The sequence below is a fragment of the Neoarius graeffei genome, chromosome 9 (genome assembly GCF_027579695.1).
Source record: "Neoarius graeffei isolate fNeoGra1 chromosome 9, fNeoGra1.pri, whole genome shotgun sequence".
NCBI classification, from domain to species: Eukaryota; Metazoa; Chordata; class Actinopteri; order Siluriformes; family Ariidae; genus Neoarius; species Neoarius graeffei.
This window is the reverse complement of record NC_083577.1, coordinates 32488277-32558474: the sequence shown is the minus strand read 5'-3', so window position 1 is coordinate 32558474 and position 70198 is coordinate 32488277. Positions and strand designations below refer to the sequence as shown.

The 70198-nt window shown below is 43.2% G+C and overlaps 1 protein-coding gene across 1 annotated transcript; it reads left to right on the top strand.

Moving 5' to 3' along the window:
* The first annotated feature begins 39670 nt into the window (after window positions 1-39670).
* On the top strand, window positions 39671-47261 carry LOC132891190 (E3 ubiquitin-protein ligase TRIM35-like). Its single transcript, XM_060928656.1, has 6 exons — window positions 39671-40066; window positions 40219-40314; window positions 45254-45484; window positions 45613-45635; window positions 45722-45840; window positions 46720-47261. Exons 1-6 carry the CDS (start codon window positions 39671-39673, stop codon window positions 47259-47261), a joined length of 1407 nt encoding a protein of 468 aa, XP_060784639.1.
* The last annotated feature ends 22937 nt before the right edge of the window (window positions 47262-70198 follow it).

Here is a 70198-nt window from a genome sequence, read left to right as displayed (position 1 = left end):
GAAGTGAAAGTTGCGAGAAATTGTTGCGATTTTCTCTTTTTGTGATTAAAATTGAGTGATATGTTAAATATTAAGTTATTACTGAAAAACTATTGATTAAAAAAAAAAAACAAAGACACTGAGAAATGGTCCTATAAACAACTTTACCAATATAAAAGATTACCAGGACTACAGAAATGCAGAAAAATAGGCTTTACTTATCCAAATGCACCTGTTGGTTCAAAAGTTAAAGTGCATAGAACCTCACAGCACAACATGAAGTTACCCTAAAATATAATATAAATGCCTCAGCTTTCATGTAAGAAAAAAAAAACTATTAATACTAGTACTGTGTGCAGGCAGTCTCTCCTGAAGACTAAATTAAACAATAATTATAAACTAATAAAATAAATGGCTCAGGCTTCATAGAAGAAAAAAAACAATTTGAACAGAATCTCACAGTATGATGCTGAAGCTGCCTAAACAATGGAAAATAAAATACCATTTTGGCAAAAATGTTGGCATCCATTAATTTCTTGTATTAAGTAAAAAATAATGTAACGTGCACACAGTCCTTCACTGTAAACATAACACACTTTCAGTAACAGAATTTAAGCCTATATAAACACTGACTCGCACATGCTGCTTCTCTTGAACGTATACATGGAAGTAAGCAGTGTTGCCAGATACTGCTGACGTTTTCCAGCCCAAAATATGTTCAAAACCCGCCAAAATGCACTTGAAACCGCCCAATCTGGCAACACTGGAAGTAAGGTGGAAGGTAGTTTGTCGATGTCACCTCAAGACGATACCAACAATTGGTCAAATTTGCAGGAAAGTTGCGGTGATTGGATATAATTGCAACACCGCCCTGAATTCGCGGGGATTGGTTGAATTTGCATTGAAGTTGCAAATCGCAACATCGTGAAATCCTGGAGGGTCTGATAAATAACTGGAATTCAAAAAAAGTTCAAAAGAATAGAAAGATGCAAAAAACTAACTATATAAACAAACCCAGCTACATACATTACCCAGCTCCTTTTTCCAAATTCTTTCCCAGTCTCACAGCTCAGCACCCACTTTACCACTTCCCAACTGAGCAACCAGTGCACCTAAGAAGCAATTTAAGAGAATAGGGAGAGGTAAGAAGGGAATAGGAACAAAGGACAGTTACACCAGGGAAGCCCTAGACAGTGTGTGCCACCATGTTGTCAGTTTCCTTGATGTGACAGACATCCAGGCAATAGGACTGTAGGTAGAGAGACCATCTGATTAATCTGTGGTTTGGACTATGTAAAGAATTATGAAATGAGTGGCTTGTGAAGACAACTAGAGCACTGCCACCAACATATACATCAAATGTCTCAAAGCCAAGATCAGCACCAAAGTCTCCTCAACAACTGAATAATTCAGCTGACAAGAATTAATTTGAGAAGCTTACACGCTCGTCTATGCCATGGTCATCCTCCTGTGTGAAGATAGCCCCAGCACCTTCCTGGCTAACATCCATGTAGAGCTTGAACAAACTGTCAAAACATAACATGGCCAGGACCAGTGCAGAGAAGCCTTTTAACCTGCTGAAAAGCATTCTGACAAAGCGCAGACCAAACAAACTTTTCCCTAAGTTAATGAGAAGTGCCACAACAGTAGAAAAAAGTTTATAGAAACTTTTTTTGATAACCCACAAGGCCAAGGAACTGCATCAGTTCTTTAGTTGTTGGCACTGGGAACCGCTCAACTGCTTGAACTTTTGCACTGACTGGGTGCACCTGCCTCACCACCTGACCAAGGTAGGTCAGAGTTGCCCTTACAAACACACTGAAAAGTTGACTATGGGCCTCCTCTCTGCCAAACAGGTAAAAAGTTCCTGCATACGATGCAGATGAGTCTGAATATAGCACCACATTCTGTCCCAGATGTCTGAATATAGCACCACATGTAGGTACACTGCACCATCTTGCATGTCACCAATAACAGGATTCATAAGATGCTGAAACATTGCAGGAGCATTCTGAAGCCCAAACGGCATAACGGAGTAGGAATACAACCCTTTAGAATGTTATAAACACGGCAATCTCACATGCACGGCTGGACAATGGCACTTGCCAATATCCTTTTAGAAGATCTAATTTGCTTATGAATTTTGCAGAGCCACTTGGTCTATATAGTCTTCCATTCTCAAGGGGAAAACAATCTGGCTTTGTAACATTGACCTTGTGAAAATCAATGTAGAAGCACAGCATACCATCTGCCTTAAGAAGTAAACATGGAGAAGCCCAAGTAGAGGAACTGGGTTCTGCTATACCATTCTCCAGCATGCAAGTGATCTCACCATCTAGAGGTTTCAGTTTGCCAGCATTCACCCAATAGAACCTCTTATTGGTTTAACATCTCCAACCTTAAGGTCATGTTCGATCATACATGTGTGACCAGGGGTGTCAGAAAACAGACTGTTAGGGTTTTGCTGGGAATCGAACCCGGGTCGCTGGTGTAGTGATCCAGCAAACCCCCACTAGGCCACCAGGGGAATGACTCAAGTGCAGAGGCCTGAGGCAAAAGTAGAGTAGCAAAAAACAGTTTATTTACTATGCAAAAAAAAAAAAATCCAAAAGGTATAATCCAAAACGCTCAGAAGATATAAGGGAAAAAATAAAAAATCCAAAAGTTCAAAGTCAATACAAAAGCCAATAGCCAGAAAAGAAGGGGTAAGAAGGGGTCCTAACAGGACCCCCCCTCAAGGAGCATCTCCTGACGTTCCCAGGGTGCTCGGGATGGGCCAAATGGAAGTCCTGACAAAGTTCTTTATCTAAAATGTCCCGGGCGGGGACCCAACAGCACTCCTCAGGGCCATAGCCCTCCCAGTCCACTAGGTATTGGAGCCCACCGTGGACCTGGCGGGAGTCAAGCAGGCGGCGCACAGTGAACACAGTCTGACCCTGGAAGATGCGGGGGGGCGGGGGATTCCTAGGGGCAGGGGCATACGTGGACGACAGTACGGGCCGCAACAGGGAAACATGGAATGTGGGGTTGATCCTTAGAGTCCGGGGCAACTGGAGCCGGTAGGCGACAGGGTTCACCCTGTGCACCACCTTGAAGAGGCCAATGTAGTGAGGAGCAAGCTTGCAGTTCTCCACCCACAGCGGAAGGTCCTTGGCGGACAGCCAAACCCGCTGCCCAGGGCGGAAAACGTGGGCAGGCCTTCTATGGCAGTTGGCCTGAGTCTGGTTGGCCCTGGAGGTCTGGATGAGGGTCTTCCTGACCTTGCTCCAGGTCTTGTGACACCGTCTCACATATTGGTTGACCGAGGGCACCCCAGCGTCCTCCTCCTGGTCCAGGAACAGAGGTGGCTGGAACCCGAATTGGCACTGGAACGGCGACAGCTTGGTGGCCGATGACTGCAGGGTGTTGTGGGCGTACTCTGCCCATGGCAGCCAGGTGCTCCATGATGTCAGGTTATCCATCACCAGGCCTTGCAGGGTGGTTTCCAGGTCTTGGTTGAGCCTCTCAGTCTGGCCATTGGACTGGGGGTGGAACGCAGAAGAGAGGCTGGCAGTGGCCCCGATGAGTTTGCAGAACCCGCGCCACACTCGGGAGGAGAACTGGGGCCCCCGGTCTGAGACAATGTCCTGTGGGAGACCAAAGATTTGGAAGACATGGGTAAATATAAGTTTGGCAGTTTCAAGAGCAGAAGGGAGTTTGCACAGTGGTATGAAGCGGCAGGCCTTAGAGAATCTGTCGATGATAACCAAAATGACAGTGTTACCTTGTGAGTCAGGAAGACCCGTGATGAAGTCGACTGCCACGTGGGACCAGGGACGCCGGGGAATGGGCAGAGGATGCAGGAGGCCCTGGGGATGCTGTCGTGAGTTCTTGCTTCTGGTGCACACCTCGCAGGACAGGACGAATGACCTCACTTCCTTCTCCATGCTTGGCCACCAGAAGCGTCTTCTCAAGAAGTCCAGGGTCCTCCGAGCTCCCGGGTGGGTGGTGAGAGGGGACGAGTGACCCCACTGGAGAACCTTGACCCGGGCTTGACGAGGGACGTACAAGAGGCCCGGTGGCCCCGTCCCAGGGCTGGGGTCCTGGCATTGAGCTTGTCGGACGGCCTCCTCAACACCCCAGCGAACAGGGGCCACAATCCAGGACACAGGGATGATAGGTCCAACTTCACTTTCCCTGTTGTTGGACGAGAATAGCCTGGAAAGTGCGTCTGGTTTGGTGTTCTTAGAGCCAGGGCGGTACGATAGGGTGAAGTTAAATCGGCTAAAGAACAAGGCCCACCTAGCCTGTTGTGGATTAAGTCTCTTGGCTTGCTGGAGGTACTCCAGGTTCTTGTGGTCTGTCCAAACCAGGAATGGATGTTGTGCTCCCTCCAGCCAGTGCCTCCACTCCTCAAGGGCCAGTTTAACTGTGAGCAGTTCCCGATCCCCCACATCATACCGGGACTCCGCAGGGCTCAGGCGGTGGGAGAAGTATGCGCGGGGGTGCAACCTTCCATCCGAATGTTGAGAGAGGACTGCGCCAACGCCACTGTCCGAGGCGTCCACCTCGACGACGAATGGTTGCGAAGTGTCCGGGAGAACCAGAATGGGTGCCATGCAGAAGCATTGCTTGAGGTCCCTGAACGCCTTTTCCGCCTGAGGAGACCAGACAAAGGATCCACCTGTCTTTCTGGTGAGATCCGAAATGGGCGCTGCTACAGAACTGAAGTTCCTGACAAACTTGCGGTAGAAGTTAGCAAACCCTAAGAACCGCTGAACTTCTTTAATGGACTTGGGAGTGGGCCAGTCCCGGACGGATCCATCTGGAGTTGTCCCGTTCGTACAATAAAACCCAGAAAGGAGACCTCGGGGACATGGAACTCACATTTCTGGGCTTTGGCAAACAGATTGTTCTGTAGCAGCTTTTGGAGAACCTGGCGGATGTGGTGGCGATGCTCCTGCAAGGTCTTGGAGAAAATCAGAATGCCGTCGAGGTAAACAAAGACATATAGGTTGATCAGAGGTGGAAAAACCCGGGTGCAGAAAGTAAAAACCCTGCCACATTTTTGCTCCAGCCAATTCAATGAACCAGCTGATCCTAATTACCACATCCCCTAAGCCAGGTTGATGAGCTAATTGGTGAAATCACCTGTGTTAAGAGCACAGGCAGAAGGAAAACCTAAGCAGGACTTTTACTTTGTCAATCCAGTTTTTCCACCTCTGAGGTTGATCATGTCTCTCAAGACGTCGTTGATAAGGGCCTGAAAGACAGCTGGCGCATTGGTGAGTCCAAAGGGCATCACTTGGTATTCATAGTGCCCTGACGGGGTGCTAAAGGCAGTCTTCCACTCATCTCCCTGTCGGATGCGGATGAGGTGGTATGCATTCCGTAAGTCCAACTTGGTGAAGATAGTAGCGCCTTGGAGCAGATCGAACGCTGTGGACATCAGAAGAAGGGGATAGCGGTTACGCACAGTGATCTTGTTCAGGCCCCTGTAATCAATACACGGCCAGAGCCCCCCATCCTTCTTGCTGACGAAGAAGAAGCCGGCACCAGCGGGTGAGGTGGAGGGTCGAATGAACCCAGAGGCCAGGGCATCCTTGATGTACTCCTCCATGGCCTTGCGTTCTGGCTGAGAGAAGGAAAACAGTCTGCCGCGAGGAGGGGTAGCCCCAGGAAGCAAGTCGATGGCACAGTCGTAGGCACGGTGCAGAGGAAGAATGGCAGCCCCACTCTTGCTGAAAACTTCTTTAAGATCCCAGTACTCTGTGGGAACTTGAGATAACTCGGTGAGATCAGGAGGCTCGGCAGAAGACACAGGAGAGCTGGAGAGCAGACAAGAGGCATAGCATGCAGGACCCCATTCCACAACCTGGCTTGTTACCCAGTCTATATGAGGATTGTGGCGGGTAAGCCAGGGAAGGCCTAGAATGACTGGGAACTCTGGCGAATGAATAAGGTGCAGGGATATTTCTTCTTTGTGACCTTGAGACTGGAGAAAAACTGGAGAAGTAACTTGGGTGACTCTTCCGTCACCTAAGGCTTGGCCATCCAGGGCAGACACAGACAGTGGGACTTCAAGAGGTGCAGTCAGGACATTGATTCTTTGGGCGAAGTGAACATCCATAAAGTTTCCAGCCGCCCCGGAGTCTAACAAGGCCTGGCAAGAGTGGACGGACTCACCCCAGGAGATGGAGACCGGGATGCAGAGTCCTTGGCCAGGAAGTTCGGGAGAGAGGGCAGGCCCCGTCACAACCCTCCCTCGGCTGGACGGGGCGGTCCTTTTCCCGAGAGTTCAGGACATGATGCTCGGAAGTGGCCAGGCTTGCCACAGTGGATGCAGCACTTGTCCCTCCTTCTGCGCTCCCTCTCAGATGTGGAAAGACAGGTACGGCCCACTTGCATGGGCTCCAGACAGTCGCTGGAGGAGGTAAATAGGCTCCAGGTTGAGGCGGTGAGGCCGGGGAAGCTCTGGACTTGGCGGCGCTCTCTAATCCTGTTGTCAAGACGAATGGCATGTGAGATCAGTGTTTCGAGCTCACTTGGGCATCCGACAGAGGCCAGACCGTCCTTGATGGGATCAGACAGACCATGGTGGAAGGCTGAAACAAGGTCCATCTCATTCCATCCACTTACTGCTGCGAGCATCTGGAACGAGATGGCATAGTCTGCCACGCTTCCTCCCTGTCGGATGGACATGAGCTTCCTGGCTGCATCCTTACTGATGTCCGCCTGGTCGAAGACACAAAGCATCTCCTCCGTAAACAGCTTGAAATCAGAGCACTCGGGTCCCTGTCGCTGCCAGATGGCTGTTACCCAAGCTCGTGCCTTAACAGCTAACAAGGTCATCACAAAGGCAATCTTGCGGCGATCTGTAGTGTAGGTGGTAGGCTGGAGCTCAAAGGTGAGTTGGCACTGGGTAAGGAACTCTCGGCACTCACTGTGCTTGCCGTCATACCTCTGTGGTGCAGGAAGGCAGGGTTCGCGAGGTGGAAGAGACAGCGAAGAGGGAGCAGATGGTGGAGCAGGAACAGGGCCAGGAGGAGGAGATGGAGGCAGAGGAGTCAGCTGTGCCAGGGTTTTCCCAATTTGCTGAAGCAGTACCTCGTGACAAGCAAGGGCCTCACATTGGCTTGCAAGTGTACGTCCATGAGTGTCCATGGTAGCTCCGAAGCGCGTTAAAGCAGCCAGAAGGTTGGCTGGGTAGACAGTTGATAAAGCCTCTGCTGAGTCGGTCACAACGGAGTCTTTCTGTTAGGGTTTTGCTGGGAATCAAACCCGGGTCGCTGGTGTAGTGATCCAGCAAACCCCCACTAGGCCACCAGGGGAATGACTCAAGTGCAGAGGCGTGAGGTGAAAGTAGAGTAGCAAAAAACAGTTTATTTACAATGCAAAAAAAAATCCAAAAGGTATAATCCAAAACGCTCAGAAGATATAAGGGAAAAAATAAAAAAATCCAAAAGTTCAAAGTCAATACAAAAGCCAATAGCCAGAAAAGAAGGGGTAAAAATCCAAACGCTCAGAAGATCCAAAAAGTCAAAAACAAAATCCACAAAGTCCAAAAGAAAGCAAAAATACAAAGAACACAAGGGCATAGGCAAGGCACACGGGACAGAGGTAACTAGCACTAAACAGCATAGCAAAAAGACTCCGTGATTAGAGGCCAAACTGAGGGAGTATAAATACACAAACTAAATAGAACACAGGTGACAATAATGAGGACTAGGCGGGGCACAAGGCACATGGAAAAACAAAACACAACACACAGAAACAATAGCGGCCTCTAGCAGTCAAAACAAACATGACAACAAAAAAGGAATGATAGAGGCCTCTAGAGGCCAACAAAGTCCAAGTCCTAACACAGACAAGGGAAACTATGGATCAAATCTGCCAACTCTGCAGAATGAAGCAGGTAAGTGTGCCAGCAATTTACCCAAGTTAAAGAACCTGAGAGTTTTTAAAACAGCCAAGCATCAATGCTTGCTCTGGCATGCCCAATTTATTCTCCTGCTCCAGTGCTTCAGTCTGTGCCTTTTGCTCACTGATCTAGGTAGCCACATGGTCAGAAACAGTTTTTAAATTGTTACAACACAGTCAGATCACAGTCTCATTAAGTGACCTCAGCAGATGCACACCAACATGAAAAATAAAGTTAAATCACAAGCAAATTCTATAGATGGCTCTGCTTTGGACCCTTTTTTCACGATCTAAACTGTTGCCTATAATGTTCAGGAACTCGTTCATACACTTTCAGTATGGGCACTTTAGTATAATCCTGACTATCCACCAAAGTAATGCTGAGTAGGCCTCTTGAGCTCTACCAGTCAGTACACACTGTAGCATCAATGCAACAGCTAGCATGACATTGACGACTGTCATGCTAGCTGAATGGAATATATTCGAGACCACTCAAAGCCAGCCAATATTAAATTGTGCAATACCCATTACCATGTGTAATACCCTTCACAAGTGCTCAATGCATGTTGTGAATGTCTGTGCATCTTTTTTGTTTGCAAGTTATCCATTTTGTAAACCCTTGTGTTTGTACATCATGCTTGTAAATCATGTACCTTATGAGGTATACAGGTGCTTGAAAGTTTGTGAACCCTTTAGAATTTTCTATATTTCTGCATAAATATAACCTAAAACATCATCAGATCTTCACACAAGTCCTAAAAGTAGACAAAGATAAACCAGTTAAACAAGTGAGACAAAAATATGTGACCCCTCACCGAATCCAGGGACACATGTCGGCCGAAATGAATCCGAGATAATCGCAAAAGAAGCACTTTTTTTTTAAATTTGTGATTTTTGTTTTTTTCCATCATGTGCAAGTTGAGATCTTGAAGAATGCAATCAGTATTTCAGATAATAGATTGTTTTGTTGGAAAAGCATACATTTTTTGTTGCAAATTGTTTCGTTTTTGTCAGGTCTGTAGCCTGCTGGGGTGTGTGGGTAAATTACCATATGGGCCATTCACATGATGATTTAAGTCATATTTTTTTCCGCGAATCAGCTGTATGATCTGAGTTGAGCACATGGCTACTTAACTGCATACAGGCGTGTGATTTCACTATGGAATGAGTTACTAAACAGAGCGCAGAGGAGGTGACACACCGCGAAGCAAACAGACACTCGGTATTTACATCGGAGATAACCATTTCTAGCAAAAAAAAAACGCAACCTCGTTTTCCAGATTGAATGGAATACTTGAATGATCGGATGATACACGGACCGTTCTAGGATTACATTCCATCGGAGGCATTGGTGTGTGCAAGGCGCCGTTTCTCTTTCTGATGGGGTAAGTTTATTAATCTAAGGCTGTGTGGTTATTTGTGCATGTAACGGAGAGTGTTGTGGTTTGGTTAAGCCTAGGTCACAACCGGACGTATGATTTTTTGGCCGTGTGATTTTTGGCGTTTCCCAAATCACTGCGTTTTTTTTTTTTCACGGAGAAAGACGCGCGTTGGCCGTAAGTTTGTCTTGCAACCTGAAAAAAACGTAAGCGCCCGTAGAGTTTGTTTGACATGACAAAGAACCTCTGCGGCCAGTCTGCGGCTCGAAAATCAGCACGTCACACGCGCGCTCTCGTGTGTTTCATGCGCGCTCTCCGTGTGTTTCTTGCGGTTTTTGCATGTAGACCAGCTGTAGGAGCACATACGGCCGGTTGTGACCGAGGCATTACATGAAACTAGTGTTGTGTTAGTTGTGTCATCATCGTGCTATCTTTCTTTCTTACGGTGTGAGTAATTTTTCAACCACAAAACGTTAAAGTATACTTTAGGACTTATTTTTGTACTTCATAATTGTGTTGGGCATACTTTGCATGGAAGGAAAATTGACGTGGTGATCTTTGTTTACATGAAAGTAGTATCGTGCTAGCTAGTAGGGGGTAGGGCTTTCCTTAATGTCATGCAAATGAGCACCATTATGTGCCCGCCCTGCACCCAGAGTAGCTGAGATGGAAAACTTTGAGGGCGATTTTCTCCCTTTTCTGTTTTAAGAAGTATACACTTTCAAAAGGCCACACATTCTTCAAATATTGTCAGATCTCCACATGGAAGGCATCATTGGAAAGCTTAGAAACTGTACTTTCTGAATCTGTCAATAACTCAAAATGCCCCCGGGCCGACATGTGTCCCTGGATTCTGTGATCTGCCACATATTATACTTGGTCATTTATTTATTTATTGAAGAAAATGATCCAGTCCCAGATAGCAAAAGGGCGTTGATTCAACGGGGAATCATCGGCATGTTCTTCGACCATACGCCGTCGAATCATCGTGGATCACCGGCGTTGATTCAACACCGCTTTGCTCATACGAGTTTGCGTTGAAACGACGTTGAAGAGTGGATGGTGGCTGACAGAGAATAGACCCCCTTTCACCCTTTATTCAACTACGGATTTCGGTCGATTTATAGTTTAATTTTCGGCGATGATTCATCCAACTTTACTTCCTGTTTTATGTACAACAGGAAGGCTACAAATTAAGCAAAACAGGCTAAATTAAACTAGCTAACAATAAAGCATCGGGGCTCTTGCCTAGGATGAACACACACATGCATACTTCAACCATGAAAGTGAAACTTAATTTATATCAATGTGCGTAGGCTACGTCCTGTTTTATGTACAACAGGATATAAAAATGCATCCAACAATGCACCTCTCCTAATGTTTGTCAAGCTATCTAATGAGGCATAACTTTTAACATTTATAAGGAACAGAACACACTTGAACAAGTTCTTAGAAACATTTTATGATTTATTTATAATTTATAATTGTGGCCTATATTCCTCCTGTGGCGCAGACACCTGTACATGGAAACAGAAAAACATAACCAAAATTAATTTGATGCAGCATTGATAAAGAAAGTCAGCAGTAGGCTATGGGTTTCTAAATGCCACCCTACCTCACGTCTCCTCATCCCTCCCTCTCTCTCTGGCGCATACTTAAGCCACTTCTTGATTGCGTCACTAAAAGTAGCGTGTGTGCTCCCTGGCAGCTGCTTTTGTAGAGCATCTGAAAGAAAAAGAACAAAACATTGAGACTTTGCATGGTGATAATTGTTAAAGTTTGAGTTGTTAAGACTATGCACGTCACACTCTAGTGGTAGGTGGCAAGTAATGGTACTAGTACAGAAAATATATGTAAAAATCAGAAACCATAGATGTGAATCTTGTGACAATTTAAACGGGATTAAAAAAAAAAATTTAATTTCCCCATTGACACAAAGCGGAAATAGAAATGCCACTACCGGACCGTTCGTCACTCAGTCAGCCTCCCTGGACTTGCCTGCACACCTGCTTTTTCTGAGTAAGGCGCCTGGTGAGTTTCTTAATCCTTTTTAATCCTTTGCATCTTTCACAATATGTTTGTCGTTGTCGTTATAATCGTAATGTTACAGTTAGTGAAGGAGTTATCAAAGAACGTTTAGAAGTAGTGTGCAAGTACTTGTGACAGCTTACTATTTTACCCTCTTTTACAGCTTTGTGCACATGCATAACCTACCAAACAGGACATCATGGATCTTGGTGTCCTTAAACGCAGTTTTTTCCCCCTTTCCAGCCCAGTTAAATTGGCTGGCCAAGCTGTTGACCAGGAGGCTACGCAGCATCCGCCTCACTGTGACCCCTACGTCGGTTCCTCCACAAAGGGCTAAGGTAGACACCTGATAGAATAAAATGTAGCATGAAGACAATAATGAGAAAGTATTCAGTGTTTATCATTGTTTCATTGATTCACAATGATATTAAGTATTTGTGTTTCTTTTTGCAGGTGTTGCAGATGACTGGAAAGGAAAGGTAAGACTCAATAAGTACCATTAGCTGCTTTTGTTTGGCATCTTCCTTCACCAGGGCCTCTGCTGCCAAAAACTCCTCCATGGTGGAGAGTGGGAGCTTGATTAGGGGCGATGTCTGGGGTGTGTCTTGTCTCCCCATCTCTCTCCTTAGGGCCCTGACCTCTTGCGCCAGCCTTCCTACTTCCCCCTTCAGCTCCCTGTTTTCCTCCCTCAGCTGGCCAAGGAGAGCGATGACTGTGCTGATGCCCATGTCTGTTAAGTAACACCAAACATTAGGACTTTTATTTCATATTGCTGGTCATTTTTGAACAGTGATTACAGTTGATGACTCACCACGCAGCAACTGATTGTTCCCCTGTTGCGATGGCAGAGGTGTGGCTGAAATATCAGAGAGTACAATTTAGTTCACTTCAAGGTGCGCCTTAATTAATTTCTGTTCTAAATTCACAATTTTCATGTTGATTGATTGATTTCCTCTTTGACTTACCATGGAAGCGGTGACGTGGCTGGGGTGAATCTGAAATTGTATAGTCAGTTGATCAAAATGCATCTACATAGATATTTGTTTGTCGTTTTGTTGTTTTTTGTCGTTTTTGGCATAAATCAAGGCAATGCATAGTTACCATGGGTTAGTGGCTGGCTGTGAAGGAAAGGGCCTGGCGGGGTTTCTGACGACGGTGAATCTGAAAAATAGTAAGCAGTCAGTTTTCCTCCCTCAGCTGGCCAAGGAGAGCAATGACGGTGCTGAGGCCCATGTCTGTTAAGTAACACCAAACATTAGGACTTTTATTTCACATTGCTGGTCATTTATGACCAGTGATTACAGTTGTGGACTCACCACGCAGCAACTGATTGTTCCCCTGTTGCGATGGCAGAGGTGTGACTGAAATATCAGAGAGTACAATTTAGTTCACTTCAAGGTGCGCCTTAATTTAATTTCTGCTCTAAATTCACAATTTTCATGTTGATTGATTGAGTTCCTCTTTGACTTACCATGGAAGCGGTGACGTGGCTGGGGTGAATCTGAAAAATTGTATAGTCAGTTGATCAAAACGCATCTACATAGATATTTGTTTGTTGTTTTGTTTTGTTTTTTAGTCGTTTATGGCATAAATCAAGGCAATGCATAGTTACCATGGGTTAGTGGCTGGCTGTGAAGGAAAGGGCCTGGCGGGGTTTCTGACGACGGTGAATCTGAAAAATAGTAAGTAGTCAGTTGATCAAAACATATCTTCACTTACTCATTGGTATTTTAATTTCTGGCATAAATAAAGGAAATGCATAGTTACCATGAGTTAATGCTGGCTGTGAAGAAACAGGCCTGGCTGGGTGTCTGAAGACGGAAATGAAAGCATTATTATTTCAGACAACTTCTAGGTCTTTAGTAGAACAACAACAACAAGTGGTACAGATAGTCACCTTCATTAAGGGAGGGGAATTGCCACTCGCTGTCCAGCTGAGTGGCGTCAATAGATGGTGGCCTCCTCCCCCTACGGCTTGGTCCTGCCTCCTCCTCGCTGTCCTCCTCGCTGTCCTCCTCCAAATACCTTTTGTTTGGTCTTTAAAATAAACCCAGGACCTTACTGACACAGCTCAAAACACAAACGAAACCGTAATTGAACTTATAACTGCAAGTTGTGCTTTAAAAAAGAAAACACTTTTACCGTCTTTTCCTTGGCCCCATCTCACCATCATCCGATTGCAGGTCTGCTGTAAGGCAGCCTTCCTCAAGCGATCGGGTCAGGTAATGTCTTGCTTTGGCAAAGGTGCCTGAAAGGGAAGGCAGTCTTAATGAAATTGGCTTAATGCAGTATTGAAGTATTGTCATTGGTTTAATGAAGTAGCTATGCAGCTCACCACAGGTTGCCAGCACCCTTATTTTTTGATGGAATCGCCATCCTTGTCCCGGGGGGTGCAGTTCATGGCGGCCTTCACAGCTTTGTTTCCGCCAAAGGGTGGCCAGTAGCATCCCACTTCTCCGTCAACATCTACCACCCAGCTGGACGACACAACTGCTGCACTCCGGTCTTGGAATTCCACAACTTTCCAAATCTGTGCCATCTATAATAAAAAAAATAAAAAAAGTACTCCATGGAAAGGATAGTTAGTGCCTGCCATCCAGCTGGAGTACTCCAACTGTCCAGATTCCTTCTAATGCATAAGTAAAGATGTGTTTCTTTGTGTGTGTGTGTGTGTTTTTTTGTGTGTTTTTTTTTCCCATATAGGTTTACGAATGGTGACGAAGAGGGATTGCCACAAAGGTCTCTCCATCTGGGAACAACACACATTTGCCCTGGACAACCTCAAGCCGGTCAACGTTAAGGCAGCTGTCTATGCCAAATACTCTGTAGCAGCCAATGCTTGTGGAGGGGCAAGGATAGTGGAAATATGACTCCCTCCTCTTGAATTTCATGTAAACCACAAAGACAGAGTCACCATGTTTAATTATGTTTTTCACCATTACGATTTCATTTTTAATCACTAGGCAATCATCGCCCTGCTTTGAAGAAAAACAGAAATCATTGAAATGCACTTTTTTAAATTGCTGGCCAGAACTTAAGTGTTGGGGTAATGGGCCCTCCTGGTGTGGGTGTAACAACTGTGGTTGTGTAGGTGGTGGTGGAAATAAACAAACTGGCTCCTCTGAAAGGCATTTGACAACCTGTTGTAAAGGTTGAGATGGCTTGCATAGCATTTTTTTTAGTTTACCCAAATAATTCTCGTAAGGAAAGGATGATGTCTCGGGAACCATACTGGCGGTACTCATGTGTCAGATGTATTGTTTGATGTACACTAAACACAATCTCGTCTTTACCATACACCTTTCCAAAATGCTTTACAAAAGCCATTAACAATTTTTCGGAAAAACAAACCATACTTTCAGAAATGTTTGGTGTGAGTAGCAAAAACATGGCCACAGAAAACAACATGAAGTTTTCATAGAGATCTTGTGGAAGAATGTCCCTCAGAACTAATGGCCCACTGTAAATCATAAATTGGCGCAGCTCTGCCGCTTTCCACCTATCAGTTTCGGCGAGTTCACGGGGTTTCCGTGCAAATTCAGCTGGAGTATAGGGACGAAGCTGTATTAACTTTTCGGAGATGGCTTTAATGGCTCTTGTAGGCTGCCTTGTAGAGTTTTTCCCCCTCATCCAAAAATGTATCAACTTTTTCATAACGCCAAGGCAACATAAATGCATATAATCTATTGGGAAGGCAGACACCATTTTCACCAGACCCGTCAGAGGACTTCTGTTGATGTGGTGGTCCTCATCTACCATATTTTCAAACTCCTCGTCTGACCTTAGCCTAACATCAGTCTCAGGATACGTCATTTTTTTTCTGCCAAATACCAGTCTGATGGCATTTATCGCATCCGGAGTACCCATTATGGCATTTAATTTGTTTTACAAATGCTCGAGCAGGAGCATCACAAATGAAGGATGAAATGGCCACCCTCAGTTTTCTACCTCCAAATGTTACCCCATTGCAAAGCAGATCAGAGAGGTCTTTAACAAACTGTGTCAGATAATCAAACACATTGGAGGGTTTTCCAGGGCCACAAAAGATGCCAACTAAAAACGGTGTTCTGGTGTAATCGCAATCAATCAGTGCCAAAATAGGCCAAAACTGAAGCCTGGTGCTTTTGAAAATAGGGAGACTATCGATGTTAAATTGAACTCTTATTGTTTGAATAACATCTGGTAAATGGATGGTGCTTAATTTGGACAAAATTCCCTTTGCCAAGCCAAAATGGAAGTATTCCCCATTACCTACGGTCTGTTTTAATACCAACAATGTTTTAACAATGTCTGGAGTCCTGTTCTAATGGCTGCGACTCATAGCGTTACAAAGCCCAACCCCCTCAAGCCGGGTATAGAGCTACCGGTTATAACCACGGCCTACATACTCGACTGAAATGCTTTATTTTCACTCCATCAAGACAACTACTTTCACTAGTTTTCGACTAAACAATGCATCTGCATGTTTATTGTATTAGTTGAGGGAATATAAGCAATTTCGTTCGTGGTACCTCAAACAAAGTGGTCACTACAGAAGCGTTGGTAGCCTGGATAATCTTTAAAGTTCATGGCTGCGAGGCGCGACCCATGGCTACACAAAACAGGTCAGCTCAAAACGACATGCGACCTAGGCCTACATGCTGGATTTAAACGCTAAGTTTTCACTCCAACGCTAAGTTTTCACTCCAACAAGACAAGTACTTCGACTCGTTTTTCGATTGAATAATGCATCTGCATTGTTGTTGTTTCAAATGGATACTAGTTGAGGGAAATTTCTCCAACGCGTGATATGACTGAAGTTCATCATAACTTCTTAAACTGCTTGAAATTGTATTCGAAATTCCCTTTATTAATAGTGACTGAATAATGGTACGTACCAGATGTCCAGGGATGAATGAAAATGTAGCGTGGTCCAGTGTTTTTCTCAATGTTGTTTCAATGGTCCAAGCGTAACAGCAGGCCGATCCACAAGAGAGTCGCGATCCAACCGAGTGGTGGGAGTTTCACGTGCACCCAGGTATATAACGAAAATGACGTCATCCAGTAAACAGCAGTGGTAATCGCACTGCATTATGGGACATTATGAATTAAATAATTATAATTATAAATTATAAATTATAATTATAATTATAAATTAGAATTAATTTATGATCATCTTGGAAATGTTAAGTTATTTGCAAAAAAACTTTCAAAGATAGGTCAAATCCATTGCTGAGTTAAGAAAGTAAGCTGGTTTTTGTTCTTTTTTTTATCATTTACTTATCATTATCACTTATATCATTTACTCGTATCTATGTGTAAGCAGGATAAGACAAACAGTGGCAATTTATATTCTGAACAATTAGTTGCTCATCCTACCAATGTTGAAAACTGGCCGGCAAAAGTGACGATGGTTCAACATCGTATATTCGACCTTCTCTGATGGTCGACAGATCAACCTTTACCCACGATGATTCAACAGTGATAAATCGACCTTCTCCGACGGCGGAGAAATCGACGTTTCATGGCGCCGTTTCAGCGTTGATTTTCTGACTTACGACGGAAACCGACCATTCTGACCAAGAATCGGCGCCGTTTCAACGTCCCTCTGCTATCTGGGGTATTACATATCTGTGAGTGGCAAAAGTATGTGAACCTCTGGGATTAGCAGTTAATTTGAAGGTGAAATTAGAGTCAGGCATTTTCAAACAATGGGATGACAAATCAGGTGTGAGTGGGCACCCTGTTTTATTTAAAGAACAGGGATCTATCAAAGTCTGATCTTCACAACACATGTTTGTGGAAGTGTATCATGGCACGAACAAAGGAGATTTCTGAGGAGCTCAGAAAAAGCGTTGTTGATGCTCATCAGGCTGGAAAAGGTTACAAAACCATCTCTAAAGAGTTTGGACTCTACCAATCCACAGTCAGACAGATTGTGTACAAATGGAAGAAATTCAAGACCATTGTTACCCTCCCCAGGAGTGGTCAACCAACAAAGATCACTCCAAGAGCAAGGCATGTAATAGTTGGCAAGGTCACAAAGGACCCCAGGGTAACTTCTAAGCAACTGAAGGCCTCTCTCACACTGGCTAATGTTAATGTTCATGAGTCCACCATCAGGAGAACACTGAACAATAATGGTGTGCATGGCAGGGTTGCAAGGAGAAAGCCAGTGCTCTCCAAAAAGAACATTGCTGCTCGTCTACAGTTTGCTAAAGAATACGTGGACGAGCCAGAAGGCTATTAGAAAAATGTTCTGTGGATGGATGAGATTAAAATAGAACTTTTTGGTTTAAATGAGAAGCGCTATGTTTGGAGAAAGGAAAACACTGCATTCCAGCATAAGAACCTTATCCCATCTGTGAAACATGGTGGTGGTAGTATCATGGTTTGGGCCTGTTTTGCTGCATCTGGGCCAGGACTGCTTGCCATCATTGATGTAACGATGAATTCTGAATTATACCAGCAAATTCTAAAGGAGAATGCCAGGACATCTGTCCATGAACTGAATCTCAAGAGAAGGTGGGTCATGCAGCAGGACAACGACCCTAAGCACACAAGTCGTTCTACCAAAGAATGATTAAAGAAGAATAAAGTTAACGTTTTGGAATGGCGAAGTCAAAGTCCTGACCTTAATCCAATCAAAATGTTGTGGAAGGACCTGAAGCGAGCAGTTCATGTGAGGAAACCCACCAACATCCCAGAGTTGAAGCTGTTCTGTCTGGAGGAATGGGCTAAAATTCCTCCAAGCCAGTGTGCAGGACTGAACAACAGTTACTGGAAACGTTTAGTTGCAGTTATTGCTACACAAGGGGGTCACACCAGGTACTGAAAGCAAAGGTTCACATACTTTTGCCACTCACATATATGTAATATTGGATCATTTTCCTCAATAAATAAACGACCAGGGCAGCACGGTGGTGTAGTGGTTAGCGCTGTCGCCTCACAGCAAGAAGGTCCGGGTTTGAGCCCCGCGGCCGGCGAGGGCCTTTCTGTGCGGAATTTGCATGTTCTCCCCGTGTCTGCGTGGGTTTCCTCCGGGTGCTCCGGTTTCCCCCACAGTCCAAAGACATGCAGGTTAGGTTAACTGGTGAACCTAAATTTACCGTAGGTGTGAATGTGAGTGTGAATGGGTGTCTGTGTCTATGTGTCAGCCCTGTGATGACCTGGCGACTTGTCCAGGGTGTACCCGCCTTTCGCCCGTAGTCAGCTGGGATAGGCTCCAGCTTGCCTGCGACCCTGTAGAACAGGATAAAGCGGCTAGAGACATTGAGATGAGATGAGATGGAATAAATGACCAAGTATAATATTTTTATTTCATTTGCTTAACTGGGTTCTCTTTATCTACTTCTTGGACTTTTGTGAAAATCTGATCTTTTAGGTCATTTATGCAGAAATATAGAAAATTCTAAAGGGTTTACAAACTTTCAAGCACCACTGTATACCTCATAAGAGACACGATTTACAAGCATGATGTACAAACACAAGGGTTTACAAAATGGACAACTTGCAAACAAAAAATATGCACAGACATTCACAACATGCATTGAGCACTTGTGAAGGGTATCACACATGGTAATGGGTATTGCACAATTTAATATTGGCTGGCTTTGAGTGGTCTCGAATATATTCCATTCAGCTAGCATGACACTGAACTTGTCTTTCGACTCATTCAATGTCATGCTAGCTGAATGGAATATATCTTTTTTGGTCGACCACTCCTGGGGAGGGTAACAATGGTCTTGAATTTCCTCCATTTGTATACAATCTGTCAGATTGGTGGAGTCCAAACTCTTTAGAGATGTTTTGTGGATGATAGAGACCAAAATAGAACTTTTTGGTTTAAATGAGAAGCGTTATGTTTGGAGAAAGGAAAACACTGCATTCCAGCATAAGAACCTTATCCCATCTGTGAAACATGGTGGTGGTAGTCTCATGGTTTGGGCCTGTTTTGCTGAATCTGGGCCAGGATGGTTTGCCATCATTATATATATAAAGTTATATATAAAGTTATATATAAAGTTAATGTTTTGGAATGGCCAAGTCAAAGTCCTGACCTTAATCCAATCGAAATGTTGTGGAAGGACCTGAAGCAAGCAGTTCATGTGAGGAAACCCGCCAACATCCCAGAGTTGAAGCTGTTATGTACGGAGGAATGGGCTAAAAGTACTCCAAGCTGGTGTGCAGGACTGATCAACAGTTACCGGAAACGTTTAGTTGCAGTTATTGCTGCACAACGGGGTCACACCAGACACTGAAAGCAAAGGTTCACATACTCTTGCCACTCACAGATATGTAATATTGGATCATTTTCCTCAATAAATAAATGACCAAGTATAATATTTTTGTCTCATTTGTTTAACTGGGTTCTCTTTATCTACTTTTAGGACTTGTGTGAAAATCTGATGATGTTTTAGGTCATATTTATGCAGAAATATAGAAAATTCTAAAGGGTTCACAAACTTTCAAGCACTACTGCATGTATGTTTTGTAAGGCAGTGCATTGAATGTTGTATCTTGAATCTAATTTTGCCCATTTAAGGGCACCAACCACGCTTGATGGTACCGCTCCCTTTGGTCATGCAGGTCTCAGATCAACTGAAGCCACTCCTTCTCAATGTTGAGCAGCTCCTGGCTGCACTTACACTCAGCCAACTGTACTCTGGCTGCCTGCAGACTGGGAAGTGGTCAGCCAAGAGGGTCCAGGGATGAGGAGGCAGCAGGGCCGGGGGCACCACACTGCTGTCTGGAGAGGAGGCAGGTGATGGGATAGATACCGCCTTCATATGCCAAACACCACTCAGCTGCATACTGATTTACAAGAGACCTTAAGCTCTTGGTTGGATAACAATCAAATGAGCAGGCAAAGGGAATACATTTTACTGAATTTAGCTTATTATTTGCAGAGGGGGACAAAGTACCCAACTTCATTACTTAAGTCAAAATACAGACCCCACTGCTCAAATGCTACTCCAATACAAGCAAAAGTTGTACAGTCAACTTAAGTTAAAGTACTTGCTTTTAAAAATACTTCAGTATTAAAAGTACATTATATCAATGCATTGTTTTATTGCCACAATGCTTACAAAACCTACAGTAATGCCTCTGAAGTAACTGAATGGATTTACAAAACAAACACTTGCTGTGCTATCATGGTGGCATAACGTTAAACTAGCTAGTCAGTGACACCATCTGACACGCTATCAAACTCAAAATCATATTGGTAGCTAATGTTACTAGAAAGATTTCTACATTCCATTTATTTGGCAAGATTGTTAAAGCATTTCTGAAAGGACTTCAGATAAGTTAATGTTATTCATGTTAACTTTTTACATGATGACTAACAGGCGGCACGGTGGTGTAGTGGTTAGCGCTGTCGCCTCACAGCAAGAAGGTCCTGGGTTCGAGCCCCGTGGCCGGCGAGGGCCTTTCTGTGTGGAGTTTGCATGTTCTCCCCGTGTCCGCGTGGGTTTCCTCCGGGTGCTCCGGTTTCCCCCACAGTCCAAAGACATGCAGGTTAGGTTAACTGGTGACTCTAAATTGACCGTAGGTGTGAATGTGAGCGTGAATGGTTGTCTGTGTCTATGTGTCAGCCCTGTGATGACCTGGCGACTTGTCCAGGGTGTACCCCGCCTTTCGCCCGTAGTCAGCTGGGATAGGCTCCAGCTTGCCTGCGACCCTGTAGAACAGGATAAAGCGGCTAGAGATAATGAGATGAGATGATGACTAACAGTGTCCACATTAACTAGCTATGTTTTAATGTTAGCCATGGACAAGGCTACAGCAAGTTGGTGGGCAAATCCATAGAAAGTCATTTGACTAACCAGACTGCATAGCTATTGTAGCATTATCACTAGCTCTAAAAGCACGACAACTTCATTGCAAGCTTTCTCTTGGAAAGAAACGTTTACGGTACATCCAATCAATATGCTTCTGCAGGTTAGACAGCAATTTTTTTATAGGCCATGATGTTTGTTTTAGGCAAACAAAGCAAACATTTAAAACAAAGTTAATCTTTAATCCTTTCAGAAAACTGAAACATGGGTTCTAGGTAGAGCCATGGGTGCTTTCATTCCCCAGAAGAACCACCTCCTTCCATTCTGCCATTGACTGATCATGTTCAAATAAAACACTGCTGAGAAATCATTGAACTTGATAGTCTATGGATGTTGTGTGACCCTAGTGATTATTGATAGGCTGTCTCAGTGTCACCTGTGTGTGTGTGTGTGGGGGGGGGGGGGGGGGGGATCCACTTTCAAAGCTGCTTCAGAGTAACAAGGTCATTGACAGAAATATAGTCAAGTAAAAGAGTACAATATTAACTTCACTACATTTGAAAAGTAATCATAAGTTGCCCAAAAAAACCCTCAGGTAAAAGTACAGATACTCAAGTGTACTTAAGTAAGTGTACTTCATTACTGTCCACCTCTATTTCATTCATTCATCTGGGCTGCCAACTCTCACGCAATGAGCGTGAGACACACGCATTTGATTGTCTTCACACGCTCACGCCATACCTCCGATTTCTCACGCTAGAAAAAAATCTAGTTTATCTATCTAATCTAGGCTACCCATTGCGTCGTGCCAACCACTTGCGATTGATCAATTACGCCTTACGCACGGCTAAACAGGCAGAGAGGTGTTCCCTTCTGTACACATCTCCCTATGGTAGGTGGCGCATCTAATGATGCTGCACTTGCCGAAAGTTGGATAATTGCCTACCGTCAATTTAGAGGAAGAGGAGAGAGAAGAAGGTATCCGAGTTGAAGACGGGTGTCTCAGACAGGTTTGTACATATGCACGCCAATGTGTGGTGTTACTGGCATAATTATGAACTTATATAAAGTTTCTTAATCGTTTTACCCTATAAGTGTTGTGAGAATATTTAATGCCATATCGAGAGCTGTGTACTAGGCATGCTAAATCATTATAGGCCTCCTGCCGTGCCACAGCCTCTATCTTCCCCAACAAGCAGCACGGGAGAGCACCTCCTTAGCACACGTTTATTAAGGCACATTTTTTAATTTGTTTACTGTATGTTATCATACTTTATGACTTTATTTGAAGCCATACTGGAAATGTTGTAAAATAAAGCAAGTAAGAGATAATATTACAAATGCAAGAAGAGCCATTAGCCACCATACCTATTATGATATGTTGCAGCGGCCTAACCCAATCAGATCTACCAGATCGCAACAGAAAAATTTACTTTTAAAACCTGTTGTTAAAACAAAGTATGGTGAAGCAGCTTTTAGCTACTATGCAGTGCAGCTATGGAACCAACTGCCAGAGGACATTAAAAATGCTCCTGCTGTTGGCAGCTTCAAATCTAGGTTAAAGACCAAGCTGTTTTCAGATGCTTTCTGTTAAATAATTAATACTGTCTTCTTTACATGTTTTATAATCTGTACTTTTACAGTCTCTGCATCTGTTCCCCCCCCATTTGAACTTCTACTTCATTTTATTATTTTATTTCTACTACTGTTTAATTCTTATTATATTTCTTATGTAATTTTATTCTCTATTGTTTACTGTTTTGCTTTTACTTCTGTAAAGCACATTGAACTGCCACTGTGTATGAAATGTGCTATATAAATAAACTTGCCTTGCCTTGTTTATTTACAGGGTATTTATTTTTAATTATTTATGATGTATGTAATTGCTCAGTTAAAGTAAATAAAGCATGGTCACCTGTAATATCAAAGAACTTGAACTTGTGAATAATTTAAAAAAAAGACAGAGAACAATATACTGAGGAGACAGGGTTTCAAAGAGGGCAAGACAGGTAGAGAATATTTGTCAGATAACAGGCCCTGATGAATGCTCTGTTACTAATAAGAAACATAGATAAGAAATTAATTAATAAGAAATATATTAATATAGCTTATTTAAGTATGACCAAATTTTTTAAGCCCAACTTTGTGTGCACATTCCCACCTATGGCCAAGGTTCAGCTTTTTGTGTTTCAATACTGTTAAACTTAATCATTTTAATGTTTCTTGTAGCACATGCACATTTTGCTTACTGTTTAAGCATTTTATTTGTTCTTTTGCTGTTGATATTTTTCCCCATGCCAATCTTCTGCTGAACCCAGTGGTGGGGAAAGCCCTTAAATGCATAATGAATAGTCAGTGAGGGACAATCTTATTTTTTGCAACAGTTATGAAAAACTTAACATTTAGTTTCAATTCAGAAGGTGTTTAGGCTTAGCTGATGAAATATTTTCAAACATGAACTTGCCTTTAAATCTGAAACACAGGTTGATAGGGCTACAGGAACATTGGCAGTCATCTGTAGTTTTCTAGTGTGGGGGCTTTTAAGCCAAAACTTGGTGCTTTTGTTGGCCACAAGCTGAAGGCCTGGCAAGTCAGGGTGTGTAAGAATGTAGGTATGGCACAGCAGGCCACTCCAAAAATCCACCAGAATGCAGGAACATCTACTAAGGCCCACTTTACACAGGGATGGTCTGAAACAAAAATGCAAAAGTCCATTTTCGTTCTCACTTTTTTCCGCATCTACACGACCGTTTTCAAGGAGTAAATCTGCATCTATACGGTGACGCATAAATGTGTGGAATTCAATTGGATGTGCATGCCAGGCGGCTAGGTGGTGCTGTGAAAGACCTCCGCTATGTCTGCACGCATGCGCAATGTCTTCCGTCTTGTCTGATCTGCACATCTGCACCGCGAAAACTTTGACTACTCTGGCTATGGTAAGTAAGAAAGTAAGTAAAAAAGTAAGAGCATACTATACCCGCCTCTGTTCATTAACGGTATATGTGCAGATTCGGTATAGATGTTCGAAGGACTCCTGGATGTTTATTAAAGCTGCCAGAGCAGCTTGAAGGTCCGTTGGATCGATGTAATCAGACATGCTCTTACTTTTTTACTTACTTTCTTACTTCCCGGGCTGGCATGTACAGTATATGACATATGTATGACGTAAATGCGTACCCGACGTGAGCAGATCCGAGCAGAGTTTCACGTATTGGGTAGTTTAGATGGATATGCAATGGGGGCTGTTTTTAACTTATCCACTCTGGAAGGCGTTTTCAATTTTTTCCGTTTTTCAGCCTTGGAAACGCTGTCCCTGTGTAGACGAAAGGCACTTCCGATAAAATATTTAGTCGTTTTTACCCGACAGCGTCCTCGTGTAAACGGGCCCTAAATCCAAAATCTCAAACCCCCCCCCCCCCCATTGTCCATCTCCAGCTGGACGACCCACAAACAAAACACCAGAATGCAGGGGGACAAGTGAATATCAAACTGAATACAAAATTCCCACTTACTGCATGGTGTGCGGAAAAATTTTGCCATTGACCCCCCCCAAAAAAAAATCTCACTCCCAGGAATTTCGAAAAGTTGGCAGCCCTGCATTCATGTGAACATAAACTTAATTGAAAAACACTTGGAATAAAGAAAAGCTTATGGTCCAAACATGTAAAATAGTTTCAATTATTAGTTACTACATTATATGTATTGTCATTAAGCATTACAATACGCTAAGATTTTTAAGCACTTTATAATTCATTGGTTTTTGGTTAAAAAGGAATGAGACCTCATCAACTGGATTTAGCAACTACTAATGTCTATTAGGACACTTCGAGGATGTGCATTGCAAAGGTCTTAAAATTGCTTGAGTGTACTTACAAAATCTGTTTGAGAAAGCTATGGACAGAGACAATGTTCATTGTTAAGCGCATCATTAAACTCATTCTTTACCCAGGCAGCATGGTGGTGTAGTGGTTAGCATGGTTGCCTCACAGCAAGAAGGTTCTGGGTTCGAACCCAGTGGCTGGCGAGGGCCTTTCTGTGTGGAGTTTGCATGTTCTCCCCGTGTCTGTGTGGGTTTCCTCCGGGTGCTCCAGTTTCCCCCCACAATCCAAAAGACATGCAGTTAGATTGACGTGAGGCGACCTTGAGCAAGGTACCTGAACCCTGATTGCTCCCCGGGCACTCTGGTGTGGCTGCCCACTGCAAATTCATCCTCTGCTTCAGATGGGTTAAATGCAGAGGATAAATTTCACTGTGCATGTGACAAATAAAGGTTTCTTCTTTGCCCTAAAATGCAACATTATTGGGAAACCCACCCCAATCAGAACTGATGTTTTACTCTGGTTTATTCCAGTTCATTAATAAAATACTGCAGATTAAAAGATTAATGTTCTTTGTAAGTCTTTCCTTTAGAAGCCCTTAAGCACACTAAGTGAATAACTCAATTTTACAGAATATCTTGAAATAATTAACTCATAAATGACATCTTAAAATCTATGTCAGAGTGCAGGCACTTATAGATGTAATTGCAGGGGAGAGCAAAGAGCAAACAGTAACGACACCAAATCATGAGACTAGAGTCGTGGTTGAAGGCAGGCAAGGGTTAGTCAATCAGCAAACAGGACAACATAGCATGAACAAGGAAGGATAGCAAGAATCAAACCAACAGTATGCATACAGCAAGATAAAGGCTCAGCATTGTAGGTAACACAGTCCGTCTAAGAACTACAACAGCCCCTTTAAGAAACTACATTTCCCATCAGCCAACTTCCGCGTTGACCTGCGTCACGGCTGGGCGGGATCACCTACGTAACATCCTCCAGGAAGCCATAAGTAACTTAGCAATGCTTCCGTCTTTCTCTTTGGTGCTGTGAATCCCATCGCAAGCGGCGTTCTACAGAGATAAAGAGGCCGCTCACCAGAGCATCCAAAATACAGACGTCTTTTCTCCAGAGAAAAACAATTCAGCACGGTTTTTGTTTACCCTTGGCCATGGTAGAACTACTTAAATCGTGCTGTCTCTATCTCTCGGTTGAGTTACAACCGGTTTTTGTTTGTCTATCAGTAACGTTACCAAACTGCCGCCCAAAGCAATTAATTTAAAAGGTTAGAAGCGACCGGATCCTTCTAATTAAAGCGCTGTGCACATTATTTGATCAGGGACTTCTTTTCATCATGAGCGACTACGCATCGGACCAAGAAATTCTCTGTGCTTCACGGAGGTCTCCACAACTGTGAAACTCCAAAAGTCTCGGAACATCTCATAATCCTGCGTAGAGGCAAGATACTGAGTAAGACTGGCAATTTTGGGGCATAAAACTAGTCTTAGGAATGAGCTTTATGAAGCAGTGTGAATTTAAACTCAGGAATGGTTTAATTGTGTACACTGTAAACACTTAGGGTGTTGAATTGATGATTGTTCTATTTTGTTTTGATCTCTCAGTTGTGTTTAATAGATAGGTTTTGCATGCTTCTTCTATTCCTTCCTAACACTCTTAATTTCATTCTTACACATATTTTGACCTCATCAAGATTTTGGTGGATTTAGTAGTTGTAGGTACATTCCACTAAGAAACTACATTCCCCATCAGCCCACTTCCGCGTTGACCTGCGTCACGCCAGGGCGGGATCATCTACGTCATCCCCCAGGAGGGCATGAACCACAAGGACACTCCTAGCTCTTTCTCTTTCCGCCTGGACTCCAAGGAGTCTGGACACAGAGAGATTGCTCTTTTCGGGCAAACCAGATAAAGACGTCTTTTTTTTTCTTCCTTTCTTGCAAGATCCACGATTTAGCGCGATTTCTTTCTTACCTTTGGCCACGGGAGACTCTAAGATCGCGCGATTTAAAACTCAGTGAGTTACAACTGGTTTTCCATTCATTCATTAACTACTACAGCTCAAAGTAGTTAATTTGTAATTAGGAGCAACCAGAATTCCTCCTGATTGAAGCGCTGTGCACATTACTTGATCAGAGACTCTCTCTTCATCAAGCAGGACCCAAGAAGTTTCCCTGCGCCTTCTACACGAGCGGCTCACGTGCTTCATGAACAGCGAAGCTCTACAACGGTGAACATCTTCTCAGAACCTTGCTAGAGGCAAGATATTGAGTAAAATATATTTGGGCATAATAATTAAGCTAGTTTTAGGAAGTTGCTTTATTGAAAGTGTGAATTTAAACCCAGGTTTATTCGTTACACTGTGAAACACGCAGCGTGTCGAATTGAATTGTTCTGTTTGTTTAATCTCATTTGTTTTAATAGGCTGTGCATGTCTCTCTCTCTCTTACTAACATTTTGATTTCATTATCATATCTTGATTGCATCAAGATTTCAGTGAATTCAGTATTATGAGCTAGCATTCCTTTGTTACTTAGAGACACGTGCTCAGACACACCTTTAGCTCGCCACATGGCTAATTCCTTTGTCGTTAGCAAACTAGGCTAACCTTTGCTTAGGCCTAGAGGCCTACGCCATGTGACCACTCACAAATACACCTTAGCCAGCTTTCCTTTGTCTTAGCTTAGCCACAAGCTAATCTAGGCCTACCACGTGCTTAGCTAGGCCATAGGGCCTTTAACAAGCACACATTAGCCACACAAAGCTAATCTAGGGCCTTCTATACACACAGACCACACACACACAAGCACACATTAGCAACAGAGCTAATCCTTGTTCTATTTAGATAACATTTCTTTGTTTTAGCTAGCAACAAGCTAGGCCTCCTCTCACACACACACACACACACACACACACACACACACACACACACACACACCTCACTGCTTGTATATATTGATTATCCAATTTTATCTTTGTTATAATAAATTCATTTATTATCAAAGCTGTGTGTATTCATCTTGTTGGTGTTCCAATATTTCCGAAGTCACCCAATCTCTCAAAGAATTCAAAAAGGTGCATATAAGTTATGTAATATGGTAAGTGATCGTAATAATTTGGAAATATACCATAATTTAGCTGTTTGGTAATTTATTATTAAGCACCAGGATTAATGGTATGATTCACTAAACGATTCACTAAATGATTCATTAAATGATTCACTAAATGATTCACTGAATGATTCACCTGAATGATTCACTTCAAACGATTCAATGAGACTGATTCCATGGTATGATTCAATTCAAATGAGTGAAATTAAATGATTCAATGGGATTGATTCAATTTAATTATTAACCTTCAAATTTAATGAGACTGATTTAATGAGATCACTTCATAATTACCAAATGCACCTGCATAGTGTTATAAGCTAGTGGAGTTAGCTATCCAGGCTAGTCTTTGTTTAGGTCACAGGCCTCACAAACACACTTTAGCTAGCATTCCTTTGTCTTAGCTAGTAACACAAGGCTAATCTTTGGCTACGTTTACATTAGACTGTATCTGTCTCGTTTTCTTCGCGGATGCACTATCCGTTTACATTAAACCGCCTGGAAACGCCGGGAAATGGGAATCCGCCAGCGTCCACGTATTCAATCCAGATCGTGTCTGGTCCGGTGCTGTGTAAACATTCAGAATACGCGGATACGCTGTGCTGAGCTCTAGCTGGCATCTCATTGGACAACGTCACTGTGACATCCACCTTCCTGATTCGCTGGCGTTGGTTATGTGACGCGACTGCTGAAAAACGGCGCGGACTTCCGCCTTGTATCACCTTTCATTAAAGAGTATAAAAGTATGAAAATACTGCAAATACTGATGCAAATACTGCCCATTGTGTAGTTATCATTGTCTTTAGGCTTGCCATCCTTCCACTTGCAAGTGGTAAGTGATATGCACTGGGATCACACACACAGTGGCTCAGTCCCGAATCACAGCTTGTTCACTTCACTCGCGTGCTCTGTGAGCTGCGCAAGGCCGGAGTGCGCACCCTCCAGAGGGCACTCGCTGTTCAGGGCGGAGTGAATTGGAGCGCAGGATGCCTGCAGAGGCGAGCGTATCCGTGTATTGGTATTGCTGTGTGCACGGAAATCGTGTATTGGTGTTGCTGTGTGCACACTAATCGTTTTAAAAACATTAACCTGATGATCCGCTGATACAGTCTAATGTAAACATGGGCTTTGTCTCCACACGTGGCCAACACATCTTAGCTAGCAACCAAATCTAACTCCTTTGTTCTCCTCAAATCCCATGTGGTGACCCATCACCCACACACACACACACCTTTCTCTCCCCCACACACAAACACACATACACATACCTCAGATAAGATTCCAATCACTCTCACACACACACACACACACACACACACATAGCACACACACTGTATATAATGTATTCAACTGCTATTATTCATTTTTTATCTGTTATAATAAATTCAATTAACTGTTAAACTGTGTCTGTGTTGCTTCTATATTCTTTGAAGTACCCAATCTCAAAGAATTCCAAGGTGCATATGAGTTATGTAATACGGTAAGTGATCATAATAATTTGGAATATACCATAAGTTAGCTGTTTGATAATTTATTATTAAGCACCAAAATTAATGGTATTATTTAATGAGACTGATTTAATATTTAATGAGACTGATTTAATGATTTAATGATATTGATCACTTAATTACCAATTGCATCTACAGCATGCACTGGAGACCACAAAACAATATGTCGCACTAAGTGTTTATGAGAGAGAGGCTTAAGTAGCATGGTTGCTGATTGTTGATCCTTAGCTGAGTTCAATAGTCTGGTGACAGGGGGCACTGTGGCTCATGGGCAGTGTAGTCTTGAGCGGCCATGTTTGTAGTTTGCTCAGCGTTGTTCTCAGTACTCTTACTGACAATATTGATATACAACCCCGATTCCAAAAAAGTTGGGACAAAGTGCAAATTGTAAATAAAAACGGAATGCAATAATTTACTAATCTCAAAAACTCATATTGTATTCACAATAGAACATAGACAACATATCAAATGTCGAAAGTGAGACATTTTGAAATTTCATGCCAAATATTGGCTCATTTGAAATTTCATGACAGCAACACATCTCAAAAAAGTTGGGACAGGGGCAATAAGAGGCTGGAAAAGTTAAAGCTACAAAAAAGGAACAGCTGGAGGACCAAATTGCAACTCATTAGGTCAATTGGCAATAGGTCATTAACATGACTGGGTATAAAAAGAGCATCTTGGAGTGGCAGTGGCTCTCAGAAGTAAAGATGGGAAGAGGATCACCAATCCCCCTAATTCTGCGCCAACAAATAGTGGAGCAATATCAGAAAGGAGTTCGACAGTGTAAAATTGCAAAGAGTTTGAACATATCATCATCTACAGTGCATAATATCATCAAAAGATTCAGAGAATCTGGAAGAATCTCTGTGCATAAGGATCAAGGCCGGAAAACCATACTGGGTGCCCGTGATCTTCGGGCCCTTAGACGGCACTGCATCACATACAGGCATGCTTCTGTATTGGAAATCACAAAATGGGCTCAGGAATATTTCCAGAGAACATTATCTGTGAACACAATTCACCGTGCCATCCGCCGTTGCCAGCTAAAACTCTATAGTTCAAAGAAGAAGTTGTATCTAAACATGATCCAGAAGCGCAGACGTCTTATCTGGGCCAAGGCTCATTTAAAATGGACTGTGGCAAAGTGGAAAACTGTTCTGTGGTCAGATGAATCAAAATTTGAAGTTTTTTATGGAAATCAGGGACGCCGTGTCATTCGGACTAAAGAGGAGAAGGACAACCCAAGTTGTTATCAGTGTTCAGTTCAGAAGCCTGCATCTCTGATGGTATGGGGTTGCATTAGTGCATGTGGCATGGGCAGCGTACACATCTGGAAAGACACCATCAATGCTGAAAGGTATATCCAGGTTCTAGAGCAACATATGCTCCCATCCAGACGACGTCTCTTTCAGGGAAGACCTTGCATTTTCCAACATGACAATGCCAAACCACATACTGCATCAATTACAGCATCATGGCTGCATAGAAGAAGGGTCTGGGTACTGAACTGGCCAGCCTGCAGTCCAGATCTTTCACCCATAGAAAACATTTGGCGCATCATAAAATGGAAGATATGACAAAAAAGACCTAAGACAGTTGAGCAACTAGAATCCTACATTAGACAAGAATGGGTTAACATTCCTATTCCTAAACTTGAGCAACTTGTCTCCTCAGTCCCCAGACGTTTACAGACTGTTGTAAAGAGAAAAGGGGATGTCTCACTGTGGTAAACATGGCCTTGTCCCAACTTTTTTGAGATGTGGCGTTGTCATGAAATTTAAAATCACCTAATTTTTCTTTTTAAATGATACATTTTCTCAGTTTAAACATTTGATATGTTATCTATGTTCTATTCTGAATAAAATATGGAATTTTGAAACTTCCACATCATTGCATTCCATTTTTATTTACAATTTATACTTTGTCCCAACTTTTTTGGAATTGGGGTTGTATTTTGAATGTCTGAGTAAGTCAAAATAATCAGTTAAATAATGACACTATCTTGAAATAATGCATTAACTCAAAATAATAAGGTAACATTTCATTAAAATCCCGAATGTATGTTTTAAATGTACAATAAGCTGAAAATATTATTTAATTTCACTGATGTATGTTAATTATAAATAAACTGAGAATTTGAAAGCTCATGTCTTTATTGTATTTGTACTTGTTAGCACTATGCTGTTAATCTTGGATGAAACATTTAGCTGTGTGTGTTATATGTGAAACTGCAGTGAATGAGAATTCAAGCTCTAAGTTTTCCTCCACCAGCAATTTGTGGTTTTGCAAAGATCGGTTTGCACAGTCGCTACATGCCACAATACACAATCCTCCTCTGTATTCTTTTCCTACAAGTTATGACACCGAAAAATCCCCAAAGCTGTAATTCATGACCAGTCCACTCCACATACAATCTGTCAGTCTCCGTTTGATCACAAAACAATAAAGGTTTCCCAAATCAACATTTCAGCAACTTCAAATCAATATTAGTGCCCCCTGCTGCCGATTTTCTGAATCGAGACAAAAAGTTTGTCTACTCTGCCAGCGCCGCCATGATTGAAAATCACGTGATTACATTCCTGCATGCTGATTGGCCGAAGCTCAAAACGGTGTTCATGAACCTTATGTGCCATGCTGTTTTACCTATAGACTTTGTGTACTACTTATTTAATTTCCAGCCCTTCCATACCATGATATGGTGTGTTGTGAGCCTTTAGTCCCGTTTTTGTTACTCATTTTGACAGTTCACATTCAAAACATTGGTGTGTGGTTTCTTGCAGACAAATTCAACATCACTCACCTTTCAACCAATCAGCGCACACCAATGCATCATGTGATTTCCAAAATGGCAGCACTGGTGGAGTAGACTGGAAGTTTTCTTCTTAGTTGAAAAAAAATCAACCGTTTGGATCAATATTATGGACTTGAATTGAATAACCTGTTGGGCCGAGTAATCTTTATTGATTCATGATCAAAATAAGGTTTGTAAACTGGCTGTGGAGCTAGCAGTTTATGAAATACATGACTTCTAACACGGGAACCCCCAGCTTTGGGATTTTTCCATGTCATAACTTGTCGGAAAAAAGAACAGAGGAGGATTGTGTATTGTGGCATGGAGCGACTGTGGAAATTTGTGGTTTTGCAAAGATCGGGGTGGGTTTCACAAAAGCCTCTTAATGTGTGGTGGAAAAATAATGAGGCCTGAGTCGAAGGAGAATCAGAATAAAGAAAATTTATTGTGAGTGTTCTATAAACATACAGAAGTCTCATGTGCTCTGCTAGAAGGCATCAAGTGGAGTGCACTAAGGCATTTAGGGAGAGAGAGTTTCCTCTTCTCACTACCCCCTTATATGGTAATGTGTGTGTATCTGTAACATGCAGAGACTTCTCTCTCCCCTGGCATGTGAAGATAAGCTATTTTAGCAGAGAGGAGAGCAAAGGCATTTCTTTTTTGTTTTTCTTGTTAGATACTTCAACTACCTCTACAAGAAACACTCTACTAGTCAACATATTAAACAGTTATACAAACAGACTTGTATAAAATGAGGCTATGGCTTAACATAAATGTTAGCATTAATGTTATGATTAATACTTTCCCAATACAAACGTTAAGAGTGTCTTTAACTGCCTCTTAAGATCCATCATTGAGCTAACATGGTTCTCCCAAACAATGTCTTAGGCAAAGTAATACTTTAGTTCGCTCTTAACTTCCGATGAACCTGGATCAATCACTCTTTGAAAACAAAGAGTGTCTCACTTGCAGCTGAATACACAGGAGGCACCTTTGAGGGATTCTCACAGTCAATGGGGGAAACTGGTGTTGAATATGCTGACAGTGTTAAATAAATTTTCTTGTATATTGTAAGTGCATCAAGTTAATCATTAAATAAATATATACAAAACATTATGAATATATTTCAAAATGTTCTGGAATTACATATGGATTAATGTAACATGACTATCGCCACATTTTAATCAAATTTTTAAAAGCATGCAAGGAATAAAAAAATTTATTGTCCAAAAATGTAAAGTAGTTTCCATTACTAATTACCACATTATATATGGAATGCTGAATGACGATATAATATATTAACATATTTTGAGCACTTTAAATTTAATTGATTTTGGTTAAAAATGAATGCCATGTGACCTCATGGACTGGATTTAGCAACTACTAATGTCTATATCAAGGGCATGCATTGCAAAGAAGCTCTTAGCAAAGTTGATCTTAAGACTCTGTGGCAGCGGGGGTGTGGTCAAGCTTCGGTCTGTGAATGGAGGGCAGAGTAAGGGAAGGTAAGTGACAGAATCACTGCACCTGATGTGAGTTAACCTGTGTTTGTGTGTCTTCCCCAGTGACTGCACCCTATAAAAGGAGAGCGAGAGCAGAGAAAGGGAGCGCTCTCCTGACCCGAATGCATGTGTGTGCGTGTGTGAGAGTGAATGAGCTGAAAAGCCACCTATATAACCGAAAATAAAAGTTTCTGATAACTCAGTTCTGGCCTGCTGTGCTTCTGTGCTCCACCCACCTGCTCTGGTTTTACAGTGGTGCCGAAACCCGGGACGGCGCGCAGAAGGAGACAGCCCCATGGAGTCCTCCCCCTTCAAGGACCTGGTCCATGTCCTCGCCTCGGCCCAACAGAGCCAGCACCAGGCGCTGGTCGCCCTCCGGAAGGAGCAAGAACAATGTTTCGAAGCCCTGGTGCTGGCACAGCAGGAAGATCGCCAGGCGTTCCGGCACCTGCTCGCGTCGGCGGGGTCCACCATCACCACCGCCGCGGACCCTCCTCACCTCACCCTAACGAAGATGGGTCCGCACTATGACCCCGAAGCCTTCCTCGCTCTTTTTGAGCAGGCAGCAGAAGCATGGGGTTGGCCGGTGGAACAGCGCGTGGCGTGCCTCCTCCCCCTGCTAACGGACGAGGCGCAGCTGGCCGCGCTACAGCTCCCCGCCGACAGCCGGCTGGTCTACGCCAACCTTCGCAGGGCCATCCTCCAACGTGTGGGGCGCACCCCAGAGCAGCAATGCTGCACCAATTCTATCCTTTGAGGCATCTGTTGACACTTTAATCCTCTTTGTCATGTCATACACTGCAAAAACTATTGCCTAGATCTAACTCAATAAAAATAAGGCAACATTTTCCAACCACTTTTTCTAAGTTTAGTCAACTAATGGTATTTTTGAGTAAGGAAAACTTAATAATATGCATTTCAATGTATGCAAAAAGATTAAATTGCATTGACAGAAAAAGCCAAGAAACTGAGTAAAATCAGTGTAAAAAACATCAGCATATTAAACACACAAGACTTAATTAAAATAAGTAACATTTAAATGAAAAAATAATTTTTGTACTCTGTTTTATTAATTTTGACCAATTCACCCTTTCTTTGTTTTGAAAATGGAAACTCATCTCGTTATCTCTAGCTGCTTTATCCTGCTCTACAGGGTCGCAGACAAGCTGGAGCCTATCCCAGCTGACTACAGGCGAAAGGCAGGGTACACCCTGGACAAGTCGCCAGGTCATCACAGGGCTGACACATAGACAACCATTCACACCTACGGTCAATTTAGAGTTACCAGTTAACCTAACCTGCATATCTTTGGACTGTGGGGGAAACCGGAGCACCCAGAGGAAACCCACATGGACAACATGCAAACTCCACACAGAAAGGCCCTCGCCAGCCACGGGGCTCGAACCCGGACCTTCTTGCTGTGAGGCGACAGCGCTAACCACTACACCACCATGCCGCCCGAAAATGGAAACTGTTTAAAATAATTATTTAGCATAATAATAAAAAAAATCAAGACATATCAATTCCAACCTTTATTAAATCATTACCATATCAAAACAGTGGCAATGAGCTGGACAGTATGAATAGTCAACATCCATTTAGTGCATAGAATGCATGACCTCAACTTTTTAACGTGCTGCGTAGAACACCTTCACAGTACAGTTTTCTTTTTTTAACCATATACATATTATTAAAACATTTTCACAAGCCATATCCAAACCGTGTCAATAAGCTGGACAGTATTAACAGTCAAGAACATCAGTATTCAGTGTATAAAAGAATGTATGACCTCAGCATCTCAAGTTTTACTTAGAACATTCACAGTACAGTTTCTTACTAAAACAATTTAACATTAAGATGATCTGTACTTCTGTAACAATTCACAAGCAGAACACCTTCACAGTAGTGCCTTTCAGTGTGGAAATGTTGAAACATTTTAACTTAAACAACTCACAGATCCCTCCTTCTGACCAGCTGGAGCTTCACAGTGGGGCAATTTAGTGTGTATAAAACATAAAAAACTTAACAATTTACACACCAGAAACCATGACCTGCAGCTTTGTATAAAATCTGAACAGGACAAACCATTACAACATTCTGAAGAATTCCACTCAATGTACAATGTATAATGATTTTGAACAGACACAAGAAAATAGCTGTTCATAAGTGCAAGCTGACAGTCATGGCTGACTACCTATAGGCTTGTTCTTCCGTTGCTGCAGGTGGGCAGGTCGTGACGTTTTACGTCTGATATAAACATTTAAACTGATTTTTGTTAAATCAATTTATGTTGAAGTCCAATAAAATTAATTTTATAACATAAAAAAGTAAGTTACGAAAATATGCACACTTTTTACTTATAGATAGCTCAAAAAACTAAAAAAGAAAAATAAATTGATTTATTGGAATAAATATACTTTTAAAAATAAAGTAAAATGGACAATACCACTGAAAGACTTCTTACAGTGTAGAATGTCAACACTGGTGCAGTTGTCAGTGTCTGTCTGAGCTTTTGCCACTCATATTCATGTTTGTCTGTCCATTTGAATTCACTTTCTTTGTGCAGGAGCTCATGAATGCAGGATGTTTTGGCAGACAGGTTGGGAATGAATTTACCTATGAAGTTGACCATCCCCATGATGCATAGCACACCTATTTTGTCTGTGGGTCTTGGCATTTCCTGTATAGCTTTGACCTTTTCCTGGTCAGGCTGGACACCTTGTGCCGAGAGCTTGTCTCCAAGGAAGACGATTTTTTGAACACCAAACTGGCATTTGCTCTTGTTGAGTTTTAGTCCATATTTACGTATCCACTCCAGCACTCTCGTCAGCCTTGCATTGTGCTCTTGGACTGTGAAGCCCCAGATGATGATGTCATCAATGATTCCATACAGCTCCGCTATAATGTTAAAACAATATAGAGGAAAATTATGGAAAATTCTATTGTTCTGTGAAATATCTCTGATGCTGAGATGATGCCAAAAGGCAGTCTGAGGAAGCAATATCTGCTAAAGGGTGTATTAAAGGTGCAATATTTGGTACTGCTCTCATCCAGTTTCAGTGATTTCTTCACGCATAGGTACCTGATAGTGTTCAGGCTTAATGTTCTCATTCAGATCTTTTGGGTCCATACATATTCTCAGGTCACCATTCTTTTTCTTTGCACATACCATAGAGTTAACCCAGTCAGTAAGTTCCTCGACTTTTTTTTCATTACACCTAACATCGTCATCCTGTCCAATTCTTTGTTTAGACGATTTCTCAGAGGTCCCAGAACTCTTCATGCAGCATGCACAACTGGCTGTGCATTTTCTTTAAGCTGGATTTTGTATGTGAAAGGCAGCACACCAAACCCTCTAAAAACATCTGCAAAGTTGTGTATTATAGAGTCAACAGAGTCACTTGGTGTACTCGCTGCTGTGTTGATGCGATATACTCTTTTCACCAGTCCCAAATCCTCACAGGCTTTATCTCCTAGCAGTGAATCAAGTCCCTCAGCAACAACAGAAAAAAGTAGGCAGTGCACTTTTTCCTTTACTGTTACCTTAAGCTTACATGTGTGTGCCATAACACTCAATTCTCTGTCCATTGTAGTCTTTTAGCTGAGTTGTTTTTCCTTGTACTCTTGGTTTATCTTTCATTGCTTTGATGTCAGACATGCTGATCAGGTTTGCTTTTGCACCAGTGTCCAGTTTCATTGTGATTCTAGCCCCATTTATCTGCAGTGGTGCTATCCATTTATCCTCTCCGACAGCATCAATTTCTTTTTCTGGTTCATTTTCCCAGTTAACCACGCCTACAAAAAAATGTCTCACTCAGATCAGTGTCCTCCACTGTGTTCACAGATGTGTTTGTCTTCCCTTCTTTTCTTTTTGAGAAGCACTGCTTAGATAAGTGGTTCTTCCCTTGGCAGTTAGAGCATTGCTTACCAAAGGCTGGATACTGTCTTGGCTTGTGCTGTGAGCCACAGCACTTGCAGCTGAATGTCCATTCATCCGTCCACTGCACAGGTCGGCCGATCGGTGCATGCCTCCTCCCTTGGTTTGAGACAGCGCCGACAGTCACGCCATTACTCATGCTAGCCGTGGCCGCCATTTTACTGAACGCCCTCTCACATGCATTTGTGACAGCTCACTCGCCTGGCAGATCTTGACAGCCCCTTCCAGTGTCAGCTCCATTTCTCTCAGAATCCCGTAGCATGGAGTCTCTTAGCATAGCATAGTTGCATGACTGTGCTTTTAGCTTCAGGTCAGCCAGAAAGTTATCAAAAGGTTCATGCTGTTGCTGCACTCGAGAACGAAAGACATACCTCTCATATGTTGTGCATCAAATTTCTCAAGCACTTTGTCCAATTTCTCCCTGTAATTTTCACTGTAAAATCCGAATGTGTTGTACACTTCTATGGCTTGAGGGCCTGCTATCATTAGTGGTAACGCTACCTTCCTCACATCCAGCTTTATCTCCAGTCCCATGGCTGTGACATATAGCTGGAATTGCTGCTTGAAGGTGCGCCAATTTCTGTTGACAATCCCTGTTAGTTTCAAACTTTCCGGTGGTTTTAAACAATCCATGCCACTTCTCACAATGCACCTCAGTGTTGTTTTACTTCTGGTACCATGTTTTGTTCATTATTTGTGCATGAAAAAACTTGCATATCTTGAACTCATTGAATCATTTATTCCAACTCCTGGCCCGTTAACCACCACATCCTACTTCCTATATCTTCTTTTTCTACTCCCTCTGCACATGAACTTATGGTCACCATGATTTGTGACAAACCACCACTGTCATCTTGTGGTGCAATGTGGAACATCATCAAATCTTCACACCTGCAACTTGAACTTGTTGGAATTGTTAACATTATGAATGTTACTGGATGGGAGAGCCTAACTTAAGCCTCACTCACAACCTGCCATAAGTGTTTTGGACATGCACGGGTCGCAGGGTTTGGTAGCTCGCAGCCATGCCACAGGGTCGCGGTGAACCCGGGGGAAAGTTTGGGGGAGGAATACAGGCAAAGTACTTGTCAAGTACAGGTTGCGCACCTGACTTCCTCGAGGTGTGGGAAAAACTGTGCCATTAGCCCGTGGAAAGCATATGTCTGACGCATGTGATCAGTGCATGTTCAGTGAGTGTGGAGTGTGTGAGACTTGCATTTTATCAGTTTCCTGCACTAGGAGTACGTTCCAAAATGCATTGCGAATCACATTCTTTAAATGTCAACCTCATGCACGGTTATTTACTGTAGAAAGTTACTATGAAATTACATCAGGGTTTATTTATTTGTTTGTTTGTTTGCAGTGAATCCAAAATACAAAACGTGAGTCGACAACCAGAATAACAATATGAATAGAAGGCTTGGTCAGGTCATATTGAATGCAGATTTCAGTATCCTTAGAGGACCACAATGGAAATATGTTTATTGGGGTTTGTTTTGTGTTCTCGTCAATGTACTGTTTTTTATGCATTTTATAAACATGTACTTTTATTGCCAAAGGAATCAAATCAAATCTTATAAGTGTGCGGTGATTGTGCCCTAATCCAGAACAGGTGCATGTAATAAGTCCTTGAGTCCAATAGATTTAAGAATTCTTATGTAAATAATCTTATTTTTAAGTATAAATGGTAAACACAGTATTTTTAGTATTTCTGATTTTTTTTCATGTTTTGTTTATATTTTAATGTTTTTAGCTGTTTGTAACTTAAAATGTGTCTTTATCTTAAGAAATAAAGATTATTATTATTATTATTATTACTATTATTATTATTATTATTGAGACGTGTGCTGCTCAGAGCATAAGCGCAGTGACAGATTCTGATTCTGATTCTGACAGTAAAACTCGGAGCATTCTGGAGAGAAAAACAACAACAACAAAATAAAATGGCTTCTATGTTTTCAGAGGAGGATTTCTCCTGTCCCGTGTGCCGTGAAATCTTCACTGATCCTGTTGTTCTGCACTGCAGTCACAGTGTGTGTAAAGAGTGTTTGCAGCAGTTCTGGGAGATCAACACATTCAGAGAATGCCCTCTTTGTAGGAGGCAGTCACCTGTGTATGATCCTCCCATAAACCTGGCCTTAAAAAATCTGTGTGAGCTTTTCTTACAGGAGAGAAAGCCGAGATCTTCAGGGTCTGAAGCAGTCTGCCGTTTGCATAGTGAGAAACTCAAACTCTTCTGTCTGGATGATCAACAGCCGGTGTGTGTGGTGTGTCAGACTTCAAAAAAACACACCAACCACAAATTGTGCCCCATTGATGAGGCAGTAACAGACTGTAAGGTAAATAAAATGTACATATGAGCTCATGGGTCACATGTGAACAAATGCTGCTATTCATAATTATGACAATTACTTTGTAAATAATTTAGTTTATATGAATTAAATAATATCTAAAAGAAAGAGTCTCCATGCAGTGTGTTAATTTATTTCAGGGGGAGCTCAAAACTGCAATGAAGCACCTACAGGAGAAACTGAAGATCTTTACAGACTGTAAACTGAACTGGAGTCAGACAGCAGAACATATAAAGGTTAGAATCAATAACATGGGTTTGATATTATAATTAATGGCATGTATCATTTCCCTACTCAAAAATTCAAGTTTTGAATGTTTCTGTCCGCAGTCTAAATTTGTTCCTTTAACAATATTTGGGCTCTTGACAAAAAATTGGGCAATTCAATAATGATTTATGTGGTCTACCTGAATAGTGAATAATTTCATTAATGCTATAACACCTTATTTCCATGTTTAGGTTTATATGCAAAAAATTACAGAAAACGTTATAACCATGCTTTGGTATTACAATAACCAGTGTTACCCATAATGGTGAATTTAATAGACTATATCGAGATTAAAACTGATCATATTTAACTGGATTAAAGCCATGATTTCATCATAGAGCAGTCGTCATTTCAAGTGAACTACCACTTGAAAGCCATGGGGATTCCCTGAACCAGCAGGAAAATGTGTGGGTAGGGGTCATGAATGAACTGCACTTTCCCCTCCCTTTACATCCATGGATAAAGTGCCCTTTGGCACCGAACCCTCAAATATTCCTCAGGCACTGGAGATGCGTGTGTTCACTGCTTCAGATGGGTTCAATGCAGAAAGAATTTCCATCCATCCATCCATCCATCCATCCATCCATCCATTATCTGTAGCCGCTTATCCTGTCCTATAGGGTCGCAGGCAAGCTGGAGCCTATCCCAGCTGACTATGGGCGAGAGGTGGAGTACACCCTGGACAAGTTGCCAGGTCATCGCAGGGCTAACACATAGACACAGACAACCATTCATGCTCACATTCACACCTACGGTCAATTTATAGCCACCAATTAGCCTAACCTGCATGCCTTTGGACCGTGGGGGAAACCAGAGCACCTGGAGGAAACCCACGCGGATACGGGGAGAGCATGCAAACTTCACACAGAAAGGCCCTCGCTGGCTGCTGGGCTCAAACCCAGGACCTTCTTGCTGTGAGGCGACAGCACTAACCACTACACCACCGTGCCGCCCAGAAACAATTTCATTGTGCTCTAATGTACATGCGACAAAGGTTTAAAAAAAAAAAAAGAAGCCTATAACAGGGTTCCTATGCAGTATGGAAAAGTATGGAATTTGATTTTCGTAATTTTCAGGTCTGGATAAGTATATAAAAATGAAAATAGAGTATGGAGAAATATTTCTGTTTCCAGACTACTGCCCTACTTTCTTTTCTAAAATATAAAATTAAGGCAAAAATATTCCACCGTTTACAAAATGCAGATGAGTCACGGAATACGAATTCACGAAAAATCATACACACACACACACACACACAAACACACACACACACACACACACAGTGTATGTATATATAAAATATATACACACACACACAATATATATATATATATATATATATATATATATATATATATATATATATATATATATATATATTCCATGTCCCAACAGCCAGCCGCTGTGTCCGGGGATCAGGTCGTCGAGGCCCCTGCCTTCGACTGCCACCCAATCCACACTGCACCAAACCCCTACTGCTACCTCTGTGGGTGGTGAACCCACAGGAGGTCGGGCCCACGTCACCTCTTCGGGCTGAGCCCGGCTGGGCCCCATGGGCAAAGGCCCGGCCACCAAGCGCTCGCATACGAGCCCCAACCCCGGGCCTGGCTCCAGGGTGGGGCCCCGGCTGCGTCCTACCGGGCGACGTCACGGTCCTGGATTTTTTTTCTGTTCATAATTTTTATGGACAGAATTTCTAGGCGCAGCCAGGGGCCGGAAGGAATCCTGTTTGGGAACCACAGGATTTCATCTCTGCTTTTTGCGGATGATGTTGTCCTGTTGGCTTCTTCAAACCAGGACCTTCAGCATGCACTGGGGCGGTTTGCAGTCGAGTGTGAAGCGGCTGGGACGAGAATCAGCACCTCCAAGTCCGAGGCCATGGTTCTCGACCGGAAAAGGGTGGCTTGCCCTCTCCAGGTTGGTGGAGAAGTCCTGCCTCAAGTGGAGGAGTTTAAGTATCTCGGGATCTTGTTCACGAGTGAGGGAAGGATGGAGCGTGAGATCGACAGGCGGATCGGTGCAGCCTCCGCAGTGATGCGGTCGCTTTACCGGTCCGTCGTGGTGAAGAAGGAGCTGAGCCAAAAGGCGAAGCTCTCAATTTACCAGTCGATCTACGTTCCGACTCTCACCTATGGTCATGAGCTTTGGGTAATGACAGAAAGAACAAGATCGCGGATACAAGCGGCTGAAATGAGTTTCCTTCGCAGGGTGGCTGGGCGCTCCCTTAGAGATAGGGTGAGAAGCACAGTCACTCGGGAGGAGCTCGGAGTAGAGCCGCTGCTCCTCCACATCGAGAGGAACCAGCTGAGGTGGCTCGGGCATCTTTTTCGGATGCATCCTGGACGCCTCCCTGGGGAGGTGTTCCAGGCATGTCCCCCCGGGAGGAGGCCCCGGGGAAGACCCAGGACACGCTGGAGGGACTATGTCTCTCGGCTGGCCTGGGAACGCCTCGGTGTTCTTCCCGAGGAGCTGGCCGAGGTGTCTGGGGAAAGGGAAGTTTGGGCTTCCATGCTTAGACTGCTGCCTCCGCGACCCGGTCCTGGATAAGCGGAAGAAGACGAGACGAGACGATATATATATATATATATATATATATATATATATATATATATATATGTGTGTGTGTGTGTGTGTGTGTGTCTATAGAGGATGTGCAGTCATGTGACCCGTTCATGTATACTCTGCCATATTGGACGGCTTCAGGATTGTTTACCTTGCGCGAGCATAATGGATCCAGGGAGTAATCCCCAAGAAAATTCGGAAAATACCCCATCCACATCGCACGATAATTTGTCTAAGTTTGTTCAGCACCTTGAAGGTGACGTGAGGCAGCGTTACGTGGAAAAGTGTTCCAGGTTGGGGATTGCAGATCCGTACAACTTGCCACAATCCTTGTTCAGGGAAATTTGGAGCTGCGGTGCTGGCGATTTGCCCGATCTGGCCTACCACGACATTTACAATTTTCTTGTTAATCGTGAATCGTGTTACACTGGCAAAGCCCTCAAAGCTTACAAGAGCCTGGAAGCTTATAAATATTTTGTTGCGGGATGGGTATCCCAACTATACCTCTGGAAGGTACCGAAGAAGAATGTCTACTTGATAACCTCACGGGTAAGTGGCATTAAGACGTTTATCATAAAGAGACTATGCAGGACGTTTTATCTTAAGAATGTTCGAAATCTAAACTCAGTTCCAGATATGAGAAGAAAACAGTAAATCAGAAAGCTGCACACATTTGCGCAGCCTCCACAAAAACGTGCGCAGCTTTCTGATTTACTGTTTTCTTCTCATACTTCCTATGTTTCATGGACTGTAACGACATTTGCTGATTTAGTAATTTTAATACAGAATTTACTCTGATGAAATTATTCAGACACTCCAACGCCCCCCCCCCCCCCCCCCCCAAAAAAAAAATGGATCTGCACGATTCAGCCGTAAAAAAGGCGGCATCCGCCAAAAGGAGTGCCGTTTGCATCCCTGTTTAAACTCATAGGTTAACCGACTTTAACCGGCTAATGAGGCTCGGTGGTCGGTCAAGATTTTTTTTAGTTTTCGCCATCTCTACTATGGATTGGCCTTTCAAAGGCATATATGAGCCAAAAAGATAAAACATTGTCATAGACTAGGCCAGGGTAGTAGGGCTAGGCATAGCCATTTTAAATGTTAGAGATCAAGCGGACTGACGGCCACAAACACTGTTCTGTCTAGTTTCTAAGTATGCAGTTATCATTTAATCCAAAAATCAACTTAACAGATGTACTAGGAGTATTGAATTAGAAGATTACACCTACCTGATATGAAGTGTTCACTACAAATTCGGCTGGTAGAACTGGGGTACCAGTTTTCTCTTCGCACAGTGGACACCCATTTTGCGCGTCTCTCCTCGTCTGCAGGGATTCTATAAAATGACAGGCCCTCCTTTTGGCCCTGTCTATTGGTACAACCAAATGCTGAATAAGATATAACCATTCTCGAAAGATCTACTCCCACACACTTGATAATTAGAACGGGTTTGTCTAAGTTCTATGCGCGGCCTTGCCGTCCAAGATGGCAGATAAACAAATATCATGTGACCTCGTGACGTCACGTGCACGCTCTCTATACACACACACACACACACACACACACACACACACACACACACGAGGGTAAGTCAAAAAGTTCTTAGATGTTATAATATCAAAAGGAATTCAAAAGAATTCAAAAAAGAATACAAAGAAGGAATTCTCTGATGGAAACATTGCTTGCAGAAGTGTTTAGACTTAAATGGAGGATATGTAGAGAAATAGCTATTATTTTCATAAATAAAGATTTTTTTTTCATTTGTCTTAGAACTTTTTGACTTACCCTTGTGTGTGTGTATATATATGCATATATATATACTGTATATATAATAAAAAATAGGCTGCTGATCTTTTATTCATGGATATGTCATGTTTTCTGTGAAATATCAACAGTAAATTAATAAACATATAAATGCAGTAAAGATATTTTAATTATGAACTTTGGCAGTCCAAACATTTAATTGTTTTAGACTATGTCACACCAGGGGGGTCACACCAGATACTGAAAGCAAAGGTTCACATACTTTCGCCACTCACAGATATGTAATATTGGATCATTTTCCTCAATAAATAAATGACCAAGTATAATATTTTTGTCTCATTTGTTTAACTGGATTCTCTTTATCTACTTTTAGGACTTGTGTGAAAATCTGATGATGTCTTAGGTCATATTTATGCAGAAATATCGAAAATTCTAAAGGGTTCACAAACTTTCAAGCACCACTGTAATTAGGATAGGGACAGGTTAATTTTAACACCTTGCGCTGTTTGATGCACCCAAATAATTATATTTGGCATCATTGCATAATCAGTTATGTTTCATTTGATTCTCTTTTCACTGCAGCTTCAGGCCCAGCACACAAAGCTTCAGATCAAAGAGGAGTTTGAGAAGCTTCACCAGTTTCTACGAGATGAAGAGGCAGTCAGGATCACTGCACTGTGCAAAGAAGAGGAGCAGAAAAGTCAGATGATGAAAAAGAAGCTTGAGAAGCTGAGCAAAGACATATCATATCTTTCAGACACAATCAGAGCCATAGAAGAGGAGATGATAGCTGAAGACGTCTCATTCTTAAAAGTGAGGATAATTTAGTCAGTATTTATACTGTGAGAAAGTAAAACTTCTTTCCATCATCAGAAATGTTACATTTCACTCAGGTAAAAATGTAAATCATATCCACTGATATTTGCTTTGTTGTTTTACAGAACTACAAGGCCACAGTGAAAAGGTGAGTGATGTGCTTCCTGTCTCTCTCATTCTCTGTGTTTCTGAATCCAAACCCACAGCAACACTGACTCCTGAATGTTTTTGCAGAGCCCAGAGCACACTGCAGCATCCAGAGGAGCTTTCAGGAGCACTGATCCATGTGGCAAAACATCTGGCCAACCTGAAGTTCAGAGTCTGGGAGAAGATGCAGTACACTGTCCAATACAGTAAGACTCTTAAATGTGTGTGTGTGTGTGTGTGTTGAACATGAATAGTTTTTTTTCCTTTCTGTTTTTCTGCCTTTGTTAGTAGCCCTAATGTGGTCATTATAATGACATGGTTCATTTGTATTTTGGTCTGGTATTAAAGTTAAAAAGTTAAAGTCCTTCCCGCGCCATGTGGCGCATCAGGCCGATCTCCGTTTCCGCAGCCCTTGGCCTCTCACCTATTACATAGCTAGGGTTACAGTGGGGGGCTAGTCCTCTGGTAACCACGAGAGTTTAATTCCCCACTCACATCTGTATTGCAGCATGCCTTGCCAGATGGTAGTAGGTACCATTTTTATGATGGTCTTTGGTATGACCCGACCGTGACTAGAACTCACGATCTCCCGATCGAGAGGCGGACGCACTACCACTAGGCCACTAGCCGGTGGTCTGGTATTAATAATAATAGTAATAGTAATAATATGCGTTCATCTTTCATGTTGAACTCATGTAATGTAGGGGAAGTTTTATTTGGAAACACTTCTATTTCCATCAGACTGTTCAGCGTTTGAAGTGAGAGCAGAGGGACTGAGTGGAAAAAATGGAGCGTTTCAGCAACTTACAAAAGTTTTGAGAAATGTTTATTATAAAGATTGTTTCCATTTTTTCTTTAAATACAGAGAAAGGAGACAAGACATGTTATTAAGATATTCATGTCTATTAATAACTTTGTTATTACAGTTATCATTTCTTTGGTTTAGGCAAATGTTATCTAGTTCCATGCTAATGTAATGATTAGATTAGGTTAGCTCAATTAAAACAAAATGTAAAAAGGTGTGTGTGTGTGTGTGTGTGTGTGTGTGTGTGTGTGTGTGTGTGTGTGTGTGTGTGTGTTTTCAGCACCTGTAACTTTGGACCCCAACACTGTTCATCCTAAACTAACTGTATCTGATGATCTGACCAGTGTGTGTCGAAGTGGTGAGAAACAGAAACTTCCTCATCATCCAGATAGATTTGATGAATATTGGTGTGTCCTGGGATCCGAGGGCTTTAACTCAGGGACACAGTGCTGGGATGTTGAAGTTGGAGACTGTACATGGTGGAGTGTGGGTGTGATGACAGAATCTGCTCAGAGGAAAGGGGTGATAATCTCCAGAAGTGGGATCTGGTGTGTGTGGTATTATAATGGTGAATATAGAGCATGTTCTACACCACATCCAATCACTCTCCTCTCAGTAGCACAGAAACTCCAGAGGATCAGAGTGAAGCTGGACTGGGACAAAGGAAAGCTGTCATTCTCCGACCCTCTCACTAACAAACACTTACACACTTTCAAACACAAATTTACTGACAAATTACTGCCATTCCTATATGTTGGTTGCAAAAAATCTCCTCTAAAGATCCTCCCACTTCAGTGCTCTGTAAAAGTGAATCAGAATTAGAGCTCATGTTGTTTTACTCCAGTTCATTTATGAAATATTACAGAATAAAAGATTATTGTTCTCAGTGTAAGTCGATTTTTTTCCCTTTTGGAAGACCTGAAGGACAAGTTGTGATTTTTATTTTAAGTGATGCAACTCAAAATATTTACAGAATAAAGATAACATCTCAAAATATACAGTGGTGCTTGAAAGTTTGTGAACCCTTTAGAATTTTATATATTTCTGCATAAATATGATCTAAAACATCATCAGATTTTCACACAAGTCCTAAAAGTACAGTGGGGCAAAAAAGTATTTAGTCAGCCACCAATTGTGCAAGTTCTCCCACTTAAAAAGATGAGAGAGGCCTGCAATTTTCATCATAGGTACACTTCAACTATGAGAGACAGAATGGGGGGAAAGAATCCAGGAAATCACATTGTAGGATTTTTAATGAATTAATTGTTAAATTTCTCAGTAAAATAAGTATTTGGCCACCTACAAACAAGCAAGATTTCTGGCTCTCACAGACCTGTAACTTCTTCTTTAAGCGGCTCCTCTGTCCTCCACTCATTACCTGTATTATGGCACCTGTTTGAACTCGTTATCAGTATAAAAGACACCTGTCCACAACCTCAAACAGTCACACTCCAAACTCCACTATGGCGAAGACCAAAGAGCTGTCAAAGGACACCAGAAACAAAATTGTAGACCTGCACCAGGCTTTTTTGCCCCACTGTAGATAAAGAGAACCCAGTTAAACAAATGAGACAAAAATATTATACTTGGTCATTTATTTATTGAGGAAAATGATCCAATATTACATATCTGTGAGTGGCAAAAGTATGTGAACCTATAGGATTAGCAGTTAATTTGAAAGTGAAATTCGAGTCTGGTGTTTTCAATCAATGGGATGACAATCAGGTGTGAGTGGGCACCCTGTTTTATTTAAAGAACAGGGATCTATCAAAGTCTGATCTTCACAACACATGTTTGTGAAAGTCTATCATGGCATGAACAAAGGAGATGTCTGAGGACTTCAGAAAAAGTGTTGTTGATGCTCATCAGGCTGGAAAAGATTACAAAACCATCTCTAAAGAGTTTGGACTCCATCAATCCACAGTCAGACAGATTGTGTACAAATGGAGGAAATTCAAGACCATTATTGCCCTCCCCAGGAGTGGTCGACCAACAAAGATCACTCCAAGAGCAAGGCGTGTAATAGTCCGTGAGGTCACAAAGGACCCCAGGGTAACTTCTAAGCAATTGAAGGCTTCTCTCACATTGGCTAATGTTCATGAGTCCACCATCAGGAGAACACTGAACAACAATGGTGTGCATGGCAGGGTTGCAAGGAGAAAGCCACTGCTCTCCAAAAAGAACATTGCTGCTCATCTGCAGTTTGCTAAAGATTACGTGGACAAGCCAGAAGGCTATTGGAAAAATGTTTTGTGGATGGATGAGACCAAAATAGAACTTTTTGGTTTAAATGAGATGTGTTATATTTGGAGAAAGGTAAACCCTGCTTTCCAGCATAAGAACCTTATACCATCTGTGAAATACGGTGGTGGTAGTATCATGGTTTGGGCCTGTTTTGTTGCATCTGGGCCAGGATGGCTTGCCATCATTGATGGAATAATGAATTCTGAATTATACCAGAGAATTCCAAAGGAAAATATCAGAACATCTGTCCATGAACTGAATCTCAAGAGAAGGTGGGTCATGCAGCAAGACAATGACCCAAAGCACACAAGTCGTTCTACCAAAGAATGGGTAAAGAAGAATAATGTTTTGGAATGGCCAAGTCAAAGTCCTGATCTTAATTCAATTCGAAATGTTGTGCAAGGACCGGAAGCGAGCAGTTCATGTGAGTTGAAGCTGTTCTGTACAGAGGAATGGGCTAAAATTCCTCCAAGCCGGTGTGCAGGACTGATCAACAGTTACTGGAAACGTTTAGTTGCAGTTATTGCTGCACAAGGGGGTCACACCGGGTACTGAAAGCAAAGGTTCACATACTTTTGCCACTCACAGATATGTAATATTGGATCATTTTCCTCAATAAACAAATGACCAAGTGGAATATTTTTGTCTCATTTGTTTAACTGGGTTCTCTTTATCTACTTTTAGGACTTGTGTGAAAATCTGATGTTTTAGGTCATATTTACTGTATGTAGAAATACAGAAAAGTCTAAAGGGTTCACAAACTTTCAAGTACCAGTGTATTATCATACGTTTTGAAAGTCTGAGGAAGTCAAAATAATAAATAATGGCATACTGTCTTGTAATAAATACTACTACTACTACTACTACTACTACTACTACTACTAATAATAATAATAATAATAATAATATTTGCCAGGCAAAACAAACCTTGCCCGGTAGCACATGATGAATATGAAGGAAAATATCGCAAAAAAAAAACAGATTTTGACCTTTCTGGTGACCTTGACTTTGATTTTGACCTTGTGTGTGAACATACTTGGCCAATAAACATGATTCTGATTCTCTGCTGCTCTCAGCCAATCAGAACACACCATACTGCACGATTGTTACACTCTTATGGTGCGTTCATGTGCTATGGGAATTATGGTAAATACCAAACGCCGACATGGAAAGCACACATGAACGCCCCCTCTTGTGGTATTTTATGGTATTTTCCACTCGGCAACTCATAGAAAATTTTGATACACGAGTTGCCGAGATGAGATGAACTTTAACCTTTTCAACATGGTGGCGAGCGGTACAAGACACTTGAATGGTAAGCATTGTACACTACTAAAATTTTTTTTTACTAGTACTAGTGGGTAGTTTTTGGTGTCTATGCAATGTTGCGTCGTTAACAAGTGTAATATAATACGTTAGAAATCTGTTTCCTTTAAAAATGTGTTGTTATGGTTTGTTTTTACCTCTCCAGAGCAGATGCTATTGCTAATGATAGCTAACTATTGCTAACTAGCAGTCCGCGTCCTTTGTCAACAACAACAAAAGCATGTGAACACAACACACTGGTAAATACCACTTCCCAACTGGAAAACATCATCTTCCCATAGCACATGAACGCAGCATTACATTCTTACAGCAGGATGACATAGTGGCCACCGCCTCTATAGACCCTGTTCAGTCACGTGACCTTCGTAAACGCGACCGCCATTTTGGACATGTAGTGGACTTTGGTTCGAATCGGTTTGAATGCGAGGAAGGCGACAAATGAAAAACATAAAAGAAAAAGGAGCGAGATGCAGAAAACACCTTCACTATCCAGCGACATAGGGCATTTACAGGGCGAGCAGAGGGAGAGGTATTTGCAAAAATTGAGGTTAGCAGGCTTAGAGAACGACGTTTACCTGCTTCCACCAGGATTGTTCACTGACGTACGGAAGTACACGAAGCCCTCGTCTTTACCTGACTTCAGCCCACATGATCTGTATACCTATGTCGTTAAAAACCCATCGCCATACACAGGTATTGATCTGAAAGCGTATAAGAGTTTGGATGCCTACAAATATTTTGTGTCAGGCTGGGTAACATGCCTACATCAGTGGGTCGTCCCTGGAGCCGGTGGTCGCCATCTTATTACAGCTAAGGTTTGTTCACATTTTCATTTACTTTCGGTCCTCAGGATAAACAAAATGTTATTAAATGTCATTGAAATAACTTCTTAGTCTGTTGAGACATGGCCCGTTATAAATTTGCTGTTACCAGGCAATGACCAAGAACTGTATTATTAGGGTCGGTGTCTGTGTTGTAGCAGTGTACTAGCAGCTAGCTGTTAGCACTAGCTAATGACAACAACATACGGTAGTAGCTAGTATGTTACTGTAGCAATGTTAACGTTCAGTCATTTGGATGACTGTTAAAACCTTTCAGTCTCAAGTTTTTCCTTTACTGTATTTACTAGTTTACTGTAATTATGATCCGGCAGCTATTTACACTGGATCCAGTGTAAATAGCTGCCGGAGCCAATGTCCGAGGTTCCGGAGCGCGCTCCGGCTTGTTCCCCCTCAAATTAAGCCCTGTACAGGTAAATAGCTGCCGGAGCCGTCCCTGTGGGCTTAATTTGAGGGGGAGCAAGCCGGAGCGCGCTCCGGAACCTCAGACGTTGGCTCCGGCAGCTATTTACATTGGATCCGGTGTAAATAGCTGCCGGATCATAATTGCAGTAAACTAGTAAATACAGTAAAGGAAAAACTTGAGTCTGAAAGGTTTTAACAGTCATCCAAATGACTGAACGTAAACATTGCTACAGTAACATACTAGCTACTATGTTGTTGACATTAGCTAGTCAACAATAGCTACTACAGAAGAACAAAGAGGTTACAATGGGTTATTTTAACCTATTTGGTTACACACTCGCTGCCACAGAATGTTAACAGGAATGTAATGCCTTTTCTGGCTAATTTTATTCGTCTTACCTCCAACAAAGTGGTCACTACACAAGCGTTGGTATGCCGAGGGCTGCCAATCTTTCTTGTTAATGGCCACTATCCATCTTCTCTGTCGGGATCCGATAAAATGATAAACTTTGCCTTGTTTGTTGATGGTTACTACATCCAGGTGCACAACAATATAGTGGCATGATGGAAGTCTTGCTGAAAGTAAAAACTTTATTTGCTGCCGTTCCTCAATGTTGGCTGTGGTAAACTACTGGTAGTACATGTCCAAAATGGCGGCCGCGTTTGTCGTGACGTCACGTGAAAAGGGTCTATATGAAGTAGTAGCCACAAAAACCTTGACTTTGACCAGATGACCCTCAAAATGTTGGAGGTTTTCTTTGAGACCAATGCCCATATATCCTGAAAGTTTCATGAAGATTGGTCCAGCTGTTTTCCCATAATACCAGTAACAAAAAAACAAAGAAAGAAAGATGTTAGGACTAGGACTGTTTTGGCCTCTAGAGGCCGCTGTTATTTCCTTTTCATGTCGTGTTTATTTTGGCCTCTAGAGGCCGCCACTGTTCCTGTGTTTTGTGTTTGTGTTAATTGCCTAATTATCTTCACCTGTGTCCTTAATTAGTTTGTCTATTTATACCCCTGAGTTCAGTCCTCTTGTCACGGAGTCTTTGTGCTGTTATGTTTATCTCCAGTTTCCTTTGTACTGTGTTTTTTGATCTTCTTAGCTTTTGAATTTTTGCACTTTGCTTTTCTTTTGGATTATACTCTTTGGTTTTTTTTTTTGTCTTTTGTTTTGCCCTGTATATAGTGTATATAGTTTAAATAAACCTTTTGATTCTTTTTCTACTTCCGCCTCACGCCTCTGCATTTGAGTCATCCCCCTGGTGGCCTAGTGGGGGTTTGCTGGATTATCACACCAACGAACCAGGTTCGAATCCCAGCAAAACCCTAACAGAAAGACTCCGTCATGACCGACTCAGCAGAGGCTGCTTCAACTGTCTACCCGGCCAACCTTCAGGGAATTATGGCAGCTTTGACATGCTTCGGAGCGACCATGGACGCTCATGGACGTACGCTCACCAGCCAACGTGAGGCCCTCGCTCGCCACGAGGAACTGCTTCAGCAAATTGGGAAAACCCTGGCACAGCTGACATCTCTGCCTGCATCTCCTGCTCCTGATCCAGTTCCTGCTCCTGATCCAGCTCCCACTCCTGCTCCAGTGCCTCCTGCAATGCTGCCTTCTTCACCTCGCGAACCCAGCCTTCCTGCACCACAGAGGTATGACGGCAAGCACAGTGAGTGCCGAGAGTTCCTTACCCAGTGTCAACTCACCTTTGAGCTTCAGCCTACCACCTACACTACGGATCGCCGCAAGATTGCCTTTGTGATCACCTTATTAGCTGGTAAGGCGCGAGCCTGGGCTACTGCTATCTGGCAAAGACAGGGACCTGAGTGCTTTGATTTCCAGCTGTTTTCTGAAGAGATGCTTCGGGTCTTCGATCAGGCAGACATCAGTACCGACGCAGCCCGAAAGCTCATGTCCATCCGGCAAGGAGGAAGCGTCGCAGATTACGCCATCTCGTTCCGAACACTCGCAGCAGTAAGTGGATGGAACGAGACTGCCCTGGTGTCAGCCTTCCACCATGGTCTGTCTGACCCCATCAAGGACGGTCTGGCCTCTATTGGATGCCCAAGTGACCTCGAAACCCTCATCTCACATGCTATTCGTCTGGACAACAGGATGAGAGAACGCCACCAAGCCTTGAGCCCCCCCAGCCTCCCTACCTCTACCTGGAGACCGTCTACCTCCTTCAGTGACTGTCCAGAACCCATGCAAGTGGGTCGTACTCGCCTCTCCGCATCTGAGAGGGAGCGCAGAAGGAGGGACAAGTGCTGCATCTACTGTGGCAAGCCTGGTCACTTCCGAGCATCATGTCCCGAACTCTTGGGAAAAGGACCGCCCCGTCCAGCCGAGGGAGGGTTGTGACGGGGCCTACCCTCTCTCCCGGACTCCCTGGCCAAGGAATCTACATCCCGGTCTCCATCTCCTGGGGTGAGTCTGTCCACTCTTGTCAAGCTTTGATAGACTCAGGGGCGGCTGGGAACTTTATGGATATTCACTTCGCCCAAAGCATCAATATTCCGACTGCACCTCTTGAAGTCCCTCTGTCTGTGTCTGCCCTCGATGGCCAAGCGTTAGGTGATGGAAGAGTCACCCAAGTTACTTCTCCAGTTTTCCTCCAGTCTCAAGGCCACAAGGAAGAAATATCCCTGCACCTGATTCCTTCACCTGAGTTCCCAGTTATTCTAGGCCTTCCTTGGCTTACTCGCCACAACCCTCGCATAGACTGGGTAACAAGCCAGGTTGTGGAATGGGGCCCTGCATGCCATGCCTCTTGTCTGCTCTCTAGCTCTCCTGTGTCTCCTGCCGAGCCCCCTGATCTCACCGAGTTATCTCAAGTTCCCACAGAGTACTGGGATCTCAAGGAGGTATTCAGCAAGAGCAGGGCCGCCGTTCTTCCTCCGCACCGGGCCTATGACTGTGCCATCGACTTGCTCCCTGGGACTACCCCTCCTCGTGGCAGACTGTTTTCACTCTCTCAGCCAGAACGCAAGGCCATGGAGGAATACCTCAAAGATGCCCTGGTCTCTGGGTTTATTCGACCCTCCACTTCACCTGCTGGAGCCGGCTTCTTCTTTGTCGGCAAGAAGGATGGGGGGCTCCGACCATGTATTGATTACAGGGGCAGGGGCATACGTAGACGTCAGAACGGGCCGTAACAGGGAAACATGGAAAGTGGGGTTGATCCTCAGAGTCCGGGGCAACTGGAGCCGGTAGGAGACAGGGTTCACCCTGCGCACCACCTTGAAGGGGCCAATGTAGCGAGGAGCAAGCTTGCGGTTCTCCACCCGCAGTGGAAGGTCCTTAGTGGACAGCCAAACACGCTGCCCAGGGCGGAAAGCGTGTGCAGGTCTTCTGTGGCGGTTGGCCTGAGTCTGGTTGGTTCTGGAGGTCTGTATGAGGGTCTTCCTGACCTTGCTCCAGGTCTTGCGACACCGTCTCACATATTGGTTGACCGAGGGCACCCCCGCGTCCTCCTCCTGGTCCGGGAACAGAGGTGGCTGGAACCCGAATTGGCACTGGAATGGCGACAGCTTGGTGGCCGATGACTGCAGGGTGTTGTGGGCGTACTCCGCCCACGGCACCCATTCTGGTTCTCCCGGACACCTCCCAACCATTCATCGTGGAGGTGGACGCCTCGGACAGTGGTGTCGGCGCGGTGCTCTCTCAATGTTCGGAAGGAAAGCTGCACCCCTGCGCTTACTTCTCCCACTGCCTGAGTCCTGCTGAGTCCCGGTACGATGTGGGGGATCGAGAACTGCTAGCGGTCAAACTGGCCCTTGAGGAGTGGAGGCACTGGCTGGAGGGAGCACAACATCCATTCCTGGTTTGGACTGACCACAAGAACCTGGAGTACCTCCAGCAAGCCAAGAGACTGAACCCTCGACAGGCTAGGTGGGCCCTGTTTTTCAGTCGGTTTGACTTCACCCTCTCATACCGCCCCGGCTCCAAGAACACCAAACCTGACGCACTGTCCAGACTGTTCTCTGCCACTAACAGGGAAAATGAAGTCGGGCCTATTATCCCTGTGTCCCGGATTGTGGCCCCTGTCCGCTGGGGTATTGAGGAGGCTGTCCGACGAGCCCAACGCCAGGACCCCGGTCCTGGGACGGGGCCACCAGGCCTCTTGTACGTCCCACATCAAGCCCGGGCCAAGGTTCTCCAGTGGGGTCACTCTTCCCCTCTCACCGCCCACCCGGGAGCTCGGAGGACCCTGGACTTCCTGAAAAGACGCTTCTGGTGGCCTAACATGGAGAAGGAAGTAAGGTCATTTTTCCTGTCCTGTGAGGTTTGCACCAGAACCAAGAACCCACGACAGCGTCCCCAGGGTCTCCTGCATCCTCTGACCATTCCCCGGCGTCCCTGGTCCCACGTGGCAGTCGACTTTATCACGGGTCTCCCTGAGTCACAAGGTAACACGGTCATTTTGGTCTTAGTTGACAGATTCTCCAAGGCCTGCCGCTTCATACCACTGTGCAAACTCCCCTCTGCTCTTGAAACTGCGAAACTTTTGTTTAATCATGTCTTCCGAGTCTTTGGTCTTCCACAGGACATCGTCTCAGACCGAGGGCCCCAGTTCTCCTCCCGAGTGTGGCACGGGTTCTGCAAGGTCATCGGAGCCACTGCCAGCCTCTCCTCTGGGTTTCACCCACAGTCCAATGGTCAGACGGAGAGGCTCAACCAGGACCTGGAAACCACCCTGCGAGGCCTGGCTATGGATAACCCGACATCGTGGAGCACCTGGCTGCCATGGGCGGAGTATGCCCACAACACCCTGCAGTCATCGGCCACCAAGCTGTCGCCATTCCAGTGCCAATTCGGGTTCCAGCCACCTCTGTTCCCGGACCAGGAGGAGGACGCGGGGGTGCCCTCGGTCAACCAATATGTGAGACGGTGTCGCAAGACCTGGAGCAAGGTCAGGAAGACCCTCATACAGACCTCCAGAACCAACCAGACTCAGGCCAACCACCATAGAAGACCTGCACACGCTTTCCGCCCTGGGCAGCGTGTTTGGCTGTCCACTAAGGACCTTCCACTGCGGGTGGAGAACCGCAAGCTTGCTCCTCGCTACATTGGCCCCTTCAAGGTGGTGCGCAGGGTGAACCCTGTCTCCTACCGGCTCCAGTTGCCCCGGACTCTGAGGATCAACCCCACTTTCCATGTTTCCCTGTTACGGCCCGTTCTGACGTCTACGTATGCCCCTGCCCCTAGGAACCCCCCACCCCCCCGCATCTTCCAGGGGCAGACTGTGTTCACTGTGAATCGCCTGCTTGACTCCCGCCGGGTCCGCGGCGGGTTGCAATATCTGGTGGACTGGGAGGGCTATGGTCCTGAGGAGCGCTGCTGGGTTCCTGCTCGGGATGTCCTTGATAAAGAACTATGTCGGGACTTCCATTCGGCCCATCCGGATCGCCCTGGGAACGTCAGGAGACGCTCCTAGAGGGGGGGGGTCCTGTTAGGACTAGGACTGTTTTGGCCTCTAGAGGCCGCTGTTATTTCCTTTTCATGTCGTGTTTATTTTGGCCTCTAGAGGCCGCCACTGTTCCTGTGTTTTGTGTTTGTGTTAATTGCCTAATTATCTTCACCTGTGTCCTTAATTAGTTTGTCTATTTATACCCCTGAGTTCAGTCCTCTTGTCACGGAGTCTTTGTGCTGTTATGTTTATCTCCAGTTTCCTTTGTACTGTGTTTTTTGATCTTCTTAGCTTTTGAATTTTTGCACTTTGCTTTTCTTTTGGATTATACTCTTTGGTTTTTTTTTTTGTCTTTTGTTTTGCCCTGTATATAGTGTATATAGTTTAAATAAACCTTTTGATTCTTTTTCTACTTCCGCCTCACGCCTCTGCATTTGAGTCATCCCCCTGGTGGCCTAGTGGGGGTTTGCTGGATTATCACACCAACGAATCAGGTTCGAATCCCAGCAAAACCCTAACAAAAGAAAGAAAGAAAGAAAGAAAGCCCACCAAAAACAATACCCTGGTGGATTCTGTCCTGGGCAAGGTAATAATAATAATCTCATTATCTCTAGACGCTTTATCCTGTTCTACAGGGTCACAGGCAAGCTGGAGCCTATCCCAGCTGACTACGGGCAAAGGTGGGGTACACCCTGGACAAGTCGCCAGGTCATCACAGGGCTGACATAGACAAACAATCATTCACACCTACGGTCAATTTAGAGTCACCAGTTAACCTAACCTGCATGTCTTTGGACTGTGGGGGAAACCAGAGCACCCGGAGAAAACCCATGCAGACATGGGGAGAACATCCAAACTCAGCACAGAAAGGCCCTCGCCAGCCACGGGGCTCGAACCCAGACCTTCTTGCTGTGAGGCGATAGCGCTAACCACTACACCACTGTGCTGCCCCAATAATAATAATTATTATTATTATAAGTTACATTTATATAGCACCTTTCTCAAACTCGAGGTCACTTTACGTAGGTCAGGTTAACAAAACAAAGAAAACAACACACACACACACACAAAAGGTGGTAAAGAGTGGTAAGTTTATGCAGTGGTGGAGGAGAAGTGTTCATGAAACAAAAAGGTTTTGAGATGTGATTTGAAGAAAGGAAGGGAAGAGCAGTCATGGAGGGGTGGAGGGATGGAATTCCAGAGCTTGGGAGCCATGGTACTGAAGGACCTGTCACCCAGGGTAGAGAGTCTGGTGTGGGGGGGCAGCAAGGAGATTATGGCTAGAGGATCTGAGACAGCAGGATGGAGTGTAAGGGGTCAGAAGGTCACGGATGTAAGGAGGAGCAAGGTTATGGAGGGCTTTGAAGATGAGTAGTAGGAGTTTATACTTAATTCGTCACAGAACAGGTAGCCAGTGAAACTGAAAAAGAATGGGGCTGATATGAGCAGATCATTTGGTATGGGTGATGAGTCTCACTGCAGATCATTTGGTATGGGTGATGAGTCTCACTGCAGAGTTCTGAATGTATTGTAGCCTTTGAAGGGAGGGCCAATTTAGAAGGGAGGCCAATGTGAAGGGAGTTGCAATAATCTAGGTGGGACATAATGAATGAGTGGACCAAAGTTTGAGCATCACTAGTGGAAAGGAAGGGGTGAAAGCAGGTAATGTTCCAGAGGTGGAAGAAAGCAGTCTTGGTGAGGGATTTAATGTGGGGATCAGAGTTGAGTGAGGGATCAAGTAATATTCCAGGTTTCCAACAACAGGTGAAGATTTAACAAGTGCACCGTTGATGTTAAGACCGAAGCTGGAATATTTGGACAATGGAGATTTGGGGCCAATAACCATGATTTCTGTTTTATCTGTGTTAAGTTTTTGAAAGTTATTATGCAACCACAACTTTAGATCTGATAGACAGTCATTGAGGGAACTTGGAGGGGGGTCAGTGGGGGAGGATGTGATGAGATATAATTGGATGTCATCAGCGTCGCAGTGGAATTGAAGACCATGGCTATGAATAATTTGGTCAAGGGGCAGGATCTACAGTGCCTTGAAAAAGTATTCATACCCCTTGAACTTTTTTCACATTTTTCCACCTTACAACCATGAACTTAAAAGTTTTTTATTGAGATTTTATGTGATAGACCAACACAGAGTAGCACATAATTGTGAAGTGAAACGAAAATGATAAATGGTCTTCAAAATTTTAAACAAATAAAAATCTGAAAAATGTGGTGTGCATTAGTATTCAGCCCCCCCTGCATCAATACTTTGTAGAGCCAGTTTTGCTGCAATTACAGCTGCAAGTCTTTTGTGGTATGTCTCTACCAGCTTTGCACATCTAGACACTGACATTTTTGCCCATTCTTCTTTGCAAAATAGCTCAAGCTCAGCCAGATTGGATGGAGAGCGTCTGTGAATAGCAATTTTCAAGTCTTGCCACAGATGCTCAATGGGATTTAGGTCTGGACTTTGACTGGTGTAGGTATCATGCTGCCATCTTGGTCTAAGAACTACAACTCCCAGGCAACTTCCGCGTTGACTACGTCACGCCTGGGCGGGATCACGTACACATTCCTCAGGTTTCAACAAAAGGACTTGGAACACAGCCATCTTTGCTCTTTCGCGTCGGACTCTAACCGAGACTGACCTAAAAAGAGAACTCATCATCAGACGTCCAAACAGCGCGTTTCGTTCTTTAATCTGCTCCTGATCAAAGTAGATATCGGAAACACGCGATCATCAACTCAAGCGAGTTATTAACCGGTTTTTGTAAGTATTACTTGTCTTTTAACGCGTACGCGGCTGCGAGCAAAAGGCAGTTTTCTAAAGAGCTCTTCTCTTTTCTTTCTTTTAAATCTGTGCACGGTGTTGAATAAAGACTTTCTTATCAACTACGAAGATCACCAAAGAAAGCTTCAGAACTTCTCTCTCCCTCACCGAAGACTTCTGACCTCAGGAAGCGTGCGCAACTTCCTCGAGCTTCCAACCTCAGACAGAAGACAAACTTCCTCTGCAGTAAGAAAGGCATTGAGCAAACAGAAGTTTAAGTCTTAGGAATTAGTTATTTACAGTACTTAATGTGAAGTTGTATGACGTTAAATGAAGTGTATACACTGAATCTTGGTTCTCTATCATTTGTTTGTTGATTTAAAAATTGGTTAATCCATAAGTTACATGCTCTCTCTCTTCCCTTTTAACATCCTAAATTCATTACTCACTCATATCCTGATCTCATTAAGATTTCAGTAACTCGGTAATACTAGGAAGTTAAGAGAGTTCGCTGGCTGGAAAAGATTTCCTTCCACTGGGCCTCACGCGTGTTTTAGATAGTAAAGCAGAGCCAGCTCCTTTGTTCTCCAAGGAGCAGATGTGGGCCCTGCCTCCACACACTAAGTTTTGAACACATGGTCCTGTATCTCAGTATTAGATAAACATCATAAATCCTGAGTTTAATTCAACCTTGATATCAATTCTCCTGTTTACATTTAAAGCCATATAAACTACAGATGACTGTTTGAATGTTTAATTTTAATTAAAGCCTTCAGCTTTTACACACTAGGCCTGGAAGCACATGGCTAGTTAGAAATTCTTTTGTTCAGTTAGCTCACAAGCTAAAACTGCTTACACACACACATGCTCACTAAACTTTGAGGATTCCCCTCCTCCAAGATTGCAGATAGCACGTCCTGGTACGGACGCATTCCAACTTCGAGAGAGAGCCAAGGTCTCTCTCTTTTCTCACACACACACACGCACACACACACACACACACACACACACACACACTCTGTTTACAGAAGATTTCAATTCTGCTGCTATTAGATTGTTCAAATTTTTCCTTTTCTTTTTATTAAAATTTCTTTTTTTATAATAAACTCCATTATTATTGAAATCATGTCATTGTCTGTTGTTCTAAATACTTGAAGTCGCCCACATTGTCAAAGAACTCCTAAGGTGTATGAATAATTAATTAGATGCAGTTTGGTAAGTGATAAATTTGAATTATCAAATTTTAAACGATTCTTCACTTGATTCTTTAAATGATTCACTAAATGATTCATTGAATGATTCACTAAATGATTCACCAAATGATTCACTGATTTGATTCACTGACTCGATTCACTGAATGATTCACTTCAACCAATTCAATGAGACTGATTCTGTGGTATGATTCAATTCAAATGAGTCAAATTAAACGATTCAATAGGATTGATTCATTTTAACTATTAACCTTCAAATTTAATGAGACTGATTTCATGTAATTATTAAAGAGTGATCATTTGATACCAATCTACATATCCATAATTATTAATTACACCTACACTGGGCCATTCTAACACATGAATATTCTTTGATCTAAACATTCCATTGTAGCTCTGGCTGTATGTTTAGAGTCATTGTCTTGCTGAAAGGTGAATCTCCTTCCCAGTCTCAAGTCTTTTGCAGCCTCAAACAGGTTTTCTTCCAGGATTGCCCTGTATTTAGCTCTATCCATCTTCCCATCAACTCTGACCAGCTTCCCTGTCCCTGCTAAAGAAAAGCATCCCCATAGCATGATGCTGCCACCACCATGTTTCACAGTGCGGCTGGTGTGTGCAGGGTGATGAGTGGTGTTAGTTTTCCGCCACACATAGCGCTTTGCATTTAGGCCAAAATGTTCAACTTTGGTCTCATCTGACCAAAGCACCTTCTTCCACATGTTTGCTGTGTCCCCTACATGGCTTCTGGCAAACTGCAAACGGGACTTCTTATGCCTGTCTTTCAACAATGGCTTTCTTCTTGCCACTCTTCCAAAAAGGCCAGATTTGTGGAGTGTATGACTTATAGTTGTCCTGTGCACAGATTCTCCCACCTGAGCTGTGGATTTCTGCAGCTCCTCCAGAGTGATCATGGGCCTCTTGGCTGTTTCTCTGACCAGTGCTCTCCTTGCTCGCTCTGTCAGTTTAGGTGGATGGCCATGCCTTGGTAGGTTTGCAGTTGTGCCATACTTTTTCCATTTTTGAATGATGGCTTGAACAGTGCTTCTTGAGATGTTCAGAGGTTGGGATATTTTTTTATAACCTAACCCTGCTTTAAACTTCTCCAGAACTTTATCCCTGACCTGTCTGGTGAGTTCTTTGGTCTTCATGATGCTGCTGTTTGTTCTTCAGTGTTCTCTAACAAATCACTGAGGCCTTCACAGAACAAGGGTATTTATGCTGAGAGTAAATTACACACAGTAGGACTCTATTAACTAATTAATCTCCGTCAGTGCCATACGCATGTCATTGTCCTTATGTAGACATGCTCTATGTTTGGTTTTGAGTACCTTTAAAGTTGAAAAGCCAGACTCACACAAGTAGGCTGTTGTAAAAGGGAGAAGGCATTTCAATGCCCTGTCAGCCAAGCTGGGATAGTCCTTTCTTACATGTAGCCAGTAATTAGACAGGGGAAGAGCCTCAAAGTCCATTTTTAAATCCCCTGAGTTTGTCATCTCAATCAGCTCCTCCTGTGACTTTAAGTCCAGACTAGAACCGACACCGGGGGCAAAGGGGTTCCTAACCCAGTTTAAATGTGTGTTTTCAAGGTCAGGGAAATAGTCTTTGAAATATCCTTGGAGGTGCTCCAGGTGGGACTGGATCAATGGAGAGACGGAGCCCAAATCATCACATGACAGCAGCTCCTGGTGAAGTAGTGGGAACATTTCTGTAACTCCCTCCTGGAGCTTGTTTGACCACAGCATGATCGTTTTGGAAAAAGCACGCACTTTGTCTTGCACCTGGAGTATGTATGTGTCACGTCCTTGCATGCTTTGATTCACTTCATTTTAGATGCTGGAAAATGTCTGACATGTATGCAAGTTTGCGGATCCAGGTTGCATCGGTGAACCGATCTGCCAGCTGATGCTTTTCAGATGAGAGGAACTCTGCAACCTCCCCCCGCAGCTCATAGACACGGTTCAAAACTGCGCCCTGTGACAGCCAGTGCACGTTCGAGTGAAGCAGCAGCCCCTCAAAACGAGTGCCCATCTCATTACAAAGCAGGGTAAACAGTCTGTGTTTCATGGGACGGGCTTTAATAAAATTCACTACTTGTATAACCTCCTGTAGTACCTGATTCAACTCATTATCCATCCTTTTTGCGACCAGTGCCTCGTGATGGAGCATGCAGTGTGTGGGCACTACATGCAGGGCCTTCTGCTTAATGAGAGCGGTCACTCCACTGATCTTCCCGGTCATTGCCGCGGCTCCATCCGAACACACCCCCACACAACGGGTCCAGTCCAATCCGTTAGACTCAATGTAATCGTCCAAAACTTGAAAAATGTCTTTCCCAGTAGTTTTTCTTTCAAGTGCTTTACAAAATAGTATTTCCTCCACAATACGCTAGCTTGAGGAGCAAAGCAGCTTGATAAATGGCGCAAACCGCAACGTCACAGACAATCGGAGAGATGAGCATGGCAAACAACGTTTCGATATGATGTATTATTAATAATTATATTTTATAACAATGATTAAAAAACTAATTACAATATATTTAATAATAATTATTAATTTTTTTCGCAATTTTTTTATCGTCCCTCCAACTTTCTGAGCCCCCCTAGCGCCCCCTGGTGGCCCCCACTTTGAAAACCACTGGTTTAGGGGGCCAATAAACTAGCAACAGCATTAGGGGAGGGGTTGAAACAATCTTCAAAGCAATGTATTAAAAAGATGTCACATTGAATAGTGTGAGTTCTTTAAATGTCAGATTCGATAGAGAAACCACAGCCAACCCACCTCATCTCTGTGCTGATATGGGTTTAGATAAGTAGCAATAACCATGGGGAGTCAGCATGTTTGAGTGTATGCATTCACTGATGGCTTTTTTTGGAGGTCGACGAGCATAAGTATATAGAGTTGGAATTTGAGCATCACATCTGTAGATAAGCAACGGTCTTCTTTTGGAGCAGTATATGTAACATTGGCAACGAGTAATTCTGAGTGAGTGGCATGGGTTATAAGACGCAGAGTCCAGAGGGGCATAACGATGAAGAAGTTTGAGATCAGCCAAGGTGTATAAAGGCTGCATTGCCAGATGGTAAAAAGTACACATGCACAGTACAACACCAGGCCATGAAAAGTGAACTGAGAAGGCTTTAATCCACATGCCAGCAGTAGTCATGACAAACGCCAGACAGTAGAGCTGTCACATACATAACAACACCATGCGAACACTGCATGTTAGCCAACCAGACTCCCAACATAACCCAGCTAGAACTATGATCAACGAATGTTTAATGCACTTACCCCAGAAACACACTGGCGACAACAATGAGCCAAGAGGGTAGAGACACACTTACCACAGATGTAGTCACTGTGAAGGAGAAGGAAGAGGGCTCATACAGGTGAGAAGCAGGTGTGCTAGGAGATATCAGCAGTAGTGAACTGGCAGAGTGAATGTACAGTCCTGCAAACACCAGCAATTGCAGCAATTTAATCCATAGTATCAGCAAAAGTTCAGCAAACACAGTATAAAAGTAAAAGTTCAGCAAAACACCAGATAGTAGAGGTGAAAGTAATCTGACAGTATCTCTCCCAAACGAAAAACAGTTGTGGGAAATACCGGTGAGTAGCAGCAGCCAGACGTGCACAGCATTCAGTCCGCTGGAGATAACAAGGTATTAACTCAAAATAATAATGTAACATTTAATTAAAATCACAAAAGAGTGTTTAAATGTAGAATGAGCTGAAAAGATTATTTAATTTTATTGATGTATTTAAAATAGTTTTAAATAAACTGAGAATTTGAAAGCTCATATCTTTACTGCATTAGTGCATGTCAGCGTTATGCTGTTAATCTTGAATGAAATGTTTAGCTGTGTGTGTGTGTGTTATATGTGAAACTGTGCAATGGAGGAGAATTCAAGCTCTAAGGCCCTGTCCACACGGCAACGGATTCAGGTGAATCTGATAAAATTGTTTATCGTTTCGGCCTGGCGTCTACACGGCACCGGCGTTTTGGGTGCCCCAAAACGAAATCTTTTGAGAACGGGTTCCAGAGTGAAAAAATCTGGCAATGGAGCCGTTGCGAAGTCGTCTGGATGAGTAGAACGGATTTGTTTACGATGACGTCACAACCACATGTGCTTCACGCCGGGTAGAAGTGTAACGAACTCGATGCGAGTTGTCAACAAATTCTATAACTTGGTTCATGAAACGCGCTTACAAAATATTTTCACTGTGAATATTTATTGTGTAATGGTGCAAAGAGAGAGAGAGAGAGAGAGAGAGAGAGAATAGCCCTTAGGGCAGAGTCAATCCCGCCGGGAAAAAAAGGAGCGATCTCACCTCTTCAGATGTTGGTTTAAGTCCGACAATACATTCCTCAAAAAGGGCGTAGAAGAACAAAGTAATCCATCAACATGTAGCATTCAATTTATTCCAGACCATTAAAGAATTCTGGAGGATATCAGAATGTTGGCGTACCAGCTTCCATCTACCCCCGTTCATTCCTCTTTCCGCGTCTCCATTCAAAAAACGAGCACGTGATTTAGGCTACATCCACGCGACAATGGCAACGGGATTTTTTTTTTAGCGGGTAAAAAAAATATTGCGTCCACATGGGCAACGGATCAGTAAAATATCAGGTCCATATGGCAACGCAACGCTTGCTGAAAACGATGAAATACACATGCCACACCTCTACGTGTGCTGTAAGATGGTCCCATCGGAGACACCAGAACAATAGAAGAAGAAGTAGGACGCATGCGCATGTAATGGGTTTATTTTTTTCCACTTGCCATTGTGTGTAGTGGTGGGGAAATTCTGCGCTGGCCCTTTAAGAGCACAGGTAGTTATGGGAACGAGGCGCTGGCCTCTTTCAGTTCGTTTTGGAAATGTAAGCGCCAATGCCACTGGACGTTTGCAGCCCGTCCTCAGCAGTGTATTTGTGTCTCATTTCTTCAGAATAAAAAGACTGGTGAACAACACAACACAACGTCTGTTACACGCATAAACCCCTTCTTCTATCCGGCGTGAAGCACTCACAGGAACAAACACACAACAACAAGAAGAAGATGGCTGTGACTACGCGAGGAAATCGTGCCTTCTGTGTGTACAAATTAGTTTTATTAGTGTGCATAGTTTTATATAACGTAATTTTCTTATTGTGTGTGAACATTTTGAAAAGCATTTTTATATAATTTATATAACTTTTTATATTGTGTGTGAACATTTTGAAAAGCAGTCTTATCCAATAAAAAAAAGAAATTCAAGAAATGGTTCAGTTACTTGTTTATTTAAAAGAAAAGCTGTATACAAAAGTGAATGCAATGCAGTGGTTCATACAAAACAGTCTGTTGAAGGGTCTTCTGACCCTTTTCCCCTCTGCCTCCATTATAGTCAGGTAACTGTTGCTTTGTGTGGAAGGCTGTACTTTCTGTTCATCAAAGCAGGTGTAAATTGTCTGTCTGGCAGGTCAGTCAGGTTAATGTGTAAACAATTTCAATTTCTGTTGTTACGAATGATGCGCGCGAGAGTGCTGCTTGTTCTAGTCATGTGGTTGTGACGTCATCGTAAACAAATCCGTTCTACTCATCCAGACAACTTCGCAACGGCTCCGTTGCCAGCTTTTTTCACTCTGGAACCTGTTCTTAAAAGATTTCATTTTGGGGCACCCAAAACGCCGGTGCCGTGTGGACGCCAGGCCGAAACGATAAACAATTTTATCAGATTCACCTGAATCCATTGCCGTGTGGACAGGACCTTAAAGGGACTATATCCATAGGATAGGGAGTGAGAAAGTGTGTGCGTGTGACAGTGACAGGGATAGTCACTGTGCGCATGCGCAGTTATGCGCATGCGTCTACTTCTATTGTTCTGGTGTCTCCGATGGGACCGTCTTACAGCACACGTAGTGGTGTGGCATGTGTATTGCATCGTTTTCAGCAAGCGTTGCGTTGCCATATGAACCTGATATTTTACTGATCTGTTGCCCATGTGGACGCGATATTTTTAAAAAAAAATCTCATTGCCGTTGTCGTGTGGATGTAGCCTAAGTTTCCCTCCACCAGCAGTTTGTGGTTTTGCAAAGATCCGGTGGATTTGTATGTTAATCCTGCATTAGGTGATGATTCACAAGTTGAAATCAATTCTGAGTGAAATAAAATTACTTTGTTCATACTGATAATAAACATTGTTAATCTGCATAATTGGAAAATTAAAACATAAACAAATAAATACATCTGTAACCTGTGTAATGTTTTTTATTAACAGCTAAAATGTTTGTGATGTGGACAGTTATATATTTGTACAGATGTGTGCAGTGGTTGTTGTTATTTTCATGATTATTATCAGGGATGTGTTCAGTTTAATGTCTGTGTAACTGATCACTGAGAGGATGTGGAAGAGAGAGAGGCAGGTGAGAGAGTCAGTCATTAAAGGTGTTAAAAGCAACAATTTTCTCAATGTTCTCTATTGTCATTTAACCACAAGTGATATTTAACTCTCATCCATTATCCATGGCTATTGTATCATATGGTTTAAAACATGACAAGATCTGTCTCATCTCCTTCAACTGAAAACACAAACTCCAACTTCCATGATTCTCAAAAGTACAGACCATATCACATTCACAACCATTTGATTTCAGTTAATCACTGTGAAATCTCACACTTGGTCTTTAGTAGGGACATTACTGAGCTGCTTATTCTGTGTTTGATATCCTGTTTTGTTATCATTATCAAGTCTCTCCCTGTCTATTTGCTCATCACCTGCACTGTGCCTGCTCTATGTTTTTTAAGTTCACTTTGTCCTGACAAATTTTATGCCTCAAAGTGTTTTAATAAAACTGAGCATTTTAACCCAACCTGTATATCCAGAACTGTGCAGAAGCCTTTTTCCCCCACACCTTTAATTTAGATCAGGGGTTTTCAAAGTGTGGGAGAGTGAGCCCCCCCTCGGAGAGCAAATAAACAACAGCGCCCCCCCCCCCCCCTTACAATTTTTGTTGTTGCTATACTTAATGTTCCATTCGTATTTTTAAAAAAGTGGTTGTTGTACACATTATTTTTTTCTTTTTCACATTTTAAACATCTGTGCTTTTTAAAACATCTTGTTTTACACATTTTAAACATCCCATAGCATCGTTAGCTAGCATCTCTTGGCAGACAACACACTGTGGCAGTGGAGCATCTTCAGATCCAGTCCATGAAAATCCAAACTTTAAATAATCGTGGTCATACTTCCTTCTTTTTCCAGTCCCCCAGGATTCTGCGGGCCTTTTTTGTGATTGTTGTGGGCTAAAATGTCTGATGTTGCGGGGGTTTTTCCAAAAAATTGCGATGAAAGTTGCGGTGTTTTTTAGGTTTTTGTTGCGATTACATTGCGGGAGGAAGTGAAAGTTGCGAGAAATTGTTGTGATTTTCTCTTTTTGTGATTAAAATTGAGTGATATGTTAAATATTAAGTTATTACTGAAAAACTATTGATTAAAAAAACAAAGAGAAATGGTCCTATAAACAACTTTACCAATATAAAAGATTACCAGGACTACAAAAATGCAGAAAAATAGGCTTTACTTATCCAAATGCACCTGTTGGTTCAAAAGTTAAAGTGCATAGAACCTCACAGCACAACATGAAGTTACCTTAAAATATAATATAAATGCCTCAGCTTTCATGTAAGAAAAAAAAAACCTATTAATACTAGTACTGTGTGCAGGCAGTCTCTCCTGAAGACTAAATTAAACAATAATTATAAACTAATAAAATAAATGGCTCAGGCTTCATAGAAGAAAAAAACAATTTGAACAGAATCTCACAGTATGATGCTGAAGCTGCCTAAACAATGGAAAATAAAATACCATTTTGGCAAAAATGTTGGCATCCATTAACTTCTTGTATTAAGTAAAAAAAATAATAAAGTGCACACAGTCCTTCACTGTAAACATAACACACTTTCAGTGTTGCCAGATACTGCTGACGTTTTCCAGTCCAAAATATGTTCAAAACCCGCCAAAATGCACTTGAAATCATCCAATCTGGCAACACGACGCGCATGCTGCTTCTCTTGAACACACGGAAGTAAGGCGGAAGGTAGTTTATCGACGTCACCTCAAGACGACGCCAACGATTGGTCAAATTTGCGGGAAAGTTGCGGTGATTGGATATAATTGCAACACCGCCCTGAATTCGCGGTGATTGGTTGAATTTGCGCTGAAGTTGCAAATCGCAACATCCTGGAGGCTCTGTTTTTTTGCTTGGCCCAGACTTTGTCTCCTCACTCACTGTAGCTTTAGGTACTAAAAACCATAGACAGCTAAAAACCGATCCATTTTGTCTCTCATGTTGCGCCCCCCCCGAAGAACTCTGGCGCCCCCCAGGGGGGGCGCGCCCCACACTTTGAAAAGCCCTGATCTAGATTATTTGATGTGTAATTACACATTGTCAGTAAATCTGCTGAGAACGCTGTGACTACAAACATGGACACCCTGAACTACAATCCCCAAGACTCACAGCACTCTCTGTCTCCCGATTACTAATTACAGCTGTCACACATCTTCCTCATTACCTCTCTCCCTATATAAGCCACTCACTCTACTCCAGTGTGAAGTATTGTTCTACTCCCTCAGTTCATACCAAGCCTTGTATCTTTCTGATTGCCTTTTGTATTTCTGACTTCTGCTTATCCTCTCATGTTTTCACTCTTTGTCATCCCTCTATTTCGTTCTTTGCTGATCACCCAACCCACGCTATTTACCAACCACGATTCCAGTCTCTCGTCTTGGCTCTATTTACTGTTGCATCCCGCTCTCTTCTGCGCATACATCCATAAGTGCCTGCACTCTGACAGGATACTTCGCTGCCATGGATGTAGTGGAAGAGGCAAAGCAGAAGGCTTTTAACGCTCAGGGATGACTGCTGGGAGAACAACAGCAGATGCTAGCAGACCTCAACACTCGTATGGTGCAGCTAACTACTGTGATGTCTCAGACCCTCCTAACATCCTGAGTCCTCCACAAGGCCCATGCTGCAACTTCCTGTTCCTGGGAGGTTTGCTGGAGATGCACTCACTTGTAAAGGTTTTTTATTTCAATGTTCCATGTATTTCACTACAATGCCTAACCTGTCTGAAGAGCACAAGATAGCTAAGTTCCTTTCTTTCCTCACTGGTAAAGCACTCCAATGGGCCAGCGCAGTTTGGAACCAGGGCGGTGAACAGACTAAATTCTACAAGCACTTCCTCTCTCAGTTCAAGAGAGTATTCGATCATGAACCAGAAGGAATTGAAGTAGGTGAAAGTGTACTTACCATTTCACAAGGCTTCAGAAGCGTGGCTGAGTATGCCCTAGATTTCAGAATGCTAGCAGCAGCCAGCGGGTGGAATGATCCGGCTCTTAAGGCAGTTTTTCACCAAGGTCTGCACCCCGAGGTTCTAAGCAAGCTCACCTGCAGAGATGAACAGTGCACTCTGGACTCTCTCATCGACCTAGCCATTCAGCTAGATCATCTGTTGGCTCACTGACCCTCCATTCAGGATAGTGGCAAACTGGTCCTCACCTCTGATGACAG

Coding starts and splice junctions, on each gene's coding strand:
- LOC132891190 (XM_060928656.1), top strand. CDS start 39,671: ATGGCTTCTATGTTTTCAGAGGAGGATTTCTCCTGTCCCGTGTGCCGT. Junction 45,485..45,612: donor AAGACGTCTCATTCTTAAAA/GTGAGGATAATT, acceptor GTTGTTTTACAG/AACTACAAGGCCACAGTGAA. Junction 45,636..45,721: donor TACAAGGCCACAGTGAAAAG/GTGAGTGATGTG, acceptor ATGTTTTTGCAG/AGCCCAGAGCACACTGCAGC.